Below are 72,089 nucleotides of genomic sequence, written 5' to 3'. Positions count from 1 at the left end.
AATTATCTTCAGAAATAGCTGATAGAAAAAAGATATGTGAAAGGATTGCTGGCTGAAATAGGTTGGAGAAGGTGAAAATGTTTTCTTCGCCGTGCTCTATGCTCTGCAGTGGAGGTGCATGGGGAGTCTAATGTCATTTGACCTTTAGGAGAGTTCTACAATTTGACATGAAAATTAGATGCAAATGTTAAGCATTTCCAATTAGCCTTGTTACATGTTCAAGGTGTTCCTCTGTGAATGCAATGAGCAAAACACAGGAGGGGTTCAGCTGTTTCTCAGTGGCAAAATGCTTCACGTACTGAATGCTCAAAATGAACTCCAAATGCTCCTGTACTGTGTCAGAAAGCTTCAGCAGTACAGGAGACACAGCCAGTCAGTGTAGTGAGTTGTAAAACTGTTGTGTTTGTGTACATGTACGTGTCAGCATATCTTGCATTGACTACGCGACAGCCCTTAGACCAGCCTGATTTTTTACAGACATTTTGTCGACACTTATGTCAACATCTGACACTATGGTGCTCCATCTTGGCTCCATCATCTCAACCTACAGACACGGTCGACTTACAGCTTCTGGCTACAGCAAAGCAGTGCAGACCCAGCATAGCGTTGCTGATTCTATCACAGCTGTCTGCCTTGGTTGAGCACAATATGGACGTGCACATAAACGGAGTGTAAGCTGACCCTAAAGCGTTCGTTCTCACTCACTACCTTTACGCGTTCTGACTCCACAGCCAGGGCATGATGCAAATGCAGGGCCCCTTATCTGTGGATGAAGAACTCATTAGCATGTGTTTGGCCTGTGTCTGCCCAAGTAAATGTGGACTGGATGTACTCATATACATATTATGAGCCAGGGCAAGTTCAATGCCAAATGTTATAGGAATACAACATGTCCGGCTCATGTAATCATAAAATGTACGTCATGAAAATAAACAATTATAGTGCAAACATGGAACCAAACCATTGCATTTTAAACAATTGGGTGTAAATTATTTTGTAAATATTTAGAATTCATCATATTTCGATACAGTATAAAATATGACCATTTCTTTGCACTGCTAAAATGAATTATATGATGTGTAATGATAGTGAATGTGAGATGAGTGGTCTGGGTTCTGTTTGCTCTGTTTTCTCATAAGAAATTGGCTCATAATGTATCCAACTGTCAAAGGCAAAGTGGAAACCATTTGAATTTATAGGTGGTTGTCTACCCAGGGAATAATCCCCAGGACTCCTGTCTGCTGAGGCAGCTTAACTTCAAACGCAGCAATTACCTGAACAAATGACTACAACTCACCTATGTAATCCAGCAATGCACTAACTGAATCAGTACAATGAATGTACAAATATAAATCGTTCATAATTCTCCAGAGCCGTTAACTTTTTTGTTATTCATTCCTAATATGGAGCACCGTGCAATGGGGATGTTCTTCTGTGAGCAGGGAATTGCTGGTTAATGCTCAGCACATGTGGGAAGATGAAATCTAAACTTTCATACAAGGTGTGGTAATACTACTAAGTGCAAAATCCTACTTTGTATTCGATTAGATTCATTTCGTCAGGCGTGTCAACGTGTTCGCTAGGGCACGGCAAAATCCACCCTAAATCAATACGAATGAAATGTCATGCTGAGAGCTTTCTTACAAAGTCATCGATAACACTGCGTGGGCTATTTATGTCGTTCAATTTGTGATGTTACATAATTTGCATCCATCCTGGCGCTCTATTTTTTCCTTATCTGACATAATTGGATGGAAAGACTAAATATCGATCTCCTTTTTTGCGGATGCTTTAATTCCAGCAGTAAAATGAAGGTTCGACAGGTACATCCCACTGCGTGGCTTGAGTCCTTTATGCACGCTAGTCACGCTGAAATTTTGTTCCATGTATGAATACTTCAGGATTCCTGTTCAGTCATATATTGATTGCAGCAAATTTAAATGTTTTTAATATGTATCCTTAGAGCAGGGGAAAACGCACTCCAGTGCTTCAGTTAATCAGGCTCTTATAAACTAAGATGTAAAAGATGTTTTCAACAACAAGTTAAATACCACATAATTCATGTAACATGTTCAGGAACTGTGCAGTGTGCATTTCAACAACTCTGGCGTGAGGTTGGAATCATGATTGGGAGAAAAGAATTTTTTATTTTTAAAGTAGTCTCTGGTTGTTTGGCAACGAGACTAAAATGCAGAAAAGTCAACACTAACAGGGATATACAAAAATGTTAAGCCTGCCTTGATATCAGCGGTATTTCTCCACATTCCTGTGATGAAGGTGTAACTGTACACGTGGGACCAATTAAACCACCTCATATTACCCCATTTATGTGGAACTACATTTGTTGGTAGCTTGTAGACATGTTTGACCATTTACAGCAAAATTGACTGCCAATTGCTATGCTAATGCAAACATGTTAATGCTAGCTTGTTTTCTTGAAGAGGCATTTAAAAGGCACTGATCCTTTACTCAGTTTAATGTGCTACACCTCCCACTACTCCAAGTAATGTTGTCAAGGTTACAGACAGAAAGACAACAATGGGGAGCCCACAATTCCATCCCCTGTGTACTCAGTCTATGTCCTGTCAGAAGGCCAGAAAATCCTGGATTTTTTTTCCGGCCTGTTGTCAGTTCGCTCACCATTTTCAAGAGTGCTAAAGCATGAAGGCCCTTGCACTTAGAGGCAGACACAACTGCAGCATCTTAGCTGCATGACAGTCCCCCTCACTATCCTGCACAGTAATATGAGCAGGGTGCCCTTCCTGGGCGGCGCACCTGCCAGGCTGCCTTGGCTCTGGGTCAGGAACTTTGTGCAGCAGCGCGTGCAGTGATGTAGAAAAGTGTCCATCAAATGGCCGAGGCTCAGACATCCCAAGCCATTTCAGTGTCCATCCAAAATAAACATGGACTGGATGTGGCTGGACACAACCTCTATAGCCCGTTATGTGAAGATGGGAAAGAGACAAACATCATAAAGTTTACAAAATCAATGCTCCACAAGTAGGCAGGAAGGGTGGGAGGGTGGGAAGAGGGTGGGAACTGAGTTAAAACCCGAACTACCCAACAGAACAACTTGAGGCTGAAAGGACAAAGGCCATGTGATGGAACACAGTTGTTCTGTTCACAGTTCTGAGGTACGTTTCCCAAAAGCATAGTTACTAACTATGTCAGCAATTTACAAAGGAACTTACATCAGAATTTACATAGATTCAAATCACCAAAGTGTTATCATGGTCCTCACATTATTTAACATATTGGCCTATGGGCCTAATGAACACGCATTAAAGCAAGCCGTATACATTATTAGGGGAAATATTTATGTTGAATATAGTGGAAAGGTAAGTGAAACGCTTAGTAAAGATGGGTAGCTTAATTTCTTTAGGGGAAAAAAAGTGCCTTTACCGCTTATGCAGTGGAGAAAAGAACAATAATATAAACTATAATATACCAACTATAAACCAAAAACAGTCTCGCCAAAATAACGCAATAGCATTCTAAATTTGCAATAAAGTTTTATACAGAACATATAGGCTAATGAGATTTGATTATGACTTACAGGAAATGTATACTGAGCATCTGACGAGGCTTTCTATGTTTCTGGCCTTTTACATCATGTAGACATTGAATCATTATAACTATAGGCTACCTATATTATGGTCGGTATGATGATAGTGTTTCTTGCTAAATACTCACTTTCACAATGACTCTAGTTGTATTTTAAATGAAAACAGCTTTATGTGGTTAGCTTTAATGTGGTTATCACTGAACATGGAAAGACCTTGTGTGTTAGTATCAGTATCCCATGTTCGCAACAAAACATATTTAGTGAATAGTGAAAAAGAAATTAATAGTTTATGGAATTATGCCACTTGTAGACAGACAAATTGCGCTCCTTCTCACTTGAGGCCTTTTTGTTGCACATTAAGGCCCCGATGAATGATATGCCACTGGATTATTTCATTCCCTGTCTGTGTGGCATTGAGTATAGTTGCATAGCCTATGTAGCCATTTTGTATGTATATTTTGTTGAGTTAAATGATCGGTGAATCTAGTGACTGAGTGGTCAATGTTATGTTGTCAGACAGAATAGAGATCAGATTAGAGTTGCCTGCCAGATGTTGAAAACCAAGATGCAGGTTACATTTCAAAGAAGGAAGTGGCAGCACGCCTTCTTCAAAACATGATGTTGGTGTTGGTCTGCCCTTGAAAGCTCTTAGGTCTGTGCGCGTGTTATGAAGTTACCAAATGAATGTGCCCTAGTAATCAAAATAGCTTTTTGCCATGCCCTTCTTTGTTGCACATGAAGGCATATAGGGTTAGGGTTATATTTAATCTATTTTACTCTGTGGCCAATAGACACAGCACGGCTGAAATGACATATCCCTTTCTTAAAACATGTATGTCACGTTAGTTCTGCCTGTTAACCTTATGGCCATGTTAGCCCTTGAGTGCGTAAATCTGATATGAGCATTCCAGTTTAGGAATCAGATAAACACAATGCCGGGTGAGGTGCATGGCAAAAGCACCATGAAATTACGTGTCACTGGGGCAGGTCCTGTGAAATTGACTAGCTGTTGGTGCCCATCTTATGAATCCTGCACACACACACACACACACACACACACCCCTCGTGACCTTTATCTGCCATCATCCATTCCAGGGCTTGTGGTTGGTGGTTGTTGCCTGGTGGCATGGTGTTGGGCAATTAAATCCATATATTGCCTCGGGTTTGGATTCCAATGGCCTGGGCGGACTGGTGTCAAAACCATTCAAGTCCAAGAGGGAACAATGGGGTTCATGATCATTTAGGGATCTGGACCACATGCTATTGGCAAACTGCTGAGGTTAGCCTTCCCTGATGGAAAAACGGTAAAAGTGTCATTTAATACATCAGTTACCATAGAATCACTAGGAGCCACCTCAGTAAACTCGGCTAGCTGTTTGGTCATGCCTTTCACATTGGATCTGAAGGTCCACTAGCAGAATAAGAATCATGAAATAAAGCATCAACTTTAAAACCTTTACATTTTGCATGCGCATAAGTGAAGTCACAAGCTCCATTACATCAACAACCCAAAGCATTTAGGATTCTTTACAGTTGAATTGATAAATTAGGATTTTTTTTGTTCATTAATTTAATGTTTATGACGTAGTCTTAGTCTGGGTATATATATAAAACATTACTAGCAGTTTGCTCAATACCCAACAATTTGAAAGCGTGATTACATGCTGCATTCATGCGAGACGATCATACTGGGGGAAAGAGGTGGTGGAATAGAAGTGGGTAAACCTAAATGCTGTTTCTGCGTCTCCGGGTGGTGCCGTCACGGCTATTGACGTTTCACTTTCCACAGCAATTTATACCCCATGTTGCCATTTTTCCTGTAAACAATAGGTGGCTGACTTGTGTGTACACACACCATGAAAGTCTCACACTCCAGACTGCGACGTGTTCGTCTCAGGGATACCACTGCGAGACGCAGAGAGACGGATCACCTGACTCTCAGGGGGGGGGGATTGACCACCCATCACTTTGCAAATTACAGGTCCCACGCCTCCCCTGCGGTGAAAATATTGCACTCTGATTATTGCAGTCCCCAAGGGGCCAATAACAAGCCCAGGTCTATTCAGCTTTGATTAGGGAGGCAGATATAGTGTGAAAGAGCACTCAATGGGGGACACTGCCTACACTGTGTGTGTATGTGCGGTGTGTGCGTCTGTGTGTGTGTGTGTGTGTGTGTGTGTGTGTGTGAGTGTGTGTGTGTGTGTGTGTCAGGAAGTACTGAATGCAGGGCTCACAGCACTAACAGCGAACCCACTTACAACCCGGTGTGCATCATAGCATGATCTCTGCCCATTAATCTCAGGGTAGAGACTGCTCCCGTCAGCACACTTCGTTTATGATAGTTTGCTGTATTGTGAGAGGCCTGAAGCCTCACGCTGGGAATACATTTGAGTCACGGCTATAGCATAGAAAAAGGTAAACAAAATGATTTGCCCTGGGTTACAGATGCTGATTCAGGCCGATGACTTGATCAGTATTTAGCAAAAACAGGTATTGGATGCAGGCGTGGATAACTGACTGGCTGGTCCTTTACCTGATTGAATTCATGTGAGTGGACCACAAGCCCCCCAGTTTACAGGGGGCTATGGATGACAGAGAGACTAGATTTAGCATGGAATGTTGATACCCACCAGGACATTTCTATAAAGGTGTTGCTTGACTGGTGTTACTAGTGATCAGATCACTGTCCTTTTTTAAATGTATGTTTGCATATGTCAACAACATCGATGAATGTGCTATGAATTGCTGATGAGATTTTGACCCTACGTTGAGCTACACCGGGCGAAAATCCTCTCAGCCTCTCCTTATTAGCATGGCAAATAAAGCACTGAAACATGAAACTAAAGAAAGACTGCAGACAGGTTTCCGCACCCTTAAGCCCTTGGACTGTATATTGAGAACTACATTTGCCCCGTGGTGAAGGATCTGTTTTTCTTAGAGGTGTCTTATTCAAATGCAATTTCTCCAACTCTCACCATGTCTGTTGTTGGGGGCCATAGGAAATAGAAGAGCAATATGTGGTGGGGCATTTCTGGCTGCATTCAAATTCAATTGGCATTCAATCCAGACTAAATTGGAAAAAATAATAAATCAAATTTGCTGACACAATGCTTGTGGTTGTCTCCCTGGCTACTTGGCATTTAGTATTGAATTTATGTCCTCCAAAAAGAGCGTAGATGAGCAACAGACATTTACAAATTGCATACAATTCTCTTCTGCTTTAACCCTTTCAGTTCGCAGTCTCTGCTTTCCCAGCCCGGTCATTTTTATGTGTGCAAACTGTCTCTTAAACCTACGCGTAAACCAGAAGTCTTTTTAAGTAGGTTTGCTGTTACTGTATAACCAATGTGGCTGAGCTCGCTTGTAGTCGCCCACACGTGATTGCCATGTTCAGTGTCACGTCTTGTCCCGTTAGTCTTTGTTTACAAGCCTGACTTAAACTGTATGTTCTTGATATTCATTGTGTTTGACATTTTACTTGTAGTGAATTAGTGGATTGATAGATAACTGCAACAAATACCAACTACAGTCACCTCACAGTTATATCAGGAGTGAGTGTGTAGCCGAATCAAGCTAATCAACAGTATTGATCCATGCAACTGTGACTGACGCTGAATAGGTTGTGATGTGAATCATTGAACACCTGTCACCAAATTATGCTGAATGAGAGCGACTACAACCTGGATACCACCATGATACAGCTTGAGGAAATATTGGCTACCTTGTCTATTTCATGCCATGTGTTTGTTAAAATCTAATTAGCTAAATTTATGTTTGATTGAAGTAAAACGAATATGAGCGGTAGTTGTTTTCTCTCTATGTTTATTGGAACATCTGTGTTTAAGCTGGAGAACATGAGGTTGAAAGAAGGGAAGCAGAAGGAGCTTCTAAAGTTGGGGGATTTGTACAGCATGTAGTTCTAGTCCCTCGCCAGTGTCAGTGTCAAAATTAAAACGGCTTGAGAGGATTGTAGGACAGGCTCACACCTTTTAGCAAAAATCTGAATAATGCAAGAGTAGGCTGCCCATATTTAATCATGCAGATTCTAGATGACTGCATTGTCATCCTTTGTACCCAGGCTAGGAAGAATGTATAGAAGGTGTGAGTGCTGTACTGTATGAAGCTCAGTGAGTGACCCGCTGCTCAACACATTTCATCCACAAATAATCAAGGCATGTCTACTGAAATGCACAACACAGTGTGCAGCACTAAAGGATTATATAAACAGATGTAGGTACCTCACCAGTAGCATTCTAACCTGACATCAAATGAATTTCACAGTTTCGATTTTCCTATTGGGGTTGATGATATTGTTTGTAATGTAAATATGTGAGGCCGTGAAGAGTCCACCATTAAAGGCATTCTGCCTTCTTCATTCTACACAGCAACTGCTCACTGGGACATGACTGAATCTAGGTCACTCTCTGTGTTACTGTTATCATCTCAAGAAGGAAACCGTCTCCGAGGAGGGTCTGATTGGCTGAGCGATCGATCTGAGACATGGCACTCAAAGACAGGGAGCAAGGGAGAGCAATGTCAAATGCATGTGAATCAATGACATGCAATCAGTTCTTGCTCTCCTAAAAACGGTTGTTACTAACTGATGATGATGATAAGGCTGGTGTGACTGATGGACTGGCAACTGGCTCATTGGTGAGTGCATAGACAGAAAGGTGAGCTGGGATAAGTATGGATTTGCTTTCCACCTCAAACTGTAGACCGAAACGCAAAGCGAAATTTCGAAATGAGAAAAAAAAAAACTTATTGCCACTTTAAGGGCAATAATATTGCCAATAATGTTGTCAATAATGTTACCAACAGCTGAAAACACCAGGCTGAAAGGTTAGGGATGTGCTTATGGGATAGTAGAAAGCATTAGAGTGGTAAATATAGTAGAAAATACAATTAATCTGACTCCATTAAATTAGTAAATTACCTACCATGTTACCAAGCAGTATATAAGCCAATTGTTCGATGTGATGTCAGCGGTTATATAAATGCTTAAGGAATGAACAGTTTATTAATACAATAAACGGTAAGCCTGAAATGTTAGATTATCAGTAAAACTGAATATAATTTAAAACTGTAAATTATAGCAAGTGAATAAACTTGTTTGTTTGCCAATTAGACCAAATTCTCCTAAATGATCAAATAAACCTGAGCGCATGAGATAGAAAAGAACAAGAACCTGAGATGAATAACCAAACCTGAGATGAATGAGTGAGAAATTGTGAAAAAGAGACAAACAGATAGAAAGATAGAACAAGAGAGGACCCCCACGCAAGACAGGAGAGGAGAAGCAGTGTGAGGAAAAGAGAGAAGAAGAGGAGACCAAACCCTTTAAAGTGCTTGGTTTTGTACCTCAACACCCACTGCTATGCATTTACCACAAACCAATCCCTTGAGGCCACATTCTGTCCCTGATGCTCTGAGATAACATTCTCCTCCCACCAGCCCTGGTCGCCTGGGAATGCCCAGGCAGAGGGTACAATGGGTTAGACACATTATACAGCTATGGCAGGCACTTCAAATTGCAATGAAACAATGATTGCAGACTGCTGCCCACATCAGAAGGATAAATTAAAGTCCAAACATGAATATGTTTCATTCATATATACATTTGCAGATACTTGGAAATCACAAACCTCCCGAGGTTCTCTCTGTGACAAAGGGGGTGAAGCCGAAGCAATCAACCAGATACTGAAGGAATGCAGGATATGGCAATAAGTTAAATGGTGACCAGGCTCTGGGGGTGCGTGATAGCACCCAATGCATGGGGGTAGCTGTGAACACAAACATGCAGGTTGAGAGGCTGTGGTGTGACAGCTGACTTTTTGACCCCTTGGCTAAACACCGCAAATGTCCATTTTCTGGATTTAATCAAACTCAGAATTAATTTTGCCTTACACTACACGGTTGTATTTTCATGACCATGTTGCTGGGTGTTACAGCTCAACAGAAAAGCCACTCATGTTGTCTGTTGACCTAAATTTGAAATGGCACCTAGCGCTTCATAAGTGATGAAGGTCTTAGCTCCTCTAGCAAGCACAATACATTGCTTAGCTCCTCTAGCAAGCACAATACATTGTTTCCAGCACAACATGCTAATAAGTAACTGATTTACACCCTGAAAGAGATATAATAGATACACATGGATAAAAGGATTCCACAATTACAATAACAGGAGTGGGTGCAAACATTTAGCGCCATTGCAGCCACAACATGTTTGCACTGTGCCGATTATGAATTGAAATGAAATATTAACATATTTTGCGGGATGCTAATGAGGCATACATTTTCTAGGGCGTACATGCATGTTGTGGTGCCAGGGGAAGCCAAGAGAGTAATGGAATATGGATTTTTGCAGCTCTGCCTCATGTACAGTGAGCCTCACGAGGCCACTATCTGATTGGGGGGGGTTGTAACCGGTGGCCAGGGGATGAGGTTCTGGTGTCAGCTCCAGGTTACATTTCTCCTGGGCCCCATGCAGCTTCTGAGAAGAGGAGTTCACTCGTTTTCCTCAGTCCATTGGGCAGCCAATTTGCGCTCTTGAATGAGACTGGAGCAATATTAATGCAGTGGTGATCGGTGCAGTGTGTAAAACAATCAGAAGAGGCCAAAGGGTATAGGGTTTGGAAAAACTACAGAGAAGAAAAATCAGGGGTAACTAAGCATTTTTTCCAAATGAAAGACTTCAACAGCCCGTGTTGCTGTGGTGGTTTTGCCCCAGCGGTTTGTGTCCCGAGCATCAGACAGTCCTGTTAGTTCACAAAGTTGAACACATTTCCGCGTTGTCCGAGGGCATTGTCTTTGCCACTGATGATTCTCTGCTATTCAGGGGAATAGCTTCATTTCAAAAGATTACTGATACAATATTTCTCTTCAGTGAATGGAAACTGCTCTCACACTGTTTTCCTACAAGGTCGAAGTAGCCGTCGAGGGTGTTTTGTGAAGAACAAACATGTGATAATTGATTTAACTACTTCCAGCTAGGCTCATCCGTAGCTTGAGGGGGCTACTGCGGATGCATTATCACACCCAGGCTTATTTGGTCTCATAATTTGATGAAGCATTTTGTCAGGGAACCACAGGGAGGCTGGCATGATGAGGGAGGGGATGCACACTTCTATCAGTCAGTGGATTACTCACTGATACTCACACAGACACACACACACGCACACGCACACGCACACGCACACGCACACACACACGCACACGCACACGCACACGCACACACACACACACACACACACACACACGCACACACTCAGACCCACACACACAGGAGAAAATTGAGTAAATGCAACCTTAATTTGACATATATGTTCTGACATAAACACATGTGTACTTGTCAGCCTATTGGGACTAGGTGAATGGTTTAGTGTGTATCTAGCTTGCTGTGATTATTGTGTGTTGTGCCTTTTTGAGTGCTGTGCTTATGAAATGTATCACCCTTTTATATTCACTGTGTGTACTGCGTGATCTTACATTAATGTGCACCGTGTGAAATTGCATAGAACACTGTTCACCACACAGACTTCCCCTTGGGGCTCACTGATTGCTTCATTGCTTGAACCTGGACACATACCTGGACCATTAGTAACCTACCTATCGACGGGAGCGAGGGCAAGGAGGTGGGGTATATAAACAGGGAGCTGTTGGATTACTGGGGGGCCCGGCGGGGACAGCGAAACCGAAACGAACGGACGGACGGACGGAAGGAAGGAAGGAAGGAAGGAAGGAAGGAAGGAATTGGGCTGCAACGGATGGAAGCAGCCCAGAACACGCTATCATCACGGAGAGCTGTATTTGAATAATCAATGCTCACAATTCCTGAGCAAAGGAACGTAAGCTTTGCCTCCTACTTTTATATGTCATTATTACTGTGTACGTGGCCTGCGGTACGTTGATCCTTTGCCTGACTATCCGAGGTCTGCTGGTGGCCATTTCCGGGTTGGGACCGAAAGGATTCCAATGACAGAAGTCGGAACCAAGAGAAGCCAACGTGGCGAATATTCCATTGCATTGGACTGCTTGCTTCGAGAGGCCGTGACTGACGTCATTGGAAATCCCCGGAGAAGCCCGTCATCTGAGGGGGGCGTCGCCCATGACGGCACAACAAGCGATCCACACTGGACAGATGTCAACCTTTATTTGACTGCAATTGGACCCCAGCTGTCTGCCAGCTCGCTACTGGGTTTCCCTTGTGGACATTTCATTTATTGAAAGACTGCTTTTAAAGATATAAATATCTTCAACCTTTTATACAAATAAAACTATTTTTTATAATTAAATACTGTTGGTACTTCTGTGTCCTGGGCATTCGTAAATTTAAGGAGGCAGCCATACGGCTGACATCTCTTTTTTGGCGTAGCTCGGCAGGATGCCCAGTGACACAGAAGACCACTCAGGCTCGCCCGATAGATCAAGTTCCCCAGTAGACCTACCAGTCTGTGAACCTATAACTCCGTCTTCACCCTTAATTATGCCCTGGTTTTACAGCGCCCCCTGGCTCCCCAAATTCAATGGAGATCGGCGGCGATTCGGGGAATGGCGTGCTCAGGTGCAGGCTATGCTGCGTGCACAACCACTCTCTGCCGAACAGCAAGCTGACTTCATCTTCAGCGCCTTGGAAGGAGAAGCCCGACCCGAAGTGGCATTGTTAGATGCAACACAACGCAACACCGGCAACCACATTCTCTCTGCCCTGAAGGACCTTTATGGAGAAACCATCAACACAGCGCAAGCACGAGCAGCCTTTTTCAAGTGCCGCCAAAGCCCTGATGAGAAGGTGGGGGATTTCATTCTCCCGCTGAGGGAATGTCATGTAAAGTGGCGACGGCTTGACCGACAGGCTGCGGGGGAGGAAGACGAGGCACCACTGGATCAGTTCGTGCTTGGCATGAAGACTGGTCCGGTAAGAACAGAATTACAGCGCTACCTGCGTCGACAGCCTCTGCAAGGGTTTAAAGCTGTGACTGCAGAAGCCCGGGCCCTAGAGGAAGAGCTGGGAAGTGGAACCGAGGAAGCCCAGGTAAGTGCAGCAAGAGCCACTTCTTCCTGTGCAACAACCGGAACGAAAAGGAGGAAAGAACCGGCTGGACCGATCCACAAGCAGATGTATGATTGGAAGGAAGAGTTGTGCCGTGAACTGCAGCAGGAATTGTCCGAGCAAGTGAAGGCCCTTGGCACGCAGTTAGTAGAGCAGCTGCGGGGACATGCTGCTTCCAAGAGCCGACCATGGGACAGCCCCTGGGAACAACCACGACATCACTCCATGCCTCCTCCAACACAGGCAGGCCCTAGCCATGCGACGAGGTACCAGTTGGACCCACAAGGCCGACCCATCTGCTTGGATTGTGGGGAGGCTGGTCATGTGCAGAGGAATTGTTCCAAACGGCAGCAGCCCTCAAGGGGTTTTCAGAACCCCCCACCGCAGCGGGACGACCGGTGGGGGCGGTGACGGATGTCTCAACTTTCCCCCAAGAACCTAAAATGGCAGCGGAGCCAGAACCACCACCAGGGCGAACCGCAAGCAAGAGTGACACTAGTATAAACCAGAGGCGGACCTACTGGCCCCTGACCTTTTATGGTCGAAGACCTGTACCTCCAAGAGAGCCCGAGCCCCCAGCAATACCTGACGATCCTCTCTATGGGCCAGACAGCCCCGTCCAAGATGCGCCAGCCAGCGCCGATCCTGGGCTGTCCGGACCCCAGGTTGCTGCCGCTCTCCAAGGTACCAACGACCTACCCCTGCACCGCTTCACCCGTTCCACTCAAGGTAATAAACCGGACCGGTATAGTTCGTGCTAGTCGGGACGACTAGGTTCAAAGTGGGGGGGTAATTGTCAGCCTATTGGGACTAGGTGAATGGTTTAGTGTGTATCTAGCTTGCTGTGATTATTGTGTGTTGTGCCTTTTTGAGTGCTGTGCTTATGAAATGTATCACCCTTTTATATTCACTGTGTGTACTGCGTGATCTTACATTAATGTGCACCGTGTGAAATTGCATAGAACACTGTTCACCACACAGACTTCCCCTTGGGGCTCACTGATTGCTTCATTGCTTGAACCTGGACACATACCTGGACCATTAGTAACCTACCTATCGACGGGAGCGAGGGCAAGGAGGTGGGGTATATAAACAGGGAGCTGTTGGATTACTGGGGGGCCCGGCGGGGACAGCGAAACCGAAACGAACGGACGGACGGACGGACGGACGGACGGACGGACGGACGGACGGACGGAAGGAAGGAAGGAAGGAAGGAAGGAAGGAAGGAAGGAAGGAAGGAATTGGGCTGCAACGGATGGAAGCAGCCCAGAACACGCTATCATCACGGAGAGCTGTATTTGAATAATCAATGCTCACAATTCCTGAGCAAAGGAACGTAAGCTTTGCCTCCTACTTTTATATGTCATTATTACTGTGTACGTGGCCTGCGGTACGTTGATCCTTTGCCTGACTATCCGAGGGCTGCTGGTGGCCATTTCCGGGTTGGGACCGAAAGGATTCCAATGACAGAAGTCGGAACCAAGAGAAGCCAACGTGGCGAATATTCCAACGCTCACGATACCCAGCGTGAAGGGAAGTATTTGTTCCATCTAAACCCCATTGCGCTGTTTATTGCATTGGCTGAGTTTTAACTATTTATTTTACTGTGGTGCATGGACTGCTTGCTTCGAGAGGCCGTGACTGACGTCATTGGAAATCCCCGGAGAAGCCCGTCATCTGAGGGGGGCGTCGCCCATGACGGCACAACAAGCGATCCACACTGGACAGATGTCAACCTTTATTTGACTGCAATTGGACCCCAGCTGTCTGCCAGCTCGCTACTGGGTTTCCCTTGTGGACATTTCATTTATTGAAAGACTGCTTTTAAAGATATAAATATCTTCAACCTTTTATACAAATAAAACTATTTTTTATAATTAAATACTGTTCGTACTTCTGTGTCCTGGGCATTCGTAAATTTAAGGAGGCAGCCATACGGCTGACATACTTACCTGATAGGGTTGTTTACTTGCAAAAGTACAATGAGATGTACTGGATGCATTTGACCGTTTCAGTGAAAGCACATGGCAAATAAATCTAACGATGATAACCACGTAGTAAAAGTAAAAGTGAAAGTACATTTCCGAAATATGCTACGTCTATGTGATGAGATATTACCTGCATGATTACCTGATAATTACATGCAGAATCATACAAACAGGTAACCACAGACACTTGGACAAAAAACAAACAAACAAACAAAAGCAAGCAAGTGCAGAAGTTGCTGTAGCACTGACCCTGGAGCATGAGAACATAGCATCCTCCTTAGCTAGGCACCTTCACATTATCCAGCCTGTCATGGAGTCACAGACAGCTGTACGCACACACACACACACACACACACACACACAGACACACACACACAGCCTGCCTGCTCAGCTCTGTCTGTGCCCTGGGGCAAACAATGGGCAGCTTTTTGTCCATTTTATTTTCTGTCTCTTTTTCCAGCATCCTCAGAGTTGACATGGTCTGACAGGGAGAGACACACAGTCAGACATAGAGAGAGAGAGAGAGAGAGAGAGAGAGAGAGAGAGACAGCAAGTGGAGAGAGACATTCACACGTTTGTTTGATTCCACCAGGCACACTGTCTGAGGGGCTTCATTGGCAACCGTGTGCCAGATGTTGTAGCCCGCACCCGGCAGCCCCGGGCCAAAAGCGAGTGGTATAGATATCCAGTCGTCTGGCATTAGCCTCTGACTCTGTCCTCCTCCATTACCAAACAAGCCCTCTCAGTCAAGACACTCCGGATGAGAAAGGCGAGAGAGATAGAGGAGAGAGGAGAGAGGAGGAGATGAGCCTCACAGAGGGAGAGAGAAAGAGAGAGAGAAAGCGAGAAAGAGAGAGAGAGAGAGAGAGCGAGAGAGAGGAGAGAGGAGGAGATGAGCCTCACAGAGGGAGAGAGAGAGAGGAAGAGAGGCTGAAGTATGAGGTGGAAGAGTGAGAGAAGATAAGGTGCGGAGGAAGGGAGATGATCAAAGGCTCCGGGGGAGGAAAGGCAGATGATGATGGGGAACAGTACCAGTAAACAGATAGAGAGAATAATAGAAGGCGAGTATGGAGAAGGAAATGGAGGAGAGCAAAAAAAACAAAAAGCCACTAAGGATAAAGCTTGTGGGGGTGTTGGCAAAAAGACCCATGGAGGAAAAGAGGAAGGGGAAGAGAGAGAGAGAGAGAGAGAGAGAGAGAGAGAGAGAGAGAGAGAGAGAGAGAGAGGCGGCAGTGGTTGAGGAAACGTCTTGTCACAGGGACAATAGGTGCAACCCAAGACCATCTCTGAGCCTATTAAAACCCCATTATACGTCTATAATATATTTATTTGATGCTATGTCTGATTAATACCCCATTAAAATGGTAATATCCAGGCGATAACAGGCTTATGATATATGTAAGACATCATTTTATCATGCACATGGTGGGAGCTTATATTCTTGCACAAAAAGTCTGGTCAATTCAAAGCCTCTAACTCCATTCCCAGACTCTCTTCCTCAAGCTCAGATGAGAAAGCAGAGAGGCCCTGAGTGGTGCCCGTGTGATCAATATTGAGTCCAGTGTTGTTTATGTTGCCCGTGTTGCCTGTGAAAAGTGCCAGAGCATCCCCTGTTGGTTAGTTTGGGTAAGGTCTGCTGTGAGAACTCCTGACCTTCTTTGGGCAACTCGGTGGTATTTTGGAAAATATGATAGTCAGTGAGTAGCCTTGCAATAACAGAAAATTATGACAAATTCCTTGATATGTTGACAACTGCTTTAGAGGATAATAGACATACTGTCTAGGTTATTCTACATTATCGTGCATAGGTGATGGTTGACTCAATGCATTGATGCTACTGGATATCACTGGAGGGTCCTGTTAGTACAACGCTTGTCAGTCACGGGGGATTGATTATCTCTCCACTTTCCTCCTTCATTAAGCAGAGCTGGTTCGACAGCCAGAGGCAGCTTTGCCTAATGACAATGGTAGTTTTAGATTAGCTAGACCAGTGCAGTGGGGTCGCAGCTATGAACAAACACTTTATTCACCACCACGTACTAAAGAAGGGGCTGCAGGTCCAGTTAAACTCTCACGATTGGTTTGATAAATGCTTTGATTAAAAACATCAATAGGTATTTCTTTTAATATTAGCAAAGAAGTGAAGTATTATTCCAAAGGATGTGTTCTGGGCAAAACGCCCTCCCCAATCACACAGACGTGCATGGAGAGTGCGGGGGAGGCAGTAAGAAACATACTACAAATTAACATTAAAAGCTACTTCATCCTTGCTCTCGAAACTGAAATGTTATTTAACAAATCAACAGGCAGTTAACAACGCAACAAACCAGCAGAAATGAAGTGCACAGTACGGTAGCTTCAAAGGCTAAGAGCAGACTAGAGCTGAAAGAGGAGGGTCTGGTGATGGAGGTGGGTCTTGAGTACTGAGCAAGAGAGAGGCTGCAGAATGAGAGAGGTGGTCTAAAAGATCAGCCCGCGTGAGTTGGATTGGTGGTCATTAATGTCATGGGTTGTCAGGTAAGTGACAAGCTGACAAGCCAGACCTGACATTTTTTGTATACTCTCTGACAGTCAAGTGTTCAAGGTGCATGTAGGATCCTACTTGATTGTGGTTCCTGAGAAGTATTTTACATATACACATTTGTCCATTTCTTTTTAAAAAGGAGGCAACTAGTGGATGAATAAACAAAGGCATGTTGAAGTTTACATATAACTGTTTTGTTCCAAACTGTTTTGTTCCTCATCTCTATTCAGAATGTATTGCAATTTCATATCTTGTTTTGTATCACTTTTCATTTACAACAGAAATGCATGTTACAATTTTGTAATCTTGAGCAGGCAATATCCTTGTTGTTTTGGCCACATTTAGCCTGAGAGCTTGTTTCTTTGTGAACGGGTCCAAATTACCTGCCAGTTTACAAATGCATTACCTTGCCTCGCAAAAAAAAAACAGCCTTTCTAAACATGACGCTGTGAGGCTGTTGCTTCCAGGGGATAAAAAATGGAGAGATCAATTGAGCAGAAAAACAGAAGCCAGGCTTGTTTGAGGACGTGTCTTCTTTTTTGATATAAATATCCACCATATTCACAGCACAGTATTTTTCTCACCTACGCTATCCTTCACTTTGTCATCTTGTTTTTGTAATCCAGCGATTGCCTCTGGCGACTGCAACGGCGCCGCCACCGCTACTGACAGGCAGAAATGTCAGCCATACGGATGCCCACCAGGCACAGCCAGTGACACCCGTCTCCTGTCGCTTGCCGCTGAGTTTTCCTGCGCCCGCTCCTCAGGATCGGTAAGAAAAAAAAAGAAGAGAGGTTCATGGAAAGGAACAAAAACATTCAGCACATCCATCCTACTTAGATGGAGAGTTTGAAACACGTGGCTGAGGAAGTTTTGACAAGTGTTGCTTGACAAAATGGCTTATTTCTGGGGGGCATTGCAAGTTCTTCATCATGGTTAGTGGGATGGAACTTGGAATTGTGTGTGCAACTACTTTCGTCTGAGTTAACTATGCAAACAGTATTTTGTTTTGCCAAACTTCCATTGCAACGCTTACTGTTACACCTTCTTTTGTCCCAGTAGTGACCCAACAGATCCGATATCAACTTTCATATGTTGTCAACCGGATAAAGCATCCAGACAGGGTAGGGTATAATAAACTAAAGTTACTGTATCAAATTGCATATATGCACACTGACCTCTAGGTGATAAAATTATCTTTGAAAACAAATTATAGTCTAGCAACATAGATATAAAAAAATACATGTTTCAGATAAAAACATCCTTACGGTTTCATTTTGCAAGTCATATTAAGCTGCCTTATCAATTGCATGCTACAAAATGCCATGTAGCTAATGTTACACTAAGTAACACTTGACTACATCAAAAGCAACAGCAGTTCCAGGAAGTGACTACAAGGCATCTATTACTCTGTAGGAAGGTATGGCTGACTGATGACTCGGAGGTTACCATGGAGATGTACACTTCAGGTATTCTGACCAATGATTGAGCTTGGGTTCTAAATAGAGCAGGACATCTTAAAGGATAACAAGGCCACTGATACCCACATGAACAAAACTGTACTCTGCCCAAGCGTTGTGTTATGCTTTCCCTCTCTGTTGATTCATGTGTGATGGCGGCTCTGTGTATGTACTGAACATAGCACCTATACACAGCGCTCTGCATCCACCATAGAGACTGTGGCATCCATGTTAGATGAAGACAAGCCAATGCCCAAGGGTAAGGCAGCCACATAAGAGAGTTGGACAGTCACTCAAGGACAATGACCACACTAAACATGGGGTAATATGTCATCTGGGGGTGTGGGGGGGGGGCTGGTCTCTGAGGTCCCCGTGGCGTGCCCCATCATGGACGCAGATGGTCAGGAAACTAGCCTCACAGACACTGCATCATACATGCATGGCTGATGTATGCCTCTGTCTAGCATCACTCGATGCGCCGCCTGCCTGGGTACATGCTCATGAACTCTGGGCTCAGAGGGACTTTTCAGGTCACCCTGCTGCACACCAGGTACGTGCACACACACACAATCACCCCCCCACACACACACACATATTCACACACACACACACACACACACACAGACACACAGACACACAAACACATTCACACACACACACACACACATTCACACACACACACACACACACACACACACACTCACACACACAGAGACACACAAACACATTCACACACACACACACACACATACACATTCACGCACACACACACACACACACACACACACACACACACACACACACACACACACACACACACACACACAGTTGGTTGACTGATCTCCAGAGTATGGTCCAGCCCTTCTTACTCTCTGTCTATGACCAAAGATGAGGACAAGCGGTTGGCTACTGCCACAGAGTTCCCACAGAAGTAATACGTTCTGTTCTAAGACTGCTATAAGCAGTGCTATGAAGTCAAATGTGCTAACTCTTTACCTTTTCTATCTAGTGACTTTTGTGGGCTGGACACTTCACATCTCACATGTGAGTACACACAAGTGTGCCAAACATGTTCTGATCATCTCAATTTTCTTTCGTTTGAAGTTGCATTTATCTGGTGTTTATCTTATCATTTTTTTTTTTCATTGAAATCAGTTTCCACAAATGGATGCTCTATCTCCACATTTATTGGTAGGAAGTAAGAACGACCAACCTGAACTGGCACACACACATGAGCATAAACATCAAATGTGTCCCCAATCCTGTGGATTTGTGATACCTTGTACTGAAATGGGAAAAGGCATTAGTCTGGTAAATTACTCTGTAAACATTATTACTCACAGTGGCTTTACAACTCCCACAGAACATATGCGCTCTCTCTCTCTCTCTCTCTCTCTCTCTCTCTCTCTCTCTCTCTCTCTCTCTCTCTCTCTCTCTCTCGCTCAACAGGAACTGTGTCCTTTGGCTCCCTGTCCATAATGCTGGTAATTTCAATTAAAGCCTGTGGCATCTGATATAATTAACATCTTGTAGCCGAGAGGTACTAATGGATTTTGTTTGCACAATTTACCTCCCAATTGATTTCTGTCTGTGTGTTTGAGACCGGGATCTCCGCTGAGAAGGCCAATCATGGGTCTGTCTGGGCCTGCCCAGTTAAGGGAGCATGGTTCTGTTTTTACGTAATTACACTAAGCCGCCATCTAACTAATAGATTATGCACATCTGGCATCAATGGCCCGGCACAAATCACCTCACACCTGTAGCTGTGGTGGGATGCCTCACTGAAATCAATCAAACTCAGAGCTGGTATCAAAGTGCAGATTGTTGTTGTTATTGTTTTGTTTTGACTAATAGCTCAAATGGGGGAACACTAGGTTATGAGCAGAACTTCTGTTATGGTAATATTCCTCTATTGAGCTATGACAAGCTGCAGCTACATTGCTAGCATGGTGCGGCATGTGTTGAAATCTTATGGTTAGCCAGTCCAGTCACTGAGTACAGAATCTGTACTGTGTATTGATGTCACTTAAGATAGCTAGAAGTACATCGAGCCACAGTCAGAAGTTTACGAACACGTTCCAGAAAAGGTGCATCCTTCAAATCTCATTTACTGTGAGGACACAGCCTGCATCCAAGCTCTTCAAGGTAATTAATATAATATTCCTGACAATGAGACGGCATCTGGTGCCTGAAAGAAGAAATGGAAACAGTTTGTTTAGCATCTGCAGCTGCAGACAGCCAGCAGTCATGCCATTTTAAAAAGAAAATGGATGCAATTAAAAAGCCATTCTCTTTCCTGTTAGCCAAACTTAATTTACAGCACAGTCAATCAATGACACACAAAAGCCCAGAGCAATCGACACACCCGGTGTGACACGCATTTCCAATGAGGACATAAATTGCTGTCATCACAAAGGATTTTTTTTTTGTCCAATGGCAACCATGAAGACATTTCTGACAAATATCAGCTCCTTGCTATGTACCTTTCTATTTAATCAACTGGTAAAATGTACAATGTTACAGGTACACAACACATGCCACAGTTGCTAATACTTTCTTAAAATGTGCTAGAGATTTTTTTTTTTTTTGTGGGCTTAGCTAGCCTAACAACACTTTGAGAAGAAATGAGTCGGACCACCTCTTTATTTTTTTCACATTCCATATTTAAGCCGATTCGCATTTATTAGCATTCTTGTGTTCTATTTTTTTTAAGGGGTATCAGGGGTCTTGTATGTAAGTGGATTTGTGAGAAGAGCAATTCATCTAAAGTATGTTGTTTAAGCATCAGATTTGCACTCTGTTGTGAGAGGAAACTAATGTAGAATCTCTTTAACTAATGCAGAATCTCTTTAATTTTTCAGTCTACTGATAGCTCAGCAGAAAGGAAAGCTGTGTGTATTCCAAGCACAATGCAAGCTGAAAGTCCCAATAACACATCGCTAATCAATACCCAAAACAAAATCAACTCAGCGACAGGCCACGCAGCCCTTTACAACAACCTTTTAGAAAAGAAGACAGTCTGAAGCAAGGTAGTAAACAAAATGTTTTAATTGCCATTCGATAAGCAGCGACCTTTTGCAGCAATTCGAGTCCACATCAGCACACAGTGACAGGCAAAAGTAACCAGCAGCATATTACATTATGCATAAGTTGGCTTAGACTATTTATTTATACATTTTTAACATAGCTTACGACAAGAGGACAGGCACCAGGTAGCCTCAACATTAACCTTCCCATTCTCCAAGTCAACATGGGCTTGCATGGTGAGCTCTCTTGTGTAGGCCTAGGTTGAATTTGCTGAGCTATGCTTAAGATTACATGCTGTCTTCGTAATTATCATGGACACAAACAAATATCATACAGTAAAAAATACTTTGAAGTTTAGGGTTAGTTAATTCTTTTAACACACCATATAACAAACAAATCAGTCTCACATCTGCTATCAAATAAGGTTCAAGTATGATTATTGTCATCACATGCCCACGCTCATCCCCAGTTAAACTGAATCACAGTAGATCTGTGACATTTCATACAGTTTTTTATACACTGTGTTTTTTTTTCTCCCATTGAAATTGGTTAAATGTTTCCTTTTAAAGAGTTAACAATTGAAACATATTTCTTATATTAGAAAAAACATTATTGTCTAAACAGTCTAACGTTGCTTTTGACACATAGCCCACCCCTTTGAGGGAAATGAATGTCAATCAAATGCCATTAATGGACAAGTCTGCTACATCTAATAGCATGTTCTGATTTTTAAACAGTGACATTATTTGTACATGCACATAAACACATTCCAAACTGCTGTCATCATTGTGTCACTTTTTGAGTTGAGTTGTTATAGTGTGTTATGCCACCTGCCGCATGTAGTTATGACAGATTTATATAATACTGATGATGTAAAAAAAAAATTTGGATTCTCTTTTAACCAACCCATAACATGTAAGTGTGCTGTAATGTTTGTGCTCTAAAACCTTAAACTCTAATTATGTAATTTGTATCATATTTTTGTCATGCACAGTTATAGGTCCCTTTATAAACATTATGAGACATTATAAATACATGTACATTCTGAACCTTATAAAAGTAAAGTGTTACAATATATTTTGACTCCAAAACTAGATGAATGAATATTTTATTTTGAGAATTTTGGAAAGGCCTGCAGACACGTGCTCTGTGTTCTAAATGTTTGCCCTCTAAGTGGCATCTTGGTTTGTCTGAAACGCTTCAAAAATAGTCTCTCCTCTTAGTTCTCCTCACAAACATCCGAAGCATAAACGGTGGCATTTCAAGAAAAAAGTCTGCTCCTTTTTTCCCCTAGTTTTTCTCCTCCTGCCCCCTTTCTCCCTTTCCGGTTCGCCGGTTCTCTATTCTCCCTCCTCCCCTTCCCTGGGCTTCCCAGCACAACAGCTGTGGGATATTTTTTTGAGCCACGCGAGGGGAGGGGATTACCATTAGAAGGACGGACGAGTTCTCTAGCGAGTGGACACACCGACCAAAGGGGGGGGAGGAGCGAAGAGAAAGTTCATGTGCAACAGATCTACTCCTAACACATGAAAAACTAGTGGGGAGACATTACTATAGGTCTGGAGGTTTATGTGTCAGTCTTTTGCCACGAGGCAAGGAGCAGGCGACTTCCCACGGCCAGGGTGGACTATGTCCTGGGGGTTTCCTCTCAGTGTGGAATATGAGTGACACCCAACAGAAACTAGAGAGAAACTGAAGAAACAAGTCTCTCTCTCTTTCTCTCTCTCTCTCTCTCTCTCTCTCTCTGAGGCACTGGGGAAGGCTGGTGAGTGGACTCTTTCTTCATGGCAACTTCAGTTTGTAAACAGGTTTGACTGACACGAGCAAAAGCAAAGAGGTGTGCAGAAAGGCTAAAAGAAGATGCACCAAGAGACAGACGTTCTTTAACTTAACTGATACTGACAACTAAGTGTGCAAATTAAATGTCTTGAGGCTTAATGAGGCTTAATTTCATTACCTGAACAGTTTCAAAAGAGTGAAAGTTTCATACAAGACACAAAACACCTCTGTTCTCACAGCTGCTGACATGCTCTCGAGCAGACACTACATATGAAATGTTGAGGTGGAAACTTCACTATCTGCACAATAGTTGCATGCTTAATGAACAATGGAAAAGATATCACAGAGCTCAAGCACAATAAATCATGCAGCATCTGTGAGTGACATCTGTCCCTCAACGTGTCACTGGCAACAACAGTGTAATTTCCCATTAGAGGCAATCAACATCATATAAACTAAAGCAATTTGCAGTCACAGAAACAAAATCAAATGTGTGGAAAGTGCTTCCAGTTTTAGATATTATTGCGTTCTCTTGGCAACTCTCTTGGCAACTCTTGTACTTTGAGTGCGAAAGTGCAACAGGTTTCACTGGCAAAGCTCAAGGCACGATGATGAGCTACAGATGTGTTTTGGTATGTGTGGTATTTAACGGGTTAAATAGTGAGAGAAGAGACAGAGATATTCTATCACACTGATAAGACATGAGGTAGTGGGACTAGGTGGGAGGGGGAAACCGGAGGGGATGATTCAGTCCCGAGGAATCAGGCTGATGTCAGTTACTCGAGACTAATCAAAAACAGTCCTCTGGCATTCTCAGGGCTGCTGGGCCTTGATAGTGCAGTACGCTCGCTTCCTTTTCCTGTGTTTGTTGTGGGAGAGGTCAAAAAAGTTCAATTCCCACAGAGCTCAAATATGATAGAAGTGCTTAGACATTTAAACTACCTTGACAGAACAAAGGTAAAAATCAAGGCAAAGCTTGAACAAGTTTGAATGAGTAATCTAAGCTATTTTTTGCAAGAACTGGTATTTAAACCGTAGGGTTTTCATAACACAAGCATGTACAAATGGTAGCTCTCCTCGTGAAACCACTTATGGCCTAATTATATAGTTCATTATAATTCACTTAGTAAATTCTTAGTAAAATTAGAGCTTAGGAATTCATATAATGTTGATATCATTATTGAATTTACAACTGTCAAAAATATGTACATAAATATTATTCAAATAAAAAGTGAATAAATACATTCTATTTTATAATATGTCTTATTTATTCCTTGTTTCACACGTTTCATACAGTATAGCTCAGACCTTCTCTAATGATATATTGATTCTGAAGCTGTTATGTATGTGCACAACCTGAATATAACACTGGCATAACAAGAACTGCTCAGGCCCATGTTCTCCATCTCCTTCCCCTTTCCCATAGAAAGCTGAAACCAAAGGGGACAGCATTGCAATCCCCCCACCCCCCCTCCTCTCTTAGGAGTACTCACAGCCTCCGGATACTTTCGCTCCCGTCAGCTGTCCCTCTCAATCTGATCTCAGGAAGCCCTGGCACTCTGGCTCCATGGACTCCGCCGCAGGGGAACAGAATGTAACTGACCAAACCCAGGTCACCAACACAGGTGAGTGGGCCACGATTCTCACAGTGCACCCTATAAATAATGATACAAAAACACTGAAAAAAGGTGCCATGTACATAACAGCACTGCTGTGATATTTAGAAACGCAGAGTCATTGTTATTCCATCTTCAAAAGGGCACACAGGAGACGTGTCCTGTAGCTCTGTTTTGCTCTGCATGCGGTGGCTGTCAGCGCCTTTGCACGCCGTAGTTGTACTAGCCACACGACAACATTGCCCAAACAAGACTGGGGAGGGCAATTGTATGTGCATGTGTGAACAAAATACAGATACACTGGAAAATAACCCCGTAGCCAACATAATAATACAACCTTTGCAATGGCTGATATTCATTGAATTAGCCTGATAAGGTTCTTGGTAATATGCATAACAATTATGGATATAGACACTGGAAATAGATTAATTGCCATATAAGAATGTCCCCGCCCCAAACACACAATCAACAGACACTTTAATTAAATCAAATAAAGGGGCCCCCAAATGAATATGTGACATTGACCAACCTGGTAAATACAAATGATTAATTTCAGTTTGGAAACTGTCACCATTAGTAAAATGGGAAGAATGAGAAAATGCATTCTTCAAGCGTATGCATGACTGTAAATGGATACATCTCAGAATTCAGGCTGCTCATTTCATCTCAAGATTGCTCTCAGTTTACAGTGGCATTTGATATATAGTGGTAATTCCGTTATCCAATTTGTATCAATGTCAGTGTGAAGAACTGCTGTCAGTGACATTATTACATTTTCTTGAGCCATTTACTGTTTGAAGAGGTCACATTTGGAGATGTTATGCGGCATACCTGATATGAAAACAGTAGAAGCCTTCCTACACCTGGCAATACAACTCCCCAAAGCAATTTTCTCATCAAATTACCCATCAGAATAATAACAGATATATTATGACAGAAAACTGAACTAGCTGAAGTCCTACTTTGTTAATGCCTTCTTTGTGGTTCAGCGAAAGACAGCTGACCATACGGTGAGCATAATTTCGATCACACCCTTTAACGTGTCAAGTTTAGTTTTCAACACCTAAACATTAGGAGGGCGTCGAGTTTGACTCATGTAAGTAGTGTGAATGAGATGAGATGAGATGAGACGAGTCGAGGCCCTGTCTGATGACAGGAGGCAAACAATGCAGCGAAGCTTCGAAAGATCACAACTGAATGTGTTTGGCTAAACCAGCTGCCACCAGCTGTGAAAACAACAAAACACAGTAGACAAAGCCAAACCACTTAGACAACACTCCACCTGACACGCACAAAGCCTATGTGCTCTTTTTCAGGCAAACAAGAAAATGCTATGCAAAATCAGTAAGAATCATTACATGCACAAATTATATAAGGTTCATCTAACATTGTTGCTGTACCTCTGCAAACATATATGGTTTGTGTACTCTATCTATCTTTATCGATTTTGTAGTACAGTAGTATAGTAAGTAAAGAGGACTTTCACTTTTCCTGAAGTTGGTGAACCAGATCTCAAATCACAAATTGCGTGCTGCAGTTGCAGCCTGAGAGGGGAAACTGCATGGCCGGAACTGTGTCCTCTACACAAATATCCTAATGCAAACAAAACTGCCCTGCCAATATGTGACAGAGGAATAACAAACATTGTATGGGTCTGCTCGTCTCCTGCTGTTTCCCATTTAACCTCGTCGATTTTACATCTGCCTGTTACCAGAGGCTGGGAAAACAGATAAGCAGCTCCTCCACTCCAAAGGGAAAACAATATTGAAAAACTGGGATATGGCATCAATTCAGCCAGAACAGTTCAAAGAATGTGTGAAAGCTAATAACCGCTCACTCTAACGTGGCAACAAATACAAGATTCCCAATTTAGTGAGCGCTCTCGCTGCGTGCAGCCACTGAGAGAGTGAGGTGAAAATAACACAAGACTTCATTCTGAGCTTAAAAGGCTTGTTTACATTTTGTGATGGGAAACACTCAGGGGGTTAGATCATGCAGTGTATTTGCATAGCATTTGGTATGTAAGGATAATATTTACCATACCCTTCACCGCCGGTGTCCCTGGTGGGTGTGGGCAAAATCAGATTTGATGTTGCTGTTAAATGATGGTTGCCTGCTGCGAGTTGTTGATTATATTTTCTGTGTAACCTATGGGTGCACTGACACCGCGTGTTGCCTCAGCCCATTTACATGTCCTCAGAGAATACAGAGTTTTGACAGAAAATCTCCACAGCTTATTGGACATGTGATTTTCCGACATTCTATTCTTAAAGGCAAATGAGCAGAGACTGCAGTGCTGTCATGAGCATCAATAATGTATGTGTTAGTGGAACATCGGGATATTTCAAGAGAAGCCTGTTTGAACTGTATACAGCTAACAAATAGCAAATCCATCAAATGATATAAATGTGAAACGTTTAGCTAAGCCGACAATACATAAATATAGATCTACAGGGACGAGTTCAAGGCCCTCTATCATCTACAGCCCCTTTGTCACAAGATTATTTTGTATTTTCAATCACGCTCAATTCACAGCAGAACAAAAGAAAGCCTCAATTATCAGGTGGGTCTTTCAAAAGCTGTCATGCATGTCATCCACTCTTTCTCAGTTAGGCCTCCGCCGCTGGGAAAGCGCCCTGTGTATCGTTGGCACAGAGCCAGTTCAGAGTCTGCACAACATGTGCATCCTGACCGTGTCTGTGCTCATGCACTCCTCTTCTCCCAGAATGCTACAGCACAACACCAGAGAGACAAAAGCACAACGAGGCTCAGAGGTTGCTAAAGGAAAAGGGAAACGGCTTGATATCTGCATTCAAAGAGACACGAGAAGACTTCTCTGGTTGGGGGGGGGGGAGAAAAATAAGAGCGGGACGCTGCGTTCGATATTTTCTTGGAGAGCAGTGCGCTGCATGTGCACCCAGGGAGTTGGAAATGTTTCTCAGCCCTTGGGGAGGGGGGGAATGGAAAGGGAAAGGGATGTGTGAAATTTGCCAAGAGAAAGTCTGGAGACAGCGCTGGATGTGAGGAGTTTATCTCTGGCGTGCAAGGTCCCTCACATCCTGCTCTTAAGCCCCGCTCTAGTAGATGGCAAACGTACACTGGCTTCCTCTCCTAGGCTCCAACAACACTAAGATCTAAACTCACACTGAGTACAAAAAAAGAACGTCGCACTCACACTCTTACACAGTCTTAGTTGAGATACATTTGCTGGCTGTGTTTTTGTCATTTGTTTTGATGTATCAGTCTTCCACAGACGCTTGTCGCTAACAGGCGGAGAGGAGCACGAGGCTGCGCACCATCTGCACCCAATCATCCCCAGTCATCTGATTCAGTCATAAGAACTCATTCCCATTAGACCCACTGAGTCATCCACTGTTCACGCCCCCTCCCCCTCGCTTCCTCCCGCTCTCCTTCTCTCTCTCGCTCTCTCTTTCTCTGAACCCCTCCACTCCAAACCCCTACAGCCAGACAGGGAAAGGACAGAGGCCCTGAGGCCAGCTCCAGCCAGTAAAGAGAAGAGACAAGAGGAGGATTGGGAGGGAGGGGTGTTCTGATGTTGTGGTTGGGCCAGGTCATATGTTTTGTTGAGATACGAACAGAATTTGTTCTCTGCTTCCAATTCTCAGCCAGACGAGACCCTAGGCAAAGGGGGTATGTGAGGAGTTAGGGAGGGGAGGGGAGGGGGGGGGGGAAGGAGAAAGAGAAGACATTTAGTGTAGTTCAGTGTCCAATGGAGACGCAGGAGGAGGAGGGGGGGGGATTGGGAAGAATGGCCTTGCCTTTACTCGTTCAGGGAAGGTTAGACTCTCTAAGAAAGAGGCTTCTATATTTAATGTGTGTGTGTGTGTGTGTGTGTGTGTGTGTGTGTGTGTGTGTGTGTGTGTGTGTGTGTGTGTGTGTGTGTGTGTGTGTGTGTGTGTCCGTGCGTATGGATCGAATAGGGCAAATTCATTCCACCATCCCTCTCATTTCACACTCATCTACATATCTTTCAAATTTGAGAATTGGCTGAAGAGGTCAGCGAAAGTAATGACTTTATTAAGCATAATGGATAAATGCTCTGCAATATTCAGTGAATTACACAAAACTGAGTATGTACTGTTAATAATCTTTTACTTTCACCAAATTATGTTGACCTTGACATTTACATTGCTTAATTTGCTAGACACTTTTATCCAAAGTAACTTACAAGTGAGGTAAATGGACTGCATTGATATAGCGCTTTCATACAACGATGGCAGAGGCTACTATCTAAGGTGCCAACCTACACATTGGGAGCGGTTGGGGGTTCAGTGTCTTGCTCAAAGACACTTCGACATTTGGTGAGCAGGAGTCAGGATCGAACTAGCAATCCTTGAATCGCTGAACGACTCCTCTACCTCATCAACCACAGTTTTACAACAAAATTTCAACTTCATTATCAAATCCAATCCCCATTTTCAGCCCCTCAGCTCTTAAATAGTGTTTTATTTATTCTACAATCTTTACCTTCAACTGACATTCACTGAAAGAGGGTTAGCGGCATTGCATAAAGTGAGCTATATTTTATGAATGAAAACTTGGGAGAACTATATAGACTAATCCCATCCCACACCTCCAGTTCTAGTTTTGCAGTAAAAATAGAACAGGGTAAGTGAAATGGCCCGGACAGATTTAGTTTGACACAAGTGATATCACATCTCTATTAATGTTAATGGTGGGCTTTCCCAGTGGGGGCAATGCAGTCCTGCTGTACCTGGAAAGCACGCATTTGAATAAAAAAACAATCACAGTTCATCAGCAGCCAACTGGCCTTGATATAACATTCATATATAATTTGAAGCGTATATACACCCTTGGCTTTAATGAAATGGTTAGTTTACTTGGGATATGTTCCACGTTAAGAAACTTTAGATACAATGCAAGATGATAGAAGTCCTTTCATTTTGTGTTGCCACCTTTTTTTCAGAGATGTTGTGTGATGCAGTGATCTTTCTTCTGACAAGTAACCTTCTAATATTTTTCCACTACCCTTTTTCCCACAACATGATTAATGATGGTTCTATTTCCTAAGATCAGTAATGGAAGGTAGATTAAGATACCCTTTTGAGCGGTCAGTGCAGGCTGCAAATAGTAATTTTAGTAAATGTGCCAAGGGCAATGTCCATAAAATTGATTGAGTGGAGCTATCAAGGTTTCCAAAAAAAGGCGAGTTGGAGATAAGTTTATGGAAATGCGCCCAGAAGTTGTCAACAGACATTTCAGGATATGTACAGAGCATGTTTAGTTTCCTTCAACTTCATGAAATGGCTTTAAGAGCTGATTCACTCTTAAAAGTCAATGGACAGCCAACCACAGACAGCTGCTCTCTATGAAACCCTGCCAGTTCCGACGAGTCAGTCATCTTAAATAGTTCACCCTAACACCAGGACAGGTGGTGAGGATGTTGGGCCCCCATTTTAATTTGCATTTCCTCTATGTCTCCAGTGGCTGAATCCACACTACTATCTTGTAGAGACAGGGGTGGACAAGTTGATGTCGCCCACACAAGATGCAGTTTCACACCTATTTAGCGATTTTCCAGAGGCAAATTATGATGTCTTCGAATTGACTTTCTGAAACCTACAACCACAAAGGAAAGTATGTAAAGTGCTGCAGCTAGCCCCTAATTGTCCCTGTTTGGTGCACATGTTGAGAAGAACAGATAGCACAACTGAAAGTACATGTGCCACTCTCTTCATGTGAAGGTTTCCCTAATCGCCATATTTTGTCCACATCAGTATTAAAAATAAATTAGAAATAAACATGTTCTCAGCATAATGTGGCTATGTTGGACTTTTGGTAAAAGACTACTGAAATTTGGTGTTTATCCACACGCATATAACAACGGAGAAGATCTAAGGCCATATCCTCTGCATCTAGTCGGAGCTTTGAGCACTAAATGTGCAAGACATAGGAAGCTTTTCCCAGTGTGAGTATTATGGAGTATCCACTGAAGGGTGAGCCATGCAACAGCTGGCCCCGTGGATCATCTAACCAGGCCTACGTGAGCAGCAGTATAGCTGTGTTTCTGATTTAAGAGTGCATTACATGAGCAGAGTGGTGACTTTGTATGAACTCAGGGGCAGATGTAATAACATGTTAGTGCGTTTTAAGCCTGATCTATGGTTCTGTGTAGAATGTACACTGTAGGTAGAGCCTAGCCCTGTACCCCACACTGTATGTTTCTATTTACATTTACATTTAGTCATTTAGCAGATGGTTTTATCCAAAGCGACGTACAAAGGAGAGAACAATCAAGCTACAAGCAATTGAGACCTAGTGTAGCAATAAATACTACTTCACATAAGAAATAAAAAAAGTGCAGGAATGTAACTACTGTAAGTGCGAGTTAAGTACTAGTTAGAGGAGATAGCATTAGAGGAAAGATAAGGAGAGGTAGAGGAAGGGAGAGGAAGGGAGAGGAAGTGCAACATTGGAAAGGAGGTGCTCTATAAAGAATTGGGTCTTCAAGAGCTTCTTAAGGGTAAAACAATCTAAAGCTATTTCTAGCCTACGCCATATCCTGATGCACACCTCCCCAGAAATGTAACTACATGTTGCGGCAGCATAGGCTGCAACAACTGTCATTGCTCTGCTTGCCTAATGTTGGTCTGTTGGTAAACCAATCACACCACTATGAACCACTGATTGCTGTTTCATTTTGCTAGCAAGCTGTCTACTTTCTGGGTAGTGTGTACCCTGTCTATTTCTCAGTAACTTCTAAAAACAGAATCTTAAAAATACAAGCGGAGAAAAAGCCAAACTAATTACATTTATACACAAACACGGCAGTTTACAGAGTTTGGTCCACCGTCTTTGTTTATTTTTTTTCCAACCAGCGTGACTCAGAAATATCAGCACACAAGTGTAAAAGCCCACAATGGCGTAGGCCACTCGTGTAGGCTACGGTGGAGGCTCTGCACATGTCGGGCAAGCGGACCAATCACAGAACAAGAAAGCCATGAAGAGGCTCTCTTTTTGCTCACAGGCTCTTCAAACTTTTTTTCACAGATGCAAACTCAAAAGTTTGAAATGCCTTCGCACTCCTCGGTTCAAGAACCCAAGGGTGTCTCTGGGAAACCTCACCTTATCTTCACAGAGGAACTGTTACCCTTGCAGGTTTATTTCTCAATTTGATATTTCTTTCCCTCCAGCACTATAATCTGATTTCTAGGTCACTGAATAACTATATCAGTGTCCATGTGACCTTGGGGTCATTTGCAATTTCCCATTCGTTACTTTTTCTGAGATTCTTAATCCATTTCCTCCGCCTTACCTGCCATAAAAGATTAAATGTCCTGTTCTCTGTGATTGTAGACTGACCTTGACAAGGGCGAGTGCCATACAATGACAAAATCTTCATAATCATAATTATAGTGCAATAGTTATGAATGTGCACTGAAAAGAGCTCTTTTGCTCTCAAGTTCCAAATGGAGACCGTGGAAATTGGGGCAAATCAATAAAGGAAGCATTTGCAAGGATAATACATATGGATATACATAGACAAAGATAATGCATGTAGGTGTGCAGCTGAAGTAGAAGAAGAAGAAGAAGAAGAAGAAGAAGAAGAGGAGGAGGAGGATCCTACTTTACAAAAAAGAACAGCATTACAAAACAGCAGAGGAAATACAACAAAACAAGCATTGTCCTCTCAGCTTTATATTCAAGGACATATTCTATAGACTCTGACCGATGCTGATCAATTTGCAGACATGCTGTTTGAGTATTCAATGAAAATAACTAGTGCTGTCAGTTTAACGCGTTATTAACGGCGTTAACGCAAACCCATTTTAACGCCGTTAATTTTTTTATCGCGAGATTAACGCGATTTTTTTTTTATTATTATTATTTTTTTTTTATTATTTTTTTTTTTTTTAGATTAACATTCTTTTTGGCCTCGCAAACTGTGTAGTAGGCTAACGTTACGGTTTGAGTGAATGGTGAGCGCGATACGGCGAAATGGATGATAAAAAGCTTCTGAATGGAAAGTTTACTTTTAAAAGTTGTGTTGTGCAAAAGAAGCAAGCTTCACTGTTGTCTGAAAATGTCAACAGGCAGCTGGCTGAAAGCAAAGAAGTAGTAGGCTTACCTTTTATTGGTAACCTAACTGTTACGGTTCATTGTTTCTGAAATAAGAGGCCTGACTGCTATGTTCCCAGCAAACTTGAAAAAAAGAAAATATTAAGCCATGGTTTAACTGCACTATAGGCTGAGTCCTTGTTTACCTGAAATGTGCACTTTATAATTTTATTTTGTACCGCCCTGTTTGACATTTAAAATAGATACAAATTTGCGATTAATCGCGATTAATTTTGAGTTAACTATGACATAAATGCGATTAATCGCGATTAAATATTTTAATCGTTTGACAGCACTAAAAATAACATTTTACTGTCTGCCCACCTTTTCGTCTCTGACTGGATAGAAATACATGCAAGTAGAAACTAAGAACATTTACCAAATGCTTTGCATCACAGATCAGGAGGAAATGTGTGCAAGTTGTGGTTGTACTGAACTGGAACCTGTGGTCTAGTCTTCCCCTTTTCACTCAGTCTATCAAAACTCATCTCTCTCTCTCTCTCTCTCTCTCTCTGTCATTCTCTCTCTTTCTTTCTTTCTCTCTCTTTCTCTCTCTCTCTCTCTCTCTCTCTCTCTGTTCCTCTCCCTCTCTCTTTTCACCCTCCATCTGGGTCTCAGCTGCCTTTTCTGGGATTGCTCAACATGAAGCGCGAGTCTTTCATCTCGTGCTGTATCTGTTGCTGGCAGTTCTTGTAAGCTCTTCATTTCAGAGCCACAGACCAAAGTATGGCCCTCACATTTTTCTCACTAAAACGATAGAACACAATCACATGTTACTCAATTTCACCACTGATTACATTTGTCAAAAAACAGAATGGTGGAATGCTAGACATTATCCATGTTTTGGCTCCACTGAGCCAAGATTGCAAAAGTACACAGCATCTGAAGAACAGCCGTCGATTCTGACGTGTTTCTCTAGGCCTTTTTTTCTGATCAGATCTGCAGAAGAGACTTCTTCCTAGCTGAGTGAAAAATAGTGTCTGATTTCCACATGTTTGATGGTCTGATAGTATGAAGAGTTTAAGGGGAAAAGAAAGGACTGGATAGCCTTGGCAATATAACAAAGCGCTTCTGTAACTAAGAGGTATAGCGAGCTAAACCTCAGGCAATCTTGCTTGTAGCGATCTGATTTATTTAGCCCTTTACACAGTTTCACTCAAGGCTACAGAGGCCACCGCATTGAATGAAACCTTTCACAACATGAGCTGTAAATAACATGGACTGGTGAGTCTCTTTTTCAGTTCAAGCTAAATGAGAAACACCACAAATAATGACCTGTCCCAACTACCTAACAGCACTGTATACCACATTGACAAATGTGAAGCTCTCCATATATAAATCATCTTTCATCCTTTGGTTAAAAAAATGGTGCAATGAACTCAAGACGTCGCTTTAACAGATTTTTAAAAACTTGCTTGAGGAGATGAGAAATCATGTTCTTAATTGAAGAGGTGTGAACATACAGAATAGACTGGTGTTGTAATAATGTTTTTGAGAGGCTAATTGATATGATGTACAGAGACTCCCCCTAAGCCTATGAATAAACACTAAGAAATGCAGGTCACATGCATAATTTCATTCCGACATAACCTCTTTTACAGGCACAAAGTGGATGCACATGCAGGCACACACAGTCATACAGTATACAGTAGCCTTCTTGTCATACAGGTTCAGAAGGACCATGTGTTACCAGGCCTTCGTGAAAATTTCAGTCAACCAGTTCTAAAGACTAACCCTAGATCTTGTAGAATAGGAAAGGAAATCCAAACTGAATTAGGGCATCTGACTTCCAAAGACTAGTCTAGACATGATTGAGATATAAAACGATTGATCAATCAATTTGTTCAATTTCATATTGATTGATAACATGTACTATGTGTGAATTCCAATAAACTTATACACATGAAACCACATAGAAATGCGCCTCTGGGATGAAACATTTTAATCTATCAGAATGTTCAGATGTAGAAATACAGCGAAAAAGATTATTGTGTGCAATATCTATTGTATAATTTCTATATTGCTTTATTGGCAAAGCAAAGCACATAGGTATTGAAAAATTGTTCTACATTGGCAACATTGTGTTACTTAATCTTCTTTCTGTGAAGTCCCAGTTCTTGAATCATGAATGTTTGCCACAAAATGACCCAATCACAAAGTCATCTTTACTCTCTCTCTCCTTGCTAAGCTGTTGAAAATACTAGTAGATGAATTCCATTCCTCAGCTTGACCCCGGTTACCCTTTCCTCCCTGTGAGGAGATTCATCTGGGAGGACTCTGGGAGAAATTAAGACCAGACCCCATTCAGGAGCCATTCTCAGCAGGAATCAGTTTAGCTTGAGAAAGAGCGTCTTCTTTGAAAAAATAGGCAGTTTTGGAGCTTGAGGTAAAAAAAAGTTATGTGCTATACCAATGATAATAGCAGAGAGTCAAGTGCCGATTTATGTTGAATGCAAGACTTGGAATATTATAACTATACATAAATGCATATTTTAAACAGTGATAATGTGCATAATTGAGGACTATACTGTTTTGAAGGAGTAATCTGACTCGAATCAGATTCATAAAGTGATAATTTAGTATTCAGGGGTTACCGTGTGTAGTGAGGGCAGTAGAGGGGAAGATGGTTATACCCCAAATTAGTCCGACTACGCCACCCCAGGGAAAACTTACACCAGTAAGCCCCAGGGAATACTTCAAAGTAATTGTCAGTATGCTGTTTATTATACTAGTAATTTCAGTTTATACACCAAGGCAAAAACAGGTTCGAAATGCACGAGGCGACAGACGGGATTCCAGTTCAAGAATGTTTATTAACAACTGAGGGAAGGGAGAGTGGGAGTGAAGAGGTGGATCATGAAATGACCTGCAACGAGACTGACAAGTTAGCAAGATACAAAAATATATTTATTGAATATCATTTATGTCAGTAAGGCTAAAACAGGGAAACTAGTAGACTAGAGTCTAGGCAGTGCTAAGTAGGACTTACCTGAGGGAGGCAGACTAGCAGACGGCGTGCTCTTGGATCCACACCGCTCACACGTGCACACACACTCAAAGAAGTGGTTATAAGGTGAACTATGACACGGCAAGCAACCCACAGCACACTGCACACACAGCACAATCACGGCACACCCATAGCACACTAACCAGCTTGATACACCCGCATGCAGTGACAGGGGCCCACCACCAGGTGCCTAGCCTCCCTCTGGAAGCACCTAGCAACTGCTTAACAAATAAAATGAAAACAATTATGGCACCAGGGGATATCAACAGTCCATCCTAAGCATGAAACACTCAGACAGTAATAGCAATCATGTATCGAGGCTAACTACAGACCAGAACAAACAACAAGCATGCACCAGGACAGCTACAGCACCACCAGCCTTATGCCCAGTCACATGCAGACAGAAAACACACTAGACAGAAGCATTACTCCATTGGAGTGGACAAGATGGTACAATGCTCAGACAAAAAGAACATAACAAAGAAAACGAAAACCCAGCTCAGATATATGTCAGACCAGCATGCACAACAACAGTTTGGCAGAGTCACGAGCATGCTGAATCACACACGCATTGTCAGGCTTAAACAAAACAGCAGCACCTTTGTGATCAGGCAGTTATCAGACAGTTATCAGACGGTTATCACAGGAACGACGAGGTCAGCGGCGAAGTACGGTTCCTCACTAATAAACAGATGCGCTAATTAGAGCCAGTGTGAAAAGAGGCTACTCCTCCAGCGTTAATGAAAATAGGAAAGGCATACCTGAACATGCAGGGACAAGGACATACCGAAGGCGAGCGTCAGAGGGAAGGCTAGGAATACAGGGCTACAAAACAAACACGAAAAGGTAAGCCCAAAAGTAATGGGTAAAAGTTGTACCACTCGCCAGCAAACAAACACCTACCCGGCAAATCAGGAAAGCACCTCAACAGGAGAAGGGGTGTGGTTACAGACACCGTAATGCACGCACACAACGTCTGGTCCTTTTATCTCCATCTAAGTGGAGGTTATCAGTGACTAGGCTGACGATAGTTGGGCTGATTGAATGTGAATGTAAAAGCAGGGAGTGTAGGTGTAACAACACCACCCTACCACAATCTACCCAGGGGTCTTGCATCGTCGTCCCGACGATGGGCTAACTAAAGGGTACGGGGATCTTTAACACAGGACTTATGGCACAGACGTGGGAGAGTCGACAGCCCCTAATGCAACCCCCAGTGCAGGTCTTGGGAGGTGATGCAAGTTGGAATGCTGACCCGCTGTGGTCCGGGCAGTCCTTCGCACTTCTGTTGCATTGCTGTCTGGTGGGCTGATGGGTACATCTTCAACAGGTGGCAATTCCTGTCCCTCTTCAGGTTGGGGTTGTGAACCGGAAGGGCCAGATAGCAGGGATGGGCACGGAAGACGAGCGGCCACTGGTAATGGCATTGCAGCCGGGGCAACTGAAACTGTAGGTTCGGGCTGTGGAGGGGGGTCAGGTATATGGAGCATCAGGATACCTGGATCGTCATCGGGTCCCTCTTCTGATGGGGCCACAATTGGTAGGACGGGAGCTGGCTGGCAGGGAGGCTTGGCACCTACATGTGGCTTCAACATCGTGCGATGGACATGCTTCACCTTTTCCATGTCGTCCACTGGCGCAATTGTGTACACCACCCCTCCCAGCTTAGGGACCTTCACCACTTGGTGGAGCTGTGATTTCCACAGATCTTGAATCTTGTGTCGGCCCCGGACTCCATGATTGCGGACGTACACCAACTGCCCCTCCTGCAATGACACATCCTTCACCCGATGGGCATGGTATTTTTCCCGCTGTTCCGCAGCAGTGGCCAGCCGTTCTCTGGCCCCCTCCCGGGCAAGGTGAAGTCTGGTCTGGTGTTCCACCACCCAATCGCTCACGGTGCCTGCCATTGGCTCCGCTACCCCTCCTAACAAAAAGTCCACTGGCAGCTTTGGATCTTGGCCAAACAGAAGAAAATAGGGCGACTCACCCGTGGACTGGTGTGGTGTGGAGTTGTAGCAGAACACTACCTGGGGGAGGCAAGAGATCCAATCCCTCTTCCTTGAGGTGGGGAGCACACGCAGGAGATTGTGCAGTGTCCGATTAAAGCGCTCGCATTGGCCATTTCCAGCCGGGTGATAGGGGGTAGTCCGGGACTTGGCCACGTCATATAGGACGCAGAGTTGGTGTATGAGGGCACTTTCAAAACTGCGGCCCTGGTCTGAATGGACACGACTGGGAACCCCAAACTTGTAGAACCATTCCATAACCAGCACTTGGGCCACGGTCTGGGCACGCTGGTCTCTGGTAGGGATGGCAAGGGAGTATTTGCTAAACACATCGGTCATTACCAAGACATTTTCGACCCCGTTATGGGTAGGCTCCAGTACTGTAAAGTCTATGGCCAGAATCTCATTGGGACGGGACGCTAGGAGGTGTCCCATAAAGCTGTGCGCTACTGGCTGGGTGTCTTTACTGACCTGGCAACGTTCGCACTCTTGGCACCAGCGCTTTACCTCTGCAAACATTCCAGGCCAGTAACACCTCTGCTGCACTAATCGACTGGTCCGCTCGATGCCCTGATGACCATGGCTTTGATGGAGCTGAGCCAATACCATTGGCTTCAATGGGGACGGCAGGACTAGCTGGAGGATTTCCTCGCCACCGTCTGGGCGGAGAATCCGACGGTACAGGACTCCATCCCTATCCACCAGCCGATCCCATTGCCTCAACAGCACTAAGGCATTAGGAGACAATTTGTGTCGCTCTGTGGCAGTCGGGCGTTCCTTCCTCTCCCAACACACCAACAAGTCCTGAATGTCTGGATCTGCTTTCTGCATAGCCTGCAACTCAGAGGGTGAATGATGAGGGAATACAGAAATAGATGATTGAGTCACCTGAGTGGAGCTCTGATCAACCACAGCCTGCTGCAGGGATGTGGGAAATGCGCTCCCAGGGGCCTCAGATGATGAAGGGCCTGGGTCCAGATACTGCCGTGACAAGGAATCAGCATTGCGGTTACTCTTGCCAGACCTGTACTTCAGGTCGTAGTTGAAAACAGCAAGCTGAGCCGCCCATCGCTGTTCCGTGGCACCTAACTTGGCTGTACGCAGATGACTAAGTGGGTTGTTGTCCGTGAAGACAACACACTTCTGGCCAAGTAGGTACTCGCGAAACTTTTCAGTCATGGCCCACTTGAGCGCAAGGAACTCTAGCTTCATGGAGCTATAGTTAGACATATTGCGTTCAGTGGGCCTCAGACCACGGCTGGCATATGCAATGGGACGAACTCGACCACCTTCTTCCTGAGAAAGAACTGCTCCCAGGCCGCTATGGCTTGCGTCGACCTCTAGGATGAATGGGAGGGAGAAGTTGGCGTAGGCCAGCACAGGTGCCTCCACAAACTTGCGCTTCAGGCCTTCAAAGCTCTCCTCACATTCTTTGGTCCACGCTGCCGTTAAACTCTTGCCAGATGCCCTCCGGGACTTGGTTCCTACCAGCTCTGCCACCAACTTGTGCAGTGGAGCCGCCACTTAGCGAACCCCTCCACAAAGCGGCGATAGTAGCTGGCAAAACCCAGGAAGGAACGAAGCTCTGAAGCATGGGCTGGCCGCCGCCAGTTTGCCACTACATCCACCTTCTTTGGATCTGTAGAGACACCCTGGCTGGAGATCACATGACCCAAATAGCTGACTTCTGTCTGAAAGAAAGCACACTTCTCCAGTTTAGCTTTTAAGCCCTCCTGTTGCAGGCGGCCAAGTACCACCTCTAACCGCTGCAAATGCTGTGAGACTGAAGTGGAAAAGACAACCACATCATCCAGATAAAGCAATAATGACTGACACTGCTGGTCTCCGAAAATTCGCTGCAAAAGCCTTTGAAACGTGCTAGGGGCGTTACAAAGTCCAAAGGGCATTCTGTTCCACTCGAAAAGTCCGAATGGAGTACAGAAAGCCGTCTTAGCCTTATCAGACTCAGCAACGGGCACTTGATGGTACCCACTAGCAAGATCTAGCGTAGAAAACCAGCAGGCCCCAGAAAGAGAGTCCAAGGTCTCCTCGATGCGGGGCAGTGGGAACGCATCCTTACGGGTTTTGCTGTTCAACTGGCGGTAGTCTACGCACAAGCGGGGACTCCCATCTTTTTTCTTAACCAGGACGATAGGGGACGCATAAGGGCTGCAACTCTCCCGTATTATCTGCGTCTCAAGTAGCTGTTGGATGTGCGACTTGACTACCTCATACTCAGAAGGTGGGAGCCGGCGATAACGCTGCCGGACAAGGGTATTGTCAACTAGGGGAATCTCGTGAGCTATAAGGCGAGTACAACCCAGATCCCCATCATGCGCGGCAAAAACTGAGCTGTACTGCAGCAGCACTGACCTGACCTGTTCCTGATCTTGATCTGATAGGGCGGATAAGTCAAGGGCTTCTATCTTGGCTTGAACAGAGTCAGGGGCTATCGGCTTCGGACACAGATGCATATGCTGCCCTTACTTCAGCTACTCCTGGAGGCAAGCTAGTGATGTAGACTTCTGCCAAGCTACCAAGAATGCAGTGGGGATACAGTAAAAACATCGTTCGTACCCACGTTAACCACAGGGATAAAGCTGTACCCCTAGTTACCTGGACTATTGCTGGAGATGCCAGAAGACCACCTGGCAACCCAGAGGATGGAGGCTCAAACAGGGCAGATGCCCCTAACATTGTGCTGGAACAAGTGGTGGCTATGAACTTAAGTGCTCCCCCAGGGACACGGTGAGCCCTCCCCCCACGTACTCGGACAATTCTATCCGGGACCTCAGACGTTAAATTGGCATGGTGGCATTGCTGCAAGGCTTCAAGTACTGGGCCAGGGGCCTGCCCTACAGTAGGGGATTTAAACAAGGAGGGGCCGTGTTGGCAGAACAACTCGTTGTAACATTTACTGATAATGTTCATCCCTAAGATACCAGGAACATGAGATGGAGAACCCCCTGTGGGGTCTTTGACTACTAACACCCCGCACCCTGGTATGTCCTTGTCACAGAGCTTCACGTCTAGCTCCAAGTAGCCGAGATATGGAATGGCCAGGCCATTTGCTGCACGAAGCTGCAGCCAATGACACAGCCTGAGACGGTCCTGACCCCATGGCTCAAAATTACTTTTGAAGAAAGTCTCTGTGATGGTAGATACCATGGATCCGGTGTCTAACAGACAAGGCACCTCCACACCCCCCATGCTAACACTCACATGGGGACATGATGACATCAGCTGAGGCACAGCCCCTACATCCCCCCTCTTAACTCCAGAACCACTAAAAACCCCACCCGATCTGCGGCTCAACAGGTCGGTGGGCGCTAGTTTTCCTGCACCTGACTGGACTGGGTGGCCCGTTGGAAAGACTGGGATGGATTAGAAAAGGTAGCCGCCCTAGGACGTGGCGGGACCCTTTGGCTTTCACAATCTCGGGCAAAGTGACCTGGCTCCTGACACCTCCTGCAAATGACTGGACCAGAAAAGACTCTGTTCTGGGGCCTAGAGGCCTGGAGGAGGCCGACATTACGAGTGAGCAGGTCAAGTTGTGCCTGCTGACGTTTTAAAATCTCTTTTAATTCTACCAATTCAGGGTTGGGGACCGGGCTACTTGGTGCTGGGTGCGTGTTACCTCGCACCCCATACTGTATACCGTAGACAGAAGGGACAGACTGACTCCTGTTCCTCATAACTATTGGCATCCCCTCCCGTTCCCATCTCATAGCCTCCCCCCGAACATCAAGTAAAGTGGCTGTGGGCTGGCGACGGATAAACTGATTCAAGTCTCTACGGAGACCCCCATCAATCACATACTCAATGAACTGGTCACGTAGCATTACCTCGGCATTTGGGATAGCCTGGGATGACGCCTGCTTTATCTTCCCCATCAAACTCATCAAAGCAAGTGAGAATTCGAGTAAGCTCTCTCCATCCTGTTGCTTCCTTGAATAGAAGGCCTCCTGTAAGGACACATGTGACTGAGTGCAACCATACAACTCACGCAAGATCGTACGAATTTTCATTGGATCGGTCCTCTCAGCAGCAGGCCGATATTTGATCTCCTCCCTTGCTTCTCCTTCTAGATGGTCATAAAGAAAGAACGCTTGGTCAGCTAAGGAGAGGTGCCGAGCCCGCATGCAAGCTTGCACCTCCTCCTCCCATTCGTCAAAACCTATACCAGCCCTACCACTAAAGATTGGGCATTTCCGATCCCTAGGAATGAAAACAAATCTGTCAGTTGGCACATTACCCGGAGGACCTGCAGGGGGGGGGTCTGCTTGGCGTGCTGGCCGTTCTTGCCGCAAATGGTCATTGTCTGCGTTAAGCTGCGCGACCATATCCCTAAGCTGCTGCATTTCTTCATTAGCCATGGTTACTGTAACCCACTGCCACAGATAAATAAGGAGAAGCGTTCTCAACTATAAAAAGAGAGGGGATCAACTATACCTGTTATCTGCTCCACGAAGGCTGCTGCTGTTTTGTTTTTCACACACTCAACCACACAATTAGTAGGCCTACAACAGGAGTAATAGACAAAAATTGATAAACAGTTCCACAACACTGGATCAACTGGTGCAAAATACAGAAACAAAATAAGAATCCACGTCTTGCCTGTACAGTGCAGTCCTGCCGACTACGCCAGATTGTAGTGAGGGCAGTAGAGGGGAAGATGGTTATACCCCAAATTAGTCCGACTACGCCACCCCAGGGAAAACTTACACCAGTAAGCCCCAGGGAATACTTCAAAGTAATTGTCAGTATGCTGTTTATTATACTAGTAATTTCAGTTTATACACCAAGGCAAAAAACAGGTTCGAAATGCACGAGGCGACAGACGGGATTCCAGTTCAAGAATGTTTATTAACAACTGAGGGAAGGGAGAGTGGGAGTGAAGAGGTGGATCATGAAATGACCTGCAACGAGACTGACAAGTTAGCAAGATACAAAAATATATTTATTGAATATCATTTATGTCAGTAAGGCTAAAACAGGGAAACTAGTAGACTAGAGTCTAGGCAGTGCTAAGTAGGACTTACCTGAGGGAGGCAGACTAGCAGACGGCGTGCTCTTGGATCCACACCGCTCACACGTGCACACACACTCAAAGAAGTGGTTATAAGGTGAACTATGACACGGCAAGCAACCCACAGCACACTGCACACACAGCACAATCACGGCACACCCACAGCACACTAACCAGCTTGATACACCCGCATGCAGTGACAGGGGCCCACCACCAGGTGCCTAGCCTCCCTCTGGAAGCACCGCAACTGCTTAACAAATAAAATGAAAACAATTATGGCACCAGGGGATATCAACAGTCCATCCTAAGCATGAAACACTCAGACAGTAATAGCAATCATGTATCGAGGCTAACTACAGACCAGAACAAACAACAAGCATGCACCAGGACAGCTACAGCACCACCAGCCTTATGCCCAGTCACATGCAGACAGAAAACACACTAGACAGAAGCATTACTCCATTGGAGTGGACAAGATGGTACAATGCTCAGACAAAAAGAACATAACAAAGAAAACGAAAACCCAGCTCAGATATATGTCAGACCAGCATGCACAACAACAGTTTGGCAGAGTCACGAGCATGCTGAATCACACACGCATTGTCAGGCTTAAACAAAACAGCAGCACCTTTGTGATCAGGCAGTTATCAGACAGTTATCAGACGGTTATCACAGGAACGACGAGGTCAGCGGCGAAGTACGGTTCCTCACTAATAAACAGATGCGCTAATTAGAGCCAGTGTGAAAAGAGGCTACTCCTCCAGCGTTAATGAAAATAGGAAAGGCATACCTGAACATGCAGGGACAAGGACATACCGAAGGCGAGCGTCAGAGGGAAGGCTAGGAATACAGGGCTACAAAACAAACACGAAAAGGTAAGCCCAAAAGTAATGGGTAAAAGTTGTACCACTCGCCAGCAAACAAACACCTACCCGGCAAATCAGGAAAGCACCTCAACAGGAGAAGGGGTGTGGTTACAGACACCGTAATGCACGCACACAACGTCTGGTCCTTTTATCTCCATCTAAGTGGAGGTTATCAGTGACTAGGCTGACGATAGTTGGGCTGATTGAATGTGAATGTAAAAGCAGGGAGTGTAGGTGTAACAACACCACCCTACCACACGTGGAAACAAATGGCTGGAAAAACTGTTTATAAAACATAGACATGCTCACTATGAGAGAGAGAGCTATGAGGTTCATCGTGTAACTCATTGTGTAAATACCACCAATATGTCTTGTTTGATCTCCATCCCAGATTGATAATTTGTTGGGTGTTCAGCTAAAATGTGAATCATATGCAGATTCACCTAATTGCTTAATCGCCGGCTGATGCTGTGCATGGTATGGTTGAAATGAAATGTACACATGGATGTCATGTCTTCTTTAAAAACGAAGATTGCATTTTAGTCTGCATGTGTCAACATTAACAAAAAAGTGCTAATTGGGACAAAATTACCGTAATTTCCGGACTATTGAACGCACCTGAATATAAGCCTCACCCACTGAATTTTTAAAAAATAATTATTTTTAACATAAATAAGCCGCACATGTCTATAAGCCGCAGGTGCCTACCGGTACATTGACACAAATTAACTTTACACAGGCTAAAATGAATATCAAAAGTAATACAACAGTGATGCATATTATTAGTTTTGCCAGTTACGATAAGTGCACTGTTGCTTTAAGAGAGCACAGTTGCAAGAGTCAATCAGAAGTTAGGACGTTAGATTGAAGACAGGAGTGAGTGAGATAGAAGAAAGACGCTAGTTTGAAACCAGTGAGCTAAAGAACTTGAAAAGACTGGATTTGTATTGTTGTAAACTTTTTTTTAATTTTCTAAAGTGTTTTGAGTTGTGTTCTGTCTACGCCGGTAGACTGTGGTTATTTTGACATTAGTTAAGTTATTGAAAGATACTGTGAAATCGCGTGGAGCTAAGCATCCATGCGGCTGCATCCATGCTAGCATCCTAGCTCCACAAAGCCACTGTAAACACAAAGCCACTGTATACAGTCACAGGTATCATCATAATCCATAAATTAGTCGCGTCATTGTTTAAGCCGCGAGGTTCAAAGCATGGGAAAAAAGTAGCGGCTTATAGTCCGGAAATTACGATACTCAAGTGTTACTACATCTTCCGCCAGAGCATATGCCTATGTGGAGTGGAGGTTTGTGATATGATGTCATGCTGCCTTGGAAATGTTTTAAATATAAAATACTGAAGTTTATTTTGATGCATGTTCTGGTTGCTGTATTTTGTATTTTATTTGGATAATTTTACAACCAATTAATTTAGATGTATTTTTGCCCATCCTTGGCTAGAGCTCATCTGTGTGTTTTAATGTGATTGCTTCTAGTCATATAGAGCTAATTCTGATGGCATTGGAAGGATGCAGAAATGGTGTTCTTCAGTTGCACTGATGAAAACTTGAGACAGTTCTTCCGCTTGAGTTGAAATATATATTTTTGAATTAGGCCTACCAGACATATTTGAGCTGAAATCTATGATGTATAAATATGATACAATTCCATGGGTCAAATGTCAGTCTTTAAAGACTTTGTACTTTGCAGATTTCTTGAAGAAAACTTGTTGATATCAGCACAGGAAACTTTGCCTTTAAAAAGTTGCACTGGCGTAAATAATCTCAAAGAGTTTCAATAACACCATTGGAAAGCCGCCATATGCCCTGAAATGTGAGATTCATTTTTTTTCCTCACAGAAAATCTATACCATAGTTTATACCTGTTTATCATTTGGTGATATAATGCGGCCTTTGGCTGGTTGTATGTTGCTATTTCAGAGGTGGAGAAATTTGAGAGAATCATAAATAAGGCAGCTTAGAAATGGCTTGGGGTGCCACGTTGTCTAAGCACTGGGAATAAAATACAAATCACTGTATGATTGTGTGGAGAATACATTTTGGAGTTACCAATGACCAGCTTGGTGGAGGAGTTCTGTGCTAACACCAGCCTGGAGATGACTTTATATAAGGATCCAGGATTCAAGAACACTGCTCCAATGGTTAAAACAGGGAAGACGTGGAATCCACGAGAAGTGGTTTGACGTGTATGAGGAGCTTTAAAGCATAGGGATGTCATTGGGCAGGAACAGAATGGAAGAGCAGGATTTGGGTTAAGTGACAGTTGGAAAGCATAGGGTAAGACTACATTGCCAGAGAGGAGGCAGATGGTTACCAGCTTTGTTCACGAGCAAGAAGAGGAATCTAGACGAGCAGCAGCGGCTTCTCAGGCAATGGATGAACTGGCATAATGTTGAAAACAGGAAGATAAGCTGGAGAGAATTGTGGGATATTGATGCTAACCATGCCTACCTAGCACTACCAGAGCAGGGGCGTCCCTCTCTACCTTTAAGAAGCTTTTGAAGAAGCACTTCCCGTCCTAACTGGCACTTCGTAAAGTAGTATTTATTGTTACACCAGGTTCTATTGCTCGTAGCTTGACTATTCTCTCCCTTGTACGTCGCTTTGGACAAAAGCGTCTGCTAAATGACTAAATGTAAATGTAAATGTAACCACATTAAATTAATTGTTTGAGCCACTTATGTTCCCCCAACTCTGCAGAACCTCAGTCAGTGGGTGGGTGAAGACAGAAGCTGGAAGTTGTGTATGGGTGTTGGTTCATTCAAACACATTATGTCTGGTGGTAAAACTAGTTTGGTAGCTAGAATAGCTAGTATAGCTATACATGGAGGCATAATCAGGTTTTAAAATCAGTGGCGTTGGTTGTTGGCAGATGTTTGTTTTAGAATAAACGGGCTGGGATTAATTCTTTGCCGGTTAATGACAAAGACAGTAGTATTTATTTTGTGCAATAGGGGCAGGAAAGTTGACACCAGGCACATACAGTACAAACAGTATGGGCAAATGGGGCAAAGCGCAGGATTGGAGATTGCTGGCTGTTGTCAGAAGGCAACTTCAAATTCCACAGTGTATTTGTTGTGACTGCTATGAGACCAGACATGGTGTTGTATTCTGAGTGCGAGTGCATTGTCTACTGTTGTTCTGAGTGCGACCACATTGTTTACTGAGTTAATGATTCCCTTTGAAGATGCAATTGAGGAAGCCTTTGAAAGGGAGAATGCTAAAGTATGCAAAACTGGTAGTGGAAGCGAGGGAACGAGGTTGGCAAGCACACATGACAAGACCAGTGGATATAGGCTTTGTAGCTAAATTAACCACAACGCTTCTGTTGGATTTTGGTTTTCGAGAACGGTCGATCAAAGGAGCTTTAAAATTGTTGTCTGAGGCTGCTGAAAAAGCGAGCCAGTGATTATGGCTGAGGCGCTCATTAACTACTTAAGGACATGTGAATTAACCTGTATCACCTGAAGAAGTCTGTTGTCGCAAGATGTTTAGACGCCTAAAATGACCAGGGTTCGAATCCCGTTTTATTCCCTTATTCCCTTACCCTAATCCAGGTTTGTAATCCCAGGGGGACTGCCACCCCCAACCCCTTCCCTTACCCTTACCTGGGTTCATACTCCCGAGGGGGTTACCCCCCAAACTGTCCCACCCCTCACCCTGGATAGCCTGTGGCATGAACTAGTATAATGGCAGTGCATCGCTCAGACACTGAGATATGCATGTGAAATCTTTTCAAGGTGTATCTGGAGGTGTATCTGTTGTTGTCCCTGGTATTGACATGTGTCCAAACCCATTATGAGTATGGAGGTCTGAGACACCAGACACCACTGTTGAGCCTTCTGGAGGTGTCGTGGTGTCAACGAAACACTGACTGAAGGAGGGGGCCCACGTGACAACCCTTGTGAAATGCTCACGAAGGCATCTTTGTTGTTGTTAAATATTGTTAAGTATCGTTATGATGGTTGCAGTGCACACTGTTGTTATAATACTTAGGCTAGGTTGTTGGGTATCAGTGATTGCATGTGACAGTGAGAGGGATTGGCCACTGTGTGAAATCCCCATTCAATTTCACTAGGAATTAAACATCTTTTCCTGTATAAAAAAAAAATTAGTTAACCAATAGAACTCATAGAGATCTAACAGCAGTTCATGAAAAACAGTCATGTTTTCCAAAATAAATACTATATAGCCTTGACCCTCGACCCCTGGTTAACTGATTACTATTGGGAGAGTATGATGAGTTTGATGAACTAAATACAGTCACCACACACACTCAAGGCGTTCAGACACATACACCTGAACCTACATGTCAAAACAGATGAGCTGAACATTGTTTGATGTTGTCTGAGTGGTTAAGATGAAGTTGAACAGCCCATCCGGTGACATACACTCTCATTCAACAACAAATCAGTTGTGCTCATCAGGTAAACATTCTTGACTTATGTGACACATTAAAATAAAAGGGACAGCCACTGATGAACAAGTGACAAAAGAGACGGCGGCAATGTTTCCTCGTCTGAGAGACTTGAGTGAGGGGCGAGAATAAACAGTGGACGTCTCTACTGTCATATTCTGTTGCCACCTCATTGTGTTTTCTAATGGAATCAGCCCACTCTTTAGAAAATGACTTAAAAAAATGACATGTTTTGAATGAGGAATCCCATTTTGATTGCATCTGACACCCAAAAATGTTTCACAATTGAACAATGACTGAAAGCCAAATTAAATGATCTCACTGATGTTGTACCAAAGCTGGAGCCAGTCCATAATACAATTGTGATTGGACCCTTCTTGCAACATTTAATTCAGGTCTCAAATAAAAGTCTTTGAAAACATGTTGATAATTGCTTTTTGCCGTTTTTATTTTCATAAGCAAGCTGTGTTTCCTGTCAGTCAACTGGTGAGGTGCCAGCAGCATCAACAGCATGGGTTCCATACCCATGGAGTACACATACTGATAAAAAGCTACTATACATTGCCAAACCTCTACGTCTAAAGGGGAATTTTTGCTCGCCGTTCCCATCTCTTTGCACTGTGCAACAAAAACTACACTATTTCCGCCGGCTGGCTGGTCGCAAACTTCCCTTTTAACTTGTTGCATGCGGCGTGGCTGGCACATATGCAAAATGAAAAAGCAGAAGACACGAGTCACAGCCATCTGTACAGGCGTCGCCATGACCGTTCAATGCAGGAGCATAGGGATTCCCAGATGGCACAGAACTTGTGTAGGGAGATTACTGTAACAATTGTATAAACGTTTTTCTGATGAAAATTGCAAGAAAAATAAACATAAAAAAACACTGTTCTATAATGCAGTTGAGACCGTCTTTTGTTACCATAACACATTGTGATAACCTACAGTAAGGTAACAGGTTAGTTTCCCAGCCCACAAGCAACACTAACCAGAAACTTTTAGGAGCCATCCAGTTTAATCTTCAAATTAATAAAGGTGATAAAGTTTAACTGTCATGTCATATAGCCTAGGTTCTTTCATTGTCCTCTATTCTATTCAGCACATTGCCTCTTCTTATTGCTGTTTCCAGCAGTTAATCCACAAATGAATACTGGTGATACAGTTTATATCATTTATATTTGACTGCTCTATTTCTGTGCATAACTTTCCAGCGGTGTAGATGGTATTTTTCTCGCAGCGATATGTATCGTTAAGGTCGAGAAAACTGCAGGTCACACACCTTGCTCAAGCATAAAGGTTTTGCCGCTGTGTTGACGTCACTGTTGGCACGCGCAATAACCAATCCGTCGAGCATACCAGCGCCTTAAACACCCTCACCCAAATTCCTTGGTCAGTGTTTAAATGTCCATTAGCAATAGCCTACCATAAATGTCTTCCCTCAGTGAAATGGGAAGTTAGAATCGTAGCCTAGAAATCTAACCCCACAGAAGGGTGTTCTGATTTTCCAACTTTGTGTGAATGTGGGATACTCAATTTCTAATTGCTCCCCTTTCTTTTTCACTTTACACTGTCATAGATTGGTCTTAAAATATGACACTGTCATAAAATTCAATGGCATACAATTATGCTCACTAACAGTTAATCCTCAGATAGAAGAACAACAAAAGGTGTTAGCTATGCTTTTTTTTAATAAATCACTTTCACCATCTGGTCTTGAAGGCTCTGTCTGCGTAAATGAAGTTCCATCAAAAGTCCAACTGTGAGCTAAGTGGCTCTATCAACCCAAGACCACCACGGCAGACAAATTAAGTGGCACTGCCTGTCCAGTGAGCGCCATCATGACAAGCTGTCCTCTGCATATGTCTCTTTGTGCCATTGGATAAAAAAAGCCCTCAGAGGTGACAAAAAAAGGTCACTGGCTATGCTGCCATACATAGAAGTGATCTAGATATTAGCCTGAGTTTATTCCTGAGAATATAATATCCAGTGCAGTGTCCGCCGTGAGGCTGGAGGGTGGAATTAATTTAGCTCCCAGTTTTACTGTCCTTCCTACCGGGAGACAATTACCACTGCGCTTCAAAGCCCCGCATTTGGGCAAGATTAGCTGCACTTCTGGGAAAGTGATGAAAGTGAATGTCTTAGCCCCTAGGTTAGCTTTTCCTTGCGACTGTGTGCCCCTGTGGTTGTGTGTGTGTGTGTGTGTGTGTGTGTGTGTGTGTGTGTGTGTGTGTGTGTGTGTGTGTGTGTGTGTGTCTGTGCCTGTGAGTGTGTGAACTTGTGTGAATGTGCAAACTAAAATGTGTGAAGACAGAAAAAAAAGAAAAAAACGTGTGATGACTGATGTCTCTAACACTCTGTGCCATCTCACGGCGTTGGCTCCGGTTGCCTGTCTGCTGGGTCCTCGGGGCTCCATGGCAGCCGTTGAAAAAAAGCTGTCCACGGGTGTGCCTGAGCGACGCAGATGTCTCGATGTGTGTCATGGCGGCAGGCGGATCTCACTAACGAGGCTAACAAGGGGGCACCTCAAGGCAACACTGGCCCCCTTGTGTTTGCTTAGCAAATTTAGCAGGGATTTCTGCTTCTCAAGCCACCATGTCTCCTCACTGTCCTGGAAAAGAAAAATCTCTTAATTGCAAATTATGGTGATAACTATGATATGATTATTTAAATAATTTAAAATGTAGTACTCCGCAATGCGAAAAAGCAAACAAATGAAAAAGGAATGTCCCGTTCACTTCATAATATCATGTATTGTTGCTTTCTGTTACTCTGTCAGTGTGGCAATTATTATTTAATTCTTTTTTTTTAACCACGGATAACCCAACATTGGTGGCAACTACTGAGGTAGTGTTTCAACTGTAACCCCTGTCTAAATGTGTATTAATCAATGAGGCTTCAGTTGTCAAGAGTGTGTGGGTTTGTCTGTGTGTGTGTGTGTATGTGTGTGTTTGTGTGTGTGTGTGTGTGTGTGTGTGTGTGTGTATTCAAGATGTATTTATTCAGTTATGATTACAGAACAATATCATATCACAGATAACAGTCAAACCAAAGGCACTGTCTTTCCAGAAACAAATGCTAAACATTTTAATTTCATTGTCAAACTCATGAGATGTTTTCCTATCACTTAGGTACAGACCTAGAAGGAGCCATGTAAACTCCCACTACGTGGACTCTGAGCATCTCATCACTCTTCCATCACTGCATCTATAACAATGTCTTAACAGCACCCCAAATTAAGTGCCCTTCAACTTCACCTAGACATCTCCATTCAGCAATGACTCCATTGTCAACAAGACAAAATAATGAGATTTTAATGACATGCGAACAACTCAATGTTGTGGTTTATTAGGCACTAATGAGTATGCCAGGCATTCATTACTGAAACTTTTATGTTTAAGTTACTGCTCTTTGCCTTTGAAAGATATGTTGCGGGACACGTTACATCCATCTCCATTTTAAATCTTACCTGGTTGGTGTCACAAGTGATGATGCAGTCAATTTTATGTCCTTCAGCGAAAGTCAAGGCATGGCAGGCAGATGTTGCTACTGCAATAATTCATGATTACCTTTAATCACCGTCTTTAATGAGCTTTTTGTCTCCAGTGATGGATATAGAGATCCCTTTCTGAGTCTGCAGGCAAGAGAAACAGCTGTCTATTAAAACAACCTCTCATAAATTGTGAACTTTTACCATAACAATGTCACAGGAACTGAATATGTTGAACAAGTTAAGATATTCTCCAGGCACTATCAAGCATGGCTGTATAGTGCTAGGTAATGGGTGCAATTTCTCATGTTTATTTGTGCTTTCTTTCAGATGGAGTGGATAATGGCTATTTCGATGCAATCCTAGGAGGTGAGTGAATATAAGAGTTTGCCTCCAGTGGTCAGCGGGCCTTCAGCAGTACTTACTACAACCCGAATGAATCTCAGACAGATAGAACATTGATCTGAGAGCCCGACAAAGTGAATTGTTTAATAACAGGAATATGACTTTCTCCTTGCAAGAGTGCAATCTCTTCTATGCTTGATGTGCTGGAATAGATCTCAACAAAGCCAGCATTGTGAATTCAGACAAGCATAGGAGCAGGTCCAAAACATAATAGATTAGCCACCTTGTTGCCAAGGCAAACTAATAAAAATGTTTTCACAGTCTGGCCGCAGTGACCATGACCAGCTGTTAGTCAGTGAGATATATTTGTGTCCACTTTCAAGCCTTTAATGAATCTTTGGCAGTGGTTTAACGTTATTATTTAGTGTCAATGAGTAAGAACACGATGATGAGTGCGCGATAATTATCCAGATTTATTTGCGGAGATGCTTCTAAACCCCCGCAAGTTGTTCAGTCGTACAGTGTCATAAGGTCAGGAAATGTGACAATACCACAATACAACCCATGTTTTAGCAGATCTTTCTTGACCGGACCTTTCTTATTATTTGCCTTCGTTTCCATGACTGTTGAACCCATATCCAGACTGGATTGTCCATTAAAAAAACAGGTCATCCAATTAGAAGATGCAAAAAATATTCTTTAAATTAGCAGCCAGATTTCCTGTGACCCCATTTCACATTAATTTACCTGATTCCACTTAGTGTCCTATTGTATTCTCTATTCCATTATTTCTTTTTTCTTCCCCTTTCTCTCTCTCTCTTTCCCTCTCTCTATCCCACTCTTAGCGGTTATTGCCACGGTCGTCCTGGTCATCCTCTGCTTAGTGGTGGTGCTAATGCGTTACATGTACCGGCACAAGGGCACCTACCACACTAACGAGGCCAAGGGCACCGAGTTTGCGGAGACAGCGGATGCCGCGCTCCGGGGCGACCCTGCTCTGCAGGACGCCATGGACGAGAGCAAGAAAGAATACTTTATCTGACCTAAAACACAGGCTGAAGGATGTTCCCTGTCGTAGACCCTCTCTTTAACGCATACAGACAGAGAGGCTGCTCAACAACACGTGACCCATCTGTAAGGGTCCAGGGTCCAGTCTGATCAGACTCAAGTGCAGAATTAAAATGCCAAATTATGCTATGGGAATTTTTATTTTCCACTCACAGAAAGCCCAATCTCCTTTTTCCTGTGAAAAGGACATGAAGTTAATGATGCGAGAAGTGTAGACCAAAGAGATAATGCCTTTTAGAGAGACATTAATTACGATGTCCAGTATTTTGTGGGTACACATTACTCATGGGGTCCTGCAGAAAAAAAAAGAAAGAAAAGAAACATTTTCTACCAAAACAGACGCAGGCCAAGGTGGGCATGATGATAGCGAAGCTCTCTCAGAAGAGCAATGTTGTGACGAATTGGATGTGGCAGGATGTCCTATTGGAATCCAAGAAAGAATTGTTGCGAAAATGAAATGCACAACCAATATTTTTGTTTGGAAATATAGCCCAAATGTTGTTGACATTTCAAGCACTAACGAATTTAGCTAATATTAAGTAAATTGTTTTGACTGGATTTGTTTTTGTAAGTTTTGTGACACTCCTCTTAAAGCTAAACATTTACAGTACATCATATCATCTGTGAAATTTGTTTTGAATTTCTTTACCTGGACAGAGTAAGGGGAAAATATAATTTTCTTTGCAATGGCATAAAACATCATTGCAACAAGAAAAACATATCAGATATACATGCAATCATTAGGCATATCCGTTATAATCTATCAGGTGATGACATATTGTTTTTAGCCATATGTACGTATATGGAAGGGCACAGACTGAGGTGCTGAAAACTAGTCCTAACCCATCCAGTAAGGGGTGGCAATTAAGAAATATAACGAGATATTATATTTCAAAACTGACTCACATAGTTGCAGGAGGCATCAAGCCACAGTAATGATCTGAAGTGTTATGTAAATGAACACAGGAGAGGCTGGGCTTGTAATGAATTGTTTTTCATTATACTGTTTGTTTTGTTCGGCTCCACGGAAAGGTATTTGGTTTCATAGAAAGTCTACTTCTGTGTATTTGAGGACTGCTTTGTATGCTGTCTGAAAACTGAATATTTTTAGTTGTTTCTATTGCAATCAAATGGCAATCTGGAATCTGGTTTCCCTGTAAAAGCAAAACTGTTTGAAAAAAATCTGAAAAACAAAAACAAGTTTTGCATTTATTTAATGGAGTGACTGAACAGTCCTGCTAAGGCCATGAGATAATAACCAAAATAAATAACCAGCCTAAATAACCAGCTGCAGTGAAATGGTATATGTTTGTTCAGCTTGTCTGTGGTAACAGGAAATACAAAACAAGCCAGATTTGTCCATACAACAGTGCCCTAGTTAAAGTGGACATTTGAGGGCTGGAAATGTAACATCAAAACCTGGCCAATCAGGTTTCCATTCTGTTGTCCCCTCAGGTTAATGTTGTCTATTATACAGCTCCTCAGAATGTTGCCAAAAAAATTCCATTGATTTGAAATGGCCACCCCAACGTTCGGAAGTCTGATATTTCTTTCTATTGACCGCTGAAAAAAATGAATGACCGCTGCCATTGGTAACGGGTTTTGTGCTTTCACATCTTTCATATAATTCCACAAGTAGTCCGTTCTTGTTTCATCCTGAAGGGATTTTTTTTCAATATTAGCCAGGAGGGATATCTTTTAGGAGCTTGAGGTCAGAATTGAAGTTAAATATCAATATTTCTCAGGTTCTCAGAGGAGATAGCATGTGGCTGCTAACCACATGGAACCTTTCAGAGACTTCACTTTACTCATAAGGCCCCAATCAGCTACCCCAGTGGTGGCACACTTCCTCTATAGAAATTAAATTAAAGTCTTTTTATTACACAGTGCATCCACACATGCTTGTGAGTCATTACAATGACAATGGCAATTGAGGCATATCACCTCCGTATGGCTGGGATTATACTAAGCAACAATGTGCAGAGTGAACGCCATGCCATTTCACCTTTCAGCGATGGTGTGAATGAAGTTAAGCAGAACGGAAATGGAACAAGAGCTGAAAACAATCCCCTGACACAATATCCCATAATATAACACCTCATTCATTTCCGTGGTAACTATTTAATGTGATGTCGCCCCATACCCTAGACTTTGTTGTTCTGTTCTGAACATCAACTTTGAAGAGGAGAGCAGGAAATAAACACAAATAGAGCTGACAGGTGAGGTGCTAACAATGCTGTTATTGCGTAAGAGTCTGGGACTCAGTGCTTTGAGTTTGAGTATGATTAGCCTTTGTCAAGGAAGTCCCAGACTAAAAGAGCAGTGAAATTATCAGTTACCGAAAGCCCCCTTCTCTCCCCTTAAATGGCATCAAAAGGTAAACAAAGACTTTCATCTTTTCTGAATCAAACATCCTGCAAATTACCTTTCAAAACTTCAGAGGCACGCAAATACTGGCAGGATAATAGTTCAAATAACCGAGTTTAAAATGACCTTAAATATCAGATATTGGTTGACACCGTTAGCCTTCGTGTAATGTTACTGTGGATATCAACATAAAAATATCTCTGAACATACAGTATTTTTACTGCATCAGAATTGTTAAATTTTACACTGAAATGGCCGTGTATAAATATAACACTCAAACCGTGTTCCAGACTATTTTGAGCGTTGTGTGTAATTATTGACAAATCTGTCACATCAATAGGGCAATGGATTTCATTCCAAATCCATTGTTTGCACTCAGATCCGACTCTCTTAAATTCTTAAGGTAATTTTGAGTTTAAAATACATATAATTACAATATAATAAAGTTCATAATAACAACAACCAAGGGAAGAAGCCATAACATGGTCAGACGTTAAGAATAAAAAAAATATTACTGGTCGCAGTTACCTCCGACTCATTAAAACACGATACAAAGGAGGTTTTCTATTTGTTGTAATTGAAATCTCACAGGAGTAGATTGCCTTGTGCATCTTTTTGACCCTGCCATATAACAAACAAGCAATTACTCTAAAACCAGTCTCTTATCTTTGCTATGGAAACCAATCCATTCTCTGTTGTCTTGTGCAAAACATTGGATTTGTAATTAAATTTGGACTTATATATAATATATATAATACAGCATATGGCTTTTACCTTTACAGCAGCTGAACATCAACAATGTAATGTTCACCAAACACAACACACAGAGAGGGAATGAGTGAGATTTTTTTCAGCTGTAACAAAAAGCACCAAACGAGTCTATATCCTCCACTAACACCCCTCTCCCATCATTTTGTTGACAATAAGTGCGATAAGTGTACTGCATAATGCATTCATGTTTTGTTATTTATGAGGCTGCATATTCTGGGCATATGTGCGCTTAGTGATTGAATTTGCAGTGACGTGCCCCGGGCTTCACTATAGGTTGATGTATACATTCGCCTTCATCCTGACAGCACGTTTCCTCGTGTAATCATCTCGGCTTTATATGTGTCTCCATACCGACAGTTGCTCTAATTATACATACTTACACAGAAGTTGCCTTGTAGGGAAAACTAGATGAGCAACACTAACCTGCATAAAGAACAGTAAAGTGGTGTCTGACACTCCAAATTCCTTCAGTTAAAATTCTACTTAACTTAAAGCAAGTATTGAAATGATTTATTTGTAATACTTCTTCTTCAACATTTAATAAGACTTCAGTGTTCTTAATTGTACACAGAAGGTGTTATAATGTGAAAATATAAAAGTTTTTGGGACCACATAATTTGTTGCAACATATATTTTAGCTCTTCATGGCAAGATACTGGTAATTCTACTTATTGAAACACCTATAATGCATTATTTTACAAAAGTGACAGCCTTATATTCTTGTATATGTTGTTGTGAATATTTTATGAATAATTACTAAGGCTTATATCAAGCATTGATAGGCATCATTAATATGCTATTAACTCTGATGAACACCCACATAATTCTTTAATGGATGCCTGCTTTAATTAAAGGGGCTGAAAGTAAGCCTGACTAGCTGTTGGCTAACGAGCCATATGATTTGTGTATTACTCTGTTTGTGCATCCTTCTCCCTTCACAGGAAGTAAACCATAACTTTGGCCAAGGTGGCAGAGGCTAAAGGCTACATGTAGCATGGAAACATTTATATGATTGAAAGACGTCCAAGTTTCCATTAGTTTCTCCATTAACATCGATTGATATTTACAATAAATTGGTCGAGGCAAACAGACCCCTATAGGTCTTCATTTATACACTAGAGCTTTTGAGCTCGCTGATAGTCCAACCATTAATGTTAACTGATGAGCTTGCTACTGATCCACCAACTACGGGACAGCAATGCTTACTTGGGGTGCGTTCGTAAATTTGCTCTCTAGGTCGAATCAATCAGCATCACGGGGATTATTCTGTGTCAACAGGCATTTCTTCCTATACCCTTGTTCTGTTTGCTTGCCAATGACTTTAGATCACCATGATAGGGGCTTAAAGCTATTAAAGCCTTTAACTATGTTTCTACAGACACAGTATTTAATGCACATCTGCAAGCCAAAAGGTAATGCTGTGAAATCACACAGTTGTGCTGGAAGTACAAAGATCAGACAGTAAAAGCTGCTTCCTCTCCCGTGCTGCCACTCTGCATCGAACGCTCCCCATCCCACTCAAAATTCTGCCACGCACACGAGACAAATCACCGTCTTGAAGTTTATTTTAGCTTCTCTCAAAACTCCAAAAGCTCCCTCTTGTGCTGTGAGATAAGGGGGAGGAGGGGAAACTGTTTAAATGTTCCCTTTGTGTTCAAAAGCTTAGAGCTCCGTTTGAGTCACTGTGTTCAGCATCACCATGGACTGACATGTGTGCTGGGTATTGTCATATCAAAGTCGAGACTCAATAGCGAAATGTTCAAACCCTTCTTTTTCTCTGTTGAAGCACATTGCCCCAATGGCAAGGCAGAGTTGAGCCGGGCCTAATGCACACAGCGAGTGAAATATCAGTTCATGCTGGGTGGTACTTGTGGAAAAGGGTAGAGAAATAATGGAAGGGAGCGGAGAGACACATTGAGAATTTATTCCAGAGCTTTAATGAGTTTCTTCACAAATGTGCCCGTTTTCTCAATCAGACACTTGCCATTAAAAGATAACTCAAGTCTCTCCTGAATAAACTGTCACATAGTTTTGGGGAAATCATAATACTGCTATATTAAAACTCATTAATTGAACTCATTCTCATCCAAAATGGCAATGAAGTCAATGTGTGGCTTTCTTTACAAGTGACCTATAAAATAATATGCAATTTTCCTTGTAAAGTACATTTCTATGTCCATTATAGGTCCAACACATAGAATGTGTGAGGACAACTTCATAATATTGTAGCTATCATGTAACCTCTCCTCTTCTGTAATTGTATTTCAAGATAATCAAAATGATCTTAAATGGAATCAGAATCAAAATGGTGGTAATTCTATTGTGAATATTCCATTCTATTGTGAGATCTTGAAATAATCATTATAATTCGTCCTTCTATGATGGGTAATTTGCAGTTATACCATTTTAATAATCTTTAACACTCACACACTGACTGACTGGCTTACTTTTCTAACTCACTCAATCTCAATAGGAATGATTCCCACAGTCAATGTTTTCTCCACCCTTCAAATGTCTGACAGTATTATTTCCATGATCAATACATTTCTAATCACGGTTCAATCTCACCCATTTACTGACTTCGGATCAGTACGTTCAACATAGCTCTACAGTTACTACCTGACAGGACCTTATTTTGCTTACAAGTTCATCATTTATCTCTATGACACTGCAACACACCACAAGTGTATTACACCTCGAGCGATTCTGTTGGCATGTCACCTCATGTAGAAGCCAAAGAGAGACTGATCTAATCCATCTGAGGACTACCCTGTTTCAGAACAGCTTTATTTCCTGTCCTTTAATCCCAAACAGTTTACAAGACTCTACACAGGAGTTTGTCTGACTCATTCAAGTGTGTTTGCAGAAGATCAGAGAACATGACTGCATTATTATTCTCCAAAAGCACTGATGGCAGCCACAGATCCTTGGATGAGTAAGGACATAAATAAACAGCAAATTATAGACTAGTCAGCAGCAGCACTGCTTACTGAGAACAACAGAAAGAAAAACAGACATGCATAATGATCACTTCAGCTGGGCAGATTTATGTTGTTCTGTGTCTGTTGCAAGTCATTATCCAAAAAACTCAATGAAGGTGATAATTGTTAAAATAAATAGAAATACATCTATTCCAGAGTAACCTAACCCCCACTATCATGTTTTGAAGCTGAACCAAAACTCTGTCTGTGCCTTCTTCTCAACTATATTTCAGTTTGCCTGGCTGTTTGTTTTGTTGTTTTCCTGTGGAAAAAGCGAACAGGGATGTGGTGGGGATGTGGTGTGGGTTAGAGGGCATTCCGTCCCCTTGTTGACTCAGTGACATCTGTCCTCACAGGAGGAGAGGTCGCGCCGCTGCTACGGCGGTTAAATTTAGACCTCTGAAAGTCCGTCTCCAGGACGGCCATGACACCTGACCGCCCTCTGCACCACCACTGGGGGGCAGGGGGGGGGTGGAACAAGGGCTTTTCATATTTTGGAGTTCTGGTCAAGGTGATCTTGTTCTGCAGTCTCTGTTATTAGTGAGCGAGGCTGCTGAAGGAAGGAACATTAACAGACTCCTCCATTCTACTAAGAGCATGCTTGAGAATGGGGGGGGGGGGGAGCTAGCAACCCAGCTGGGTTTGTACTGTACAAGGCACACACTTGGCAGGGCCAACAAGCACTCCAACATTCATCTTCGCAAGGCAGACTCAGTCGAGAGAATTAAACCCCTTTGCCTGGTTGGTGACACGTCATCGAACATTGAGTCCATTCATGAAAAGAGCCAAAGCCATTTTGTGAGACAAAGCGCTCAGAACTGCTTATCCGGCAGAATGTTCAGTATCCAAAGCAGAAACATATTGAATTGGAAATTACTCTGAAAGGCTTGACTATCCACAGTAAGTGGTGGAACAGAACCAAATTGTAAAAAAAAACAGAGAAAATGTTTATTGGCTCTATTTGAGGGAGGCAGGTCTTAACTGGAGCACCATATGCTTCAGTAGAACAGAAAATCCTCCAACAAGACCATTTCTTCTTCTCTCCATTTTCAGTTTCCAGTGCCAGTGTGTTATACCGATAAACTGGGAGAGTTATCCAATTACTGGTGCACTGTCACAAGTGACTGGTTAGTGTGAGGCTATTATAATTTATATCAATCATGAAAAAAAGCACCGCTGTAAGGCTTAACTGTACATGCTAGATAGGGCAGTTGGCACGGTGTTGCTGTTGGCTACTACAAAAAAATATTTGTGGCTATTTGTTGGGAGATATTTTAGACTGTTGAGGATCATTTTAATTTTACTGTGAGGCAACATATTTATCAAAGACTCTAATTAAAAATGTAATAGAATTCACTCTGATCACTACACCGAGTCAAAAGACGAGGGGGTTCATGACACGACGTTGGATATCTGAAAGAGGAAAATCGCCTCTTTCTCTCTAAAAAAACCGAGTGATAGCATACTTCTGAATGTAAACCAATGCACTCCAGGTCTCCGGCCCTCACTCTCTCTCTCTCTCTCTCTCTCTCTCACTCCCTCTCTCTCGAAGCATGTGCTGACTCAGCGACTGCTTTTGTCCTAATCAGTGTGTTTAGGAAGGCAATTACGCCAAGCCCAAGAATCCCCTAAAAGCATAATTACCAGAAGAAAGACCTTGTTAATCTTCACTTATCTTGTGCGATGCTTCCATATTGGAGGCCACGCATCACACCCTGGTTTTGGCCTGTGTATGGTAAGTAGTCTGGATATATCATTTCAACTTGCATCAGCAACCTGACTTTTTTTGTCCCCATCACCCAGTAAGTGCTCTGGGTTCTCTCTCACCCCTCTAATGCACTTCAAACAGTCTATGTCATGCAGAAATATGAAGATAGGCTGGCAGAGTCTGCAATGATACCTCTAGGATGCTCTCATCGTTATTTCTCAGATATTGTTTTGAAAGTGTGCCACGGGTCGCATATTGGCCGTGAAGCCCTGGTCAGCTTGCCGGCAATAAACTGGACCAATTCTCCCCTCTTGTGAACAGACTTAATGAGTTCATGAAAAAAAAGGCTGACTGGGTGTCCTGGAAGAGGGAGTTAGCATGTAGACCTGAACCCCTGTGAGTTTGCATCAGCGAAAAAAAAAATGGAAAAAATAAAAGTCTCTGCCTGAAGTAACAACTTTAGGTTTGCCCCACACAGACAGCCTGGTAGTTAAAGAATGCATGCTAGACAACTTATGCTCTTGTTCACACACATCCAATCTGTGCAGAAAAATCTTTGCAAAAATTACAAAGTAGAGTGTTAGTTCTTAAAACTGTTTAATCAAGGAAGAAAAAAGAACAAAGTAAATGCTTTGTGAGGCTAACTTCCACTCATGTTCAAAAGATGCTTTTGTAAAAGCTTCTTGATAAACATGTCATCTAACTGTAAGATCTTTTCCTGACCCTATCAACTAATCCCCTACACACAATCCAGGGCAGAAACACTTTTTGAAACTTGTTTCTGAAATTCTGCTGCACTTCACTGGGCCCAGTAGGGACTCGGGAACAAGGGCATTAGCTCATTTAGCTGAACTAGAATAGGCCCACATCAACATCATTCCAATTCTGAAGGGATTAAGAGCTCTGTCAGAATTCTGTTCTGTGATTTAGGAGGAACTCAGATAATGCTTATGAAATGTAATTTTTCCATTTATATTTGTGCGTAGAACATTAGGTTGTCCTCAAAATATGTCAAGCCAGTGAATGTGCAGACGGGAGACAGACGATATAAACAGTGGGAAATAGACATTTCTGAAGAGGCATTTTCCAATTATCTGTGTGTGATAAGTTTACTCTCTCATGACAAGATTAGAGCGCTTGGATGAAAAAGTCTGAGTTAAATTAGTGGAAATTTATGACATTTACTTAATCCCGCCTACCATTGCTGAGGCTTGTGGATGGTTGGCAAGACCATCTCATGAATACACACTTCCCTATCCACCCAGCATTACCAGGCCGTAGACACGGACTGCCTCCACACCCGGTGTGAGCAAGACATTTGAAATTAATTCATCATGTTTTGTCTCAAGATTCACACAAAACATCCCAAGCCATAAGAATGTCTGCTGATTGTATAGTGAGTTTTTGAAAGGTTTCTTTCCTTAATGATGGACTGCTGCACACTCATTTTCCAGAGGCTGTTGATCTTAATTGTGTCCCTTTTTACTGACATGAATTACAATGAAAACTAAGAGAGAGAGAGTGTGTGTTGAAGTTGAAGACCCTTATTACATACATACTGTATCAGTTATCCTACTCTTTGCTACAGTGAAAGATTATTGATATTGTACATAGCTAGGAAAATTAAGATATAAGAATGTGAAATGTTTAGAATTCCCCATTAGGAAATAACTATGCTAAAAATAGGCTAGATGAAGCCTGGGAGAAGGGTAGTACAGATAGATATATTATATTATATTATATTAGCCACATTGAATTATAGCCCCTTCAGTGTATCATACTTTCTCGACCCACCGTGAGAGGTCTTGAATGTGTCTTCTATGTAATAACTGAGCAGTCTCTTTCCAGTGCCTGCCTGTTACATCGCAACTTTTCGTGAGCAGCTGAAATACTTACTATGCACCAGCTTTGATTGAGTCATTTCCCTTACCATATAAAAAAAATGTTCAATGTCATGAAATTTTAACAAGAGGAGAGGAATTTTAACAAGAGGGGTGGAAAGTGGGGACGGGGGGTGACTTTGAAGAAGAAAGTCATTCTTGAGAGTAACGGTCTCGCCATTTCTTGACTCAGTGTGGAGAGATGTCTTTGGGACTTGGGTATAAAACGTCTGTGGTTTGATCTCACTTCCTCTCACTTCCTCTCTCTCCCTCTCTCTCTCTCTCTCTCTCTCTCCCTCTCCCTCTCCCTCTCCCTCTCTCTCTCTCTCTCTCTCTCTCTCTCTCTCTTCTTCTTCTTCTTCATGCACACATGAAGAGGCCTTGGGAGTCTTTTTGTCTCTGCCTCTGAATGCTTTTTCTCCTCTCTGCCGCTCTACCTTTCAGGTGCGCTCATTATCAGCCAAAACAAATAGCTCCTTTATGCTGACGCCCCCCATTTGTTTAAGACAAAGTCATGTAATTAAAATCTAATCAGAGATGGGGAATACATGAATATTTAAGTCTGTTTGGCTTCTGAATCCTAATGAAATGGTAATTTATGAGCGCTGCGGGCCTAATTCTGGCCAGGGAGCAAATTAACTGGATTTCCAGAGATTCCCCAAAGTCATTTCCCGTCTCATTTTTATCCTCAATGTGTTTAACATATGGAAATATTATTAAAACTTCTATTTAAAGCTTACAGTACTGACATTTGGATTTGGAGAAACAAGCCTTTGTGATTCGGAAAAGAGGGGAATGTGTATACAGGGCATTGATTTTCCTCCATCGGCCTGAGATTTACTGGGCTTATGGCCGGAAGGGGCTAACTTATAGCATAGCCGATAGCTGATGCCTTTACCCCGTGGCTCTACCACTGGCTTCATAAATGAAAAATGAAATGGAAAGAACAAAACTTAGAATGATGCATAATCATCACACCCATCCTATCTGTGAATAAAGGAGGTGAGGGGTTGCTCAATTGTGCCTTTTTTTACACTGACAAATTTGGGTCTTAGGCCTGACTGGTTCCCACACCTTATAGTCACACCTCACGCAGGGGGGGAAAAGAAGAAGAAGAAAGAAGAAGAACTCGTCAGTCTCGTGTTTTTTTTTTTTTTTTTACTTTTCAGCACAGTCACTGTCAAGTAGGTGAACTGCTAGATAGTCGATAATGTAAAGTCCAAATGTCAGGGCTCTCTGCGGTTCTAATGCACATGCTTTTTAGATTGATTGGGCAAGACTTCCAGATAAAAATGGACTCTTTAGGGTAGGTGGTGCCATGTAATCATCAGTCCCATCCCATCACAATATCGCTTTTAAAAGTATATATTTCTTGACGACTTTTCATCTTACCGCTTTCAGTGTGCGGATGTTTTGAGGTCACCCTGCTCCTGTCCTGTTTTCAGGCCTAAAATAGCAAAAACAAACAAGGTCATCAGCTATTGTTTATGTCCAGTTTAAATGACAAAGAGAAAGCTGGGAGTGTTTTTTTTCTCTCGTAGAGTAACTGCATGTGAAATATTTCAGTGTTTCACAGCATCTCGACAATATGAGTAGCATCCCCATTGTAAACCTACCAAACGAGCTGGTTTCACATTGTCAGAAAATAGCCTGTATCTAATTATCTGTGCGCGTATGCCTTCACAACAAGGTGTAGAGCTAGACGATCAAAGAAAAAAAAAACATGAAATTGCATGAGAATAACACACTCTTGTTTTCTACACAACATTCATTTCAACATGAACAAATAAAATGTAACCTCATAAAGGCAGCATATCTCATTAAGTAACTAAATGAAAAATGATTTAATCATTGGCTATTCTCTCGCACTGTTTATTAGGCCCACTGCACGAGTCATGAATACCCACAATGAATACTCACCATTTTCACTGAACCATGCTAGCTTTTATTGTAGCCATTTGTGTAAGGAAAGGGGATTTTTTTTAAAGCATCATGTGGATGTGTAGTAACATACATGTATGTGTCTTACAGAGGAGATGATGGACGAATGGCTCATACAGCTATCAGTAATGGGTTCAGCACACATACAAGTAACTGCACTCAAGGGCTGTTATGTTAGCGATAAGAGACCTGCATGTGAGTCTGTGTGTGGTGGTGGGGATGTCATAAAATGCTACACTGCATGCAGGCATGCTTTACTAAAGACATTAAGATTGATAAATACATAATTTGCAGTATTATACATGCATTATACAGTACAGTGAACTATATTCTGTTTTATATCTTATAACGTCTTAGGGAAAAGTAACAGTACCACACAACCAAATTCTTCCTTTGCTTGGGCAGTTTCCTGGAGGTCTTGAACCGTCTCATGACTTTTTTTACTGAAACGAACCAAAGGCTTATTGATCAACACTATCAATGGAAAATGCTGAGATAGCGTTTTGTCATCGGAGACGCATGCGGAACTAGCGCTATGGTCACACTGTTTGGGCCTAGAAGTAATCAAAGTAATGCAAATCTCATTTGAACTCAGCATGTCAATTATTAATTCAAAATGAGGTGTGAAATTTGATTACAGTGGTGCGAAAAGTGGGATGCTGTCAAAATGAGACTTAGTCGCCTCCAGTACTTATGACTGTGAAATTGTATCCTGAGGCCCCTCATTCAGTTTATGTGTCAGGACTTTCCATTTTTCTCGACAAGGACACAAGGATCCTTCACAGGAAATGGCACCAATTTTAGGTCAGGTGGGTTCTTGAACAAAGACAATGTCACCTTTTCATCTTGGCTATATAATTAAAATGTGATGAGGAAGGAACTAGGATTGCCCGTTGACAATAGACTGTCAAAGGTCAAATGTTACCCTCAAGGCAGACTAAAATAGTGTTTTAAAAAAAAAAACAGGTCGGGCATTACCGTCAAACTCATTTACTTAGCGGCATGGAAGCCTTTGATGGGAATTTGTTTTGTTTAGTGGGTTTGGTGAGGCCTGTGACAATAGACCAAAAGTTAGTTGTGCACTTGCAGAAATAGGACAAAACACACCTTCTCCCACTGTCCCACAAGAAAGATTGCCGGCTCACATGCTGGAAATAGATCAGTGACTAGATGTCTAAAACGTCAGATAAAATGGTCCCCATGTCTGGCAACTTTACAACAGGCTAGAGGCAATTCCAGTCAGCTGGTTGTCAAATGATAGTGATTCCCCTAATAATGAGAGAAACCCCTTAAACTAGCTCACAGATTGGTACTATAAACATATACAATACCCATGGGTTTCCTGTTTTATAATGAAAACTCAACTGCCAGGAATATTGAGCAGTATCAGGCTACTAATCACATAATAGCTTGTTTTGGTTTGAGAAGCTGCAGTGGAGTCATCTGACGTCACTTTGACAAGTCTTTGTTTAATATAACTCACATGAAGAACACTGTTTCCAAGGGAGCCGTCAGTCAACTTGTTGTCTGGTTTCTCGTATGAAACATTGCCTCAGTCAGAGGCCGTTCCTCGTGTTTTGACAGAAGGACGCTCTAATTTCAATAGTCCTCTGACATCTGTCAATATGGCCACCTTCTACTGCTGGTCCAGTATGGGTCCTCTGTTCCTAGCAGAATACTTTCATATGGCAGACATGTAAGGAAGGGTACTACTGTAGCAGGAATAAATCATGGTAATTCTAAGTGCCTAGATATTACTTTGTTTTTAAAAATTCAACTTCACTTTTAATCTCCTCAGATCAGATGTCTATGAAGATATTATAAAAAGTTAAAGACCATATAAAAAGGCTTAGAGTAGTACCAACACAGTGACTAATGTGGAGATAATAATTAATGACAATAACATGCAGTGTTTTTGCAAAAATGATATACAACGTGACTTGACAATAGGATACATTATAACTTAACTGGCTTCTGTTTTTTCATAGGCACATTTTATTTGTTACTGTACTTAGTCTTCTTATTGTTCTTAATCAAAGGTGCCTTGAATCACATTAATATCAAAATTGTTGGTACCAGTAAATACAACAAGGATTTTTTTTCTTCACATTTAACATTTACACAATGTTTTAGTTAAGACGAAATAAAAACGCCTCTTCACTTCATCTAAACATTCTTGGATCTCTTATGAAAAAGCACTGACTAAAGAATCGTTCAGTTTTTGAAGGCACAATACTGCCCTCTGTTGTGGTCTACTAAGTGCTAGGGCTTTCTAACATTAGCACAGTATCCTTTCGACCAGGAGCCTATTAGGATATGTCAATGAAAATTTAAATGAACGAAATCACAGACACAAGCGATGTGGAAGAGTGGATCACAAAGAATGGTCGACTAAAACCTTGCAATCAATAGTTTTACACATTATAGGGCATTCTTAAAACTGCAGACACAACACGTAGAGAACATTGAATTTCTCTCACTTGAACACGTGGGTGGATAATTAATTCCAAGCCTATCAAATAACCTGGACCACAGTTTAGAATATTAATTTCATTGCAGCCTCCTGAAGGCCATTATGTTAAAATAACTTGACCACGTCTGGCATGAAATGATCAAAATCAATGAATTGATGGTAGACATGCCGTAAGAAACTGAAAACAGTTTTTATAATGTTATCATCTACATCATTGTAAATGGAAAGTTCCTTCCTTCACATTCTCACCAGTTTTCAACCACAGAAGCCATTTTGAGTATCGATGCCGGCAATTGCATGTTCATTAGAGTAATATGAGGCGCACAAAAGACACAGGAATTAATCAGCAGTTGCACGCAGTCTAAGCTATTTCTGGAAGGCGGTCTCTCGCTTACTGGCAGCGCAGGCACAGAAAAGTAAACAGCACCGCTGAGCAGATAGCATTGCTTGTGGAACAATAATCGTCTAGTTTCAAATTGCCACACCGGCTGCACTCTGGCAGCATCAGCAGTGAAGAGCCTACTTTTCAAAAGTGACTTTTAATTGGCTTGGTTGCTTTGAGGCTTTGTTGGTCTAGTGGCTAAAAGACTGGAAATGAAAATTAAAAATGAGTGGGCCTTAACGAAGGGGAAAGTAGGGTCATTCAGTGTGTGCGTGTTTTGTTTTTTTCTTTCCTTTTTTTTACCATGTTTTATTTAGACCAAGAATAGTGCTTTCGTATTGACATTCAGAACTCTTGACATTTCCATTTTATGGAATCCACCAGTCTTAAAACACCTCCAAAAACCTTGACTAAAATTGAATCTCAAGTCCATTTTAAGTCTATGAACTTCTCTAACTCCTCAGCTTGCTGTCAAACACACCGAAGGTCACGATGCAAAGGCAACAGACAAGAAAATGCAGAGAATAATTTTGAAGGTTGTTCCTGACACGCTTTTTTACAGGAAGAGGCTTGATCAGCCTGACACCTCAAGGGAGCCCAGACGAAGGGGTATGCCTGAGGGGAGAGGGCCACTTCAAATCCAACCCCACTGAGTGAATTCAATTAATAAAGACTCAGATGACACCGTTCAGAGCTACGGCAATTTGGTCTGTTGAGACGGAGGCTGTCACCATGCGTAGCTCTTGTATGGTGAACGCCTAATAATATCTGCCATATAGAGGGGTCGGATGAGGCGTTCACTGGCGCCATCTTGTGGGCAGACCTAAAGAGTTAGGTAAGTCAAATCTATAGTTACCTTGAACGCCGTGGGGCCGGCTGCGCGGGCATTTAAGATTTGCAAGGGGGCCAACCTTTTCTAGTGTTAGACTGGTCTAAGTTACACGATCGTGCTTAACACTAAAACATTCTAAGCTGAAACTGAAGGACAAAAGACCTGAAAAAAAAAACAAGTTATATTCAATGCACACATCTTTCTGAGACTAAAAGGACCACAGAGAGGCATAGGCTACTGTTGCTAGCTAGACACCATATTTCGTATATACCCCATTTCTGTCATAACCTTTAGACCTATGCAAGTTATAGCCTGCAACAAAACAAGCTTATCATCAAAGCAATGACACTACGAGAAGATACCTTAAATCATTTATTTGAGTAAGCGGACAGATTTTGTGAGTCTTTTAGTCTTAAGACAGCCTTTAGCATAGTTCCTATATTGATTTATATGGTTTGGCTAAAACAAAAACGTTTTTATTAAGGATGAACATTATTGACCGGAATTAATCGTATTTTTAATCAATTTTACCGAGCAAAAAATGAGGGGGAATTGTTTCTCTGACGGAACAGCTTCCCCTTGTGCCCTCCCCTGGCGCCGGCCCTGGTTTTAACAGTGAATATTCCGAAGGGAATAGCAAAAAGAGATGGTATATTAAACCACAGATAAATCCCTACCACATATTCTGGTCAACAGACTTCAAATCCATGCCACATACCAGTGAGAGAAAAAAAAAAACAGCTGCAGAAACTGTCAAATTCCAAGAGGAGTTTTCAACAAAGCGAACAGGACAGTTTAGGGACATTTCTGAATGTGTTGCATGTCACTACTGTACTGTCTACATTTAAACATTAAGCCATGTGCAAAGTATTCCCTCAATGATGCATCAAAAAGACATCTACAGAGCTGAGTTGACCTAAATTTAACCCTGACCTTAGGGCACACTCTTAGCAACAGACACTGTGATGACCCAATTGAAACGGTATACACAGGCATCATAACCATATTTGACTAGTCGAAAAAGAATTCAAAGTACTCTTTTTAATTAAAATGTAAACTACCTGATAAATCACGTTATTTGATTGGCAAACATAAAAACTATAACAGCATAAATCAATAAAATACAGTAGGTTTTTGGTAAATGTAAAGCTATTAATAAACATACATTAAACGTTCATGACAGCCATGTCTTAATGATTCATACCCTCCCTTGTGGTCACAGCATTGCATCGTACCAAGGCCATCATCTAATACCTCATATAACACACTGCTTAATATGCTTTCACGCTTTAATGAACATTAATATCTCATGAAACCCATGAGCGAACCAAGTTATAAGATTCTCTTTGCAATTCCGCACACACAGCCTCATTACCTCATTTGGACTCCATTGCCTTTGCTGTAGTTGCAGATAGGTTCTCAATGGTGATTGTGTGAGCTGTGCAGTAGAGTCAAGGATCTCTCAGAATCAAAAATAAGACCCAAAGATGATGACTTTTTAATATATATTTTTTCCAACAATAATAATGTACATATTTATGCTTCACAAGGACCTTATACCTCCACACATTTCTTAGCTCAGTGGATCTGATAGACAGGTGTTGAAATGGTGAAGGTGGGGTGGGTTTGATTTTACTGCCACAACCGTTCACTTGAACAGGATGTTCTGGTCTCCCGCGTCTGCGTTGTAGCCTTCTGCGTATTTCTTTCCGGGACGCTGAGGAACAGGAGGGAGAGGGGAAAATGTTTTCAAACACAATGAACATTTCATGCGTGTTTGTTAGAGAATAAGCACTGGTCGTGATACAAATGAGAGTGGATCACATATCTGGTTTCTCATCATAAGCACACAATCTGGTCTCTTTCGCAGAAAAAACTATACTGCGCGTGTAAAGAGTAATGGGCCTGCCCTTTCATCGCCCCATCCTCGCTAACCATCACATGTATTTTCTGTGGCGTGGGTGGAGACGGGTTAGACGTCTTGAACTGAAATTCAACCAACTCCAGTGGCAGACGAGAGTCTACTCAAGTACCTGAGGAAACCCACACCTTTTGTGAGGCTACTTACTCATGTCTAAGACACACACACACACACACACACACACCTAATGGCCCTCTACAATGCTGCAGAGACAAATAGAAGACAATAAATCACTCGAGTCAGGCAAACACCAACTTAAAATGCATTTCCTGCAGACACACACTGACTCATCTATACTTCCTACTGAGGTCCGATGCCCGGAGGCTTTCCCAGAAAAGGGATTTACGATATTAAATTGGAAATTGATATGCACCAAAGAGAACTAGAGGAAACACAATCTACTGCAAAGAGCTATAGCAACGAGTTCAAAGTAATATTCAAGTCATTTCAGCAATTGACTTTTAAATCCGGATAATATAAAAGACAACAAAGAATTCACAGAGGACTTTCTTTGCCCTTTTTACAGGCACGATTCTAACAGGCACCACATCAGCAATGCTCATGTTTTTAACATACAACATGCAACTATTTTAATGCCTACATAATTATGTTATTCTTCCCAGGCTTGTTTTTCTTCTAACCCATTTTCTGCAAATAATTGATCTGTTTAATTGTATAACATGGGAACTTTGTGGCATAGGTCTTGTAAATGATACCTGTGGTATGTTTTCATTCCTTACACTTTTCCAGATTAAAAACAGTAGTGGAATTTCTCCCATAGACTTGGACTATTGAGACATCATAATAGGTTAATAAAAGGTGGCTTGGCCTGTGCCTCACTGTCACCTGCTCCCTCTCTCGGTCCCTCTCAATAGAACTAGGAGTATTGATAAGAGCAGACTTGGGCAAAGTGCGGCCCAAGGGCAATTTGCGGCCCTTTGGCTGTCCCTGTGCGGCCCGCGGAGGTCAATTGTAAATTAGGAATCAAACGTAAAACCTGTACTTATTATACGGCTCTTCAGAATGTTCCAAAAAGTTCCGTTGATTTGAATGGGCCATCCCAACGTTCGCAGGTCTGTAATTTCTTTATATTCACTGCTGCGAAAAATGTATGACTGCTGTCATTGGCAACGGGTTTTGTGCTTATAATTCACATCTTTCATATCATTCCGCAACGCAAGTAGTCCGGTCATTTAACGTAACTGAAAGTCATTGAAACTTGAAGTCAGAAGGTGGGTTGCTTCGCATTTGCGTGAAGAACTAAACGGGAACAAAATCATTAAAAAGAGGTATTTTGGAGAAATGTCTTCTATTGTTTTGGCAAGTAACCGTATCATAAGCGGGATGTTTTTTTTATTTCCGTAGGCCTACATTCGTGCGTGTGTGCGTCACTGCGACCATTTGCGCTGATAAAAATTGATATTACTATTAATTTGTATACTATTGCATTGCAAGCTTGCTCTCGTGTGTGTGTGTGTG

General features: G+C 42.6%; 1 protein-coding gene and 1 long non-coding RNA gene across 2 annotated transcripts in view; both read right to left on the bottom strand.

The window, feature by feature from the left end:
- Window positions 1–43,440: 43,440 nt before the first annotated feature.
- Window positions 43,441–44,274, bottom strand: LOC116224539. The gene is made up of 3 exons (XR_004165625.1): window positions 44,089–44,274; window positions 43,947–44,010; window positions 43,441–43,866 (listed from the first exon to the last, which is right to left on the bottom strand). It is a non-coding gene; the product is annotated as an uncharacterized LOC116224539 (long non-coding RNA).
- Window positions 44,275–70,164: 25,890 nt separating this feature from the next.
- Window positions 70,165–72,089, bottom strand: part of ndufa10 (NADH:ubiquinone oxidoreductase subunit A10) — a 6,195-nt gene continuing 4,270 nt past the window's right edge. Inside the window, exon 10 of the mRNA XM_012828412.3 lies at window positions 70,165–70,406. Within this exon, the coding sequence (XP_012683866.2) occupies window positions 70,338–70,406 (69 nt within the window). The 3' untranslated portion in view covers window positions 70,165–70,337. The remainder of the gene's footprint in view (window positions 70,407–72,089) is intronic.

Source organism: Clupea harengus, chromosome 2, assembly GCF_900700415.2.
Source record: "Clupea harengus chromosome 2, Ch_v2.0.2, whole genome shotgun sequence".
In the NCBI taxonomy this organism is placed as follows: domain Eukaryota; kingdom Metazoa; phylum Chordata; class Actinopteri; order Clupeiformes; family Clupeidae; genus Clupea; species Clupea harengus.
The sequence above is the reverse complement of the archived record's forward strand: the minus strand, read 5'-3'. Positions and strand labels throughout refer to the sequence as shown.